The sequence below is a fragment of the Ailuropoda melanoleuca genome, chromosome 9, assembly GCF_002007445.2.
Source record: "Ailuropoda melanoleuca isolate Jingjing chromosome 9, ASM200744v2, whole genome shotgun sequence".
NCBI lineage: Eukaryota > Metazoa > Chordata > Mammalia > Carnivora > Ursidae > Ailuropoda > Ailuropoda melanoleuca.
This window is the reverse complement of record NC_048226.1, coordinates 86,067,832-86,139,920: the sequence shown is the minus strand read 5'-3', so window position 1 is coordinate 86,139,920 and position 72,089 is coordinate 86,067,832. Positions and strand designations below refer to the sequence as shown.

The 72,089-nt window shown below is 40.2% G+C and overlaps 1 protein-coding gene and 1 pseudogene across 1 annotated transcript; one reads left to right on the top strand and one right to left on the bottom strand.

Moving 5' to 3' along the window:
- Positions 1–22,793: 22,793 nt before the first annotated feature.
- HAS2 (hyaluronan synthase 2) lies at positions 22,794–50,556 on the top strand. The gene is made up of 4 exons (XM_019808628.2): positions 22,794–23,396; positions 35,490–36,116; positions 48,027–48,128; positions 49,627–50,556. Exons 2-4 carry the CDS (start codon positions 35,490–35,492, stop codon positions 50,554–50,556), a joined length of 1,659 nt encoding a protein of 552 aa, XP_019664187.1. The 5' UTR covers positions 22,794–23,396.
- A 7,030-nt stretch (positions 50,557–57,586) lies between these two features.
- Positions 57,587–57,834, bottom strand: LOC105241436 (annotated as a pseudogene).
- Positions 57,835–72,089: the final 14,255 nt, after the last annotated feature.

The following is a 72,089-nucleotide window of genomic DNA, read 5'->3' as shown; positions in this document are numbered from 1 at the left end:
TGAAAACAAGCGGGAGGACAAGAAAGCTGTATTATTCACATGTGTTTGAGTTTATGTGAGTTTAAAAGGTTTTTTAAAAAAGTATTTTATAAAGGAGATTTTAAGAAGAGAATCATTTTCCGTAAAAACAAAACTTAAAAAATGCTTAATGATTAAGAAAAGTTTAGGATGGGGCACCTGGCTGGCGCGGTCAGTGGATTGTGCGACTCTGGATCTTGGAGTTGTGAGTTCAACCTCCATGTTGGGTGTACAGATTATTTTAAAATTTAAAAAAAAAAAAAAAGGCAGGGGAGTGCCTGGGTGGCTCAGTCGGTTAAGCATCTGCCTTCAGCTCAGGTCATGATCCCAGGGTCCTGGGATGGAGCCCCACATTGGGCTCCCTGCTCAGCGGGGAGTCTGTTTCTCCCTCTCCCTCTGTCTCTCCCCCTGTTTGTGCTCTCTCTCAAATAAATAAATAAAATCTTAAAAAAAAAATTAAGGGATGCCTAGGTGGCTCAGTCGGTTAGGCATCTGCCTTCGGTTCAGGTCATGATCTTGGGGTCCTGGGATCGAGCCCTGCATCTGGTCCTCTGCTCCATGGGGGGTCTGCTTCTCCCTCTCCCTCTGTGCTCTCTCTCACTCTCTCAAGTAAATAAATAAAATCTTTTAAAAAAAAATTAAAAAAGAAAAAAACCCAAAAAAGTTTAGGAAAAAGACTCTCTTATTTCTAAAAAATATCTGTACATTAAAATATCTCTGTTGTACATTGGTATCATATTTTTAATTTTTTCCTTGAAAAACATTTTGAACTCTTCCTGATTTCTTAACCGTCTTTAAAATAAACACCTTTATTCCCCTTACAAAGTGGTATTTTAAAATTATATACAAATTCTCATAAAATATCTTTTACTTTGAGAAAATTATGAGCCATATTAAAATTATGCCAGTAATTGTAAATGAATTCATCACACCTTGAAGATGCCATAGGTTTTGTTTGGTTTGGTTTGGTTTGGTTGTTTGAGGTTTTATTTATTTATTTTTTATAATAATTTTTTAAAAATTATATTATGTTAGTCACCATACAGTACATCGCCATAGGTTTTGAAAGCAGGGGACCCACATGACTCTGTGCCCCTTCCACCACTGTGGGTTCCTGATACTATAAACACAAGGCAAGGGTCCTGTCCTTACCGCCACTCTATTTAGAAGAAACCAAGGAAAGTGAAAGAATTATAACTATCTTCTAACTTCTGACAGCCAGGAAACAGGGAGCACTGGAAGTAAATAAAAATCTTTGTTTCAGAAACTCCAGCTGAGCAAAACATTCTACTGATTTTGCTATTTGAAAGGCTAGAGATGCTAGGACGCCTAGGAGATTCAGTGGGTTAAGTGTCTACCTTCGGCTCGGGTTGCGATCCCAGGGTCCTGGCATCGAGTCCTGCATCAGGCTCCTTGCTCAGCGGGGTGTCTGCTTCTCCCTCTGCCTTTGCCTGCCCGGCCCTCCCCCGCCCCCCGCCACTTGTGCTCCCTGTTTCTGTCTTTCTCTCTCTCTGCCAAAAAAAATAAATACAATTAAATAAACAAACAAACAAACAAACAAAAAGCCAGAGATTCTAATTGCCAAAAGGAGTTTACAGTCTTCCACTAATCACGTAACTTGCAGTTGGAGTTCAGGTGGCCTGACGCTCATCAGCAAGAAGAGGCCACGGCTTCTTTCTTTGAATGTGCTATCCTGGAGCAGTGACTTAACACGCAGTTGTCTCAGCCTCCATTGGCTTGCTTCTTCGTTTTCAGAGTAATTCCTATTTATCCTTCAAGAACCAGTTCAAAAGTTACCTCCTCTCTGTTTTTTCTATTTGTGCCCACACTCCCAACAGTATTAAACACATTATCCTCAGGGATGCTACTACACTCTAGGTTGTATCTTTATTTATTTTTTTTAAGATTTTATTTAATTTATTTTTTAGAGAGAGAGAGACAGAGACAGAAAGAGACAAAGAACGAGTGGGGGAAGAAGCAGAGGGCGAGGGACAAGCAGACTCTGCACTTAGCATGGAGCCTGATGTGGGACTTGATCTCACTACCCTGAGATCATGACCTGAGCCAAAATCAAGAGTCAGGCACTCAACAGACTGAGCCACCCAGGCAGTCCTCGGGCATGTATTATAATACATAGTATCAGATAACTAAAGGTTAGGGGTACCTGGGTGGCTCAGTCAGTTAAGTGTCTGCCTTTGGCTTGGGTTATGATCCCAGGGTCGTGGGATTGAGCCCCACATTGGGCTCCTTGCTCAGCAGGGAGCCTGTTTCTTCCTCCACCTGCCATTCCCCCTACTTGTGCTTGCTCTCTCTCGCCCCTCTCTGTGTCAAATAAATAAATAAAATATCGGGAAAAAAAAAAGATCCTTTTGGACTCCCAAAGGAGTTTGTAACATCATGTAAGTTAAAATGTGCAGTTTTGTTCACCCTTTATTTCATTTCATATATATATATATATATATATATATATTTTTTTTTTTTTAAGTAAGCTCTAGGCCTAACATGGGGTTTGAACTCATGACCCTGAGATCAAAAGCCAGGTGCTCTACTGCCTCAACCAGCCAGCCACCCCTGACCTCTCTTTATTTCAAAAATTAGAAAGCAGAGCTCAGAGAGTATTAGCAATATCCATGGTATTTAGAAAATGGAGCTTGGTGTTTCAAAGAATGGGCTCTAGAGATGGAATGCCTGGCTTTGAATACTGCTTCCCCTGCTTGCTTGCTCCGTGACTTTAGGCAAGTTGTTTAAACGTTCTGTGCTGCTTCTATTATCTATAAAGTGGGAGACGATGATGCTATCTATGTGATAAGGTTGATATAAAGATTTATTAGTTAGCATATGTAAAGTGCTAAGAGCAGCACCTGATTCATCAGAAGTATTAAAGGTCAGTTCCCACCCTTACCCAACATCTCACACCAGTTAACAAAACAGACGGTCCAGGAACCAAGTCTCCTGGCCACACAAACAGTGCATTTTACACTGTACCACATGCCCTCCAATAGAGTGCTTTAATTAACTATCAACACACACACACACACACACACACACAGACTGAGTCCCCTACGTATTCCATGCTGTGCTAAGCACCTTACTATCTTTTCTCTTTATTTCTCACAGTGATCCTATAAGGTGTTTTCAGTCTTCAGTACCTTACCTGTGATTCCAAAATGAAAGAAACTCTGAACACTGAAAGTGCTTCATTATTCATTGGATGCCTTAACTTGAACTCCTTTGGAAGCAAAAATCTGACTTGAATTGACATAAAGCTGTGTATAGGCCGTATTCCATTCAGTGTGAACATGAATATGATTCACTAGGGAAATTTAATATTTTCCATAATGAAGTGCGGTCTCCAATCCCCTGAGGATGGTAATATACATTATTAGGTTGTTAGATAATATATGGTGTTTGTTTATTATACCATATTAATATATGGTCGTTTATCATTCAGAACTTCTAAATTCTATCTTTTTAGGATGATAGAAATGTTTTATAACTGGATTGTGAGGATAGCTGTACAATTCCATCAACTGACTTAAGAAAATCATTGACTTTGGTGCACCTGGCTGGCTCAGTCAGTGGAGTATACAACCCTTGATCTCAGGGCTTTAAGTTTGAGCCCCATGTTGGGTGTAAAGATTCCTTAAAAATAAAATCCAGAAAAAAAATCATTGCATTGTGCACATAAAACAGATCAATGTATATGATATATAAATCATACCTTAATATAGCTATGTTCAAAAGACCATTACAAAAAAAAAAAAACCACATATCATTATTAGGAATAAGAAAGTTAATTTAGGAATACCTGTAACAACTACCATGGTTGGGATTTAGACTGACACTGGACCTAGCTGATAAAAGCACTTGAGTGCTATTTACACAGGATTTGAACCTGTAATGACATGAGAGTGAGTGGTGTAGCAATTTTTACAAAAGAGAAAGGAAACCACACACACACACACACACAGGCACACACACAAAATGGACTAAAGAATAATAAAAATAATAAATGAAAAATTAATGAAATTGAAGAATAAGTCCAAATACAATCTCTTTTATAATTTTTCCCTGAGTCACTCCATTCCATCAGAATTCATTTTCTCCCTCTGAGCTTCCATAGACTTTTATGACTCTGTAAGGAAACTTAATAATGCATTCTAGTCATCTGCATTTGTTATACAGAATCGTAAGCCCCTAGACAGCGAGGATAGTTTTATCCATTTTTGTATTACTCATGGCACATAAAAAATGCTTAACTAGGAGTCAGTCTAATGAATATCTGAATTATATTGAATCTCTTCCTCAGTAAATCCTCAATGAAAGTTTATATGTAAGGAGCACCTGGGTGGCTCAGGTGGTTAAGCCTCTGCCTTCAGCTCAGGTTATGATCTCGGGGTCCTGGGTTCAAGCCCTCTGTAGTGGTTCCCTGCTCAGCAGGGAGCCTGCTTCTCCCTCTCCCTCTGCTGCTCCCCCTGCTTGTGCTCTCTCTGTCAAATAAACAATAAAATCTTTAAAACAAAGTTTATACATAAAAACTATATATTTTACTTCTTAATTCCAAAACACAACTGATCCTGAGTTTTGGTTAAGAGATTATAGGCCATTATCACCACATCAGTTTTATAAAAACAAAAGGTGGGAAATGTTAAGTTACTTGCTCAAGATGACACAGCTATTAAATGGTAGAGCCGGTATTCCAGTCCATGCCTGGTAAACTTAGAACCCAAACCTTCATCTGCTTCTCTTGAAGAAATTTGTAACTACGGGCACAAAACTAACAAATAAGTAATACTGATTTAAAAAAAAAAAATCCCCTGTAACGTATCAGTCAATGTTATAGAGATTTAAAATTTTTCTAAGAGTTGAAGATTTTCTTAATTTTTTTAGTTAGAATAGTAATCAACCTACTTTCTTCTCTTCAGAACCTATGGACTCTATCAGAATACTCAAAACTATTGAGTCTTTATTCTTTTGTCTACTCTCTTCAAACTGTGTTACCTGAACCAACCTCAATAGCCACAATGAGATAAGATACTACAGGGGAAAAAAAAAAAAAGGAAACATTTATCACCAATTGGGTTTTCTTTCTTTCTTTCTTTTTCTTTCTTTCTTTTCTTCTTTCTTTCTTTCTTTCTTTCTTTCTTTCTTTCTTTCTTTCTCTTTCTTCTTTCTTTCTCTTTCTTCTTTCTTTCTCTTTCTTTCTTTCTTTCTCTCTCTTTCTTTCTTTCTTTCTCTTTCTTTCTTTCTCTCTTTCTTTCTTTCTTTCTCTCTTTCTTTCTTTCTTTCTTTCTTTCTTTCTTTCTTTCTTTCTTTTTCTTTCTTTCTTTTTTTTATCAAACTCTTTAACAAATTATCTCTCCAAGCCCATCTTCTCCTCAGACAATTGGGTCCCTTACCATGATGTGAGGCCACAGGATGAACTTTCAGATTTGAAAAGCAATAAATACAGTGCAGTCCAGTTTCCTGGGAAAGATCAAATGTTTTGAGTTTGACTTCCTCTCTATCCCTAAAAAACATTTCAGAAGGAAAAGACTGATGGAGTCCTCATTGGTCTTTTTCCTTTGTATGTTTTGTTAAATTTTTTTTTTTTTAGCCAAGCTGTGAAAAGTTGTTGTTCATTAATGAAACTCAGAAAGTAGTCAAGGCCCTTTGAAGTTTAAGAAAGCATCTGTTCCACTGTCCAAAGAGAGTAGAGAAATTAACATCTCCATCACATGGGTTCCAATGTAATCCAAGTTATTACCACCCAGAAGTTGCAGGTGCAAGGACATAGCTAGCTTTGTTTTATGAAGCATATTCGAGTGTGTGCATGTGTTTGTGCATGCGTGTGTGCGTATGAGTGCGTGCACCCCTGTGCAACATAAGGACCAGCTCTCATAAAATGAATATTTTTTTAAGGTAAGTTACAAATACATTCATATTAAGTTAAAATTGCTCTTTGGGTGGATTTTTCTCAGTTACCTGTCAAAACCATTAACAGTTCAGTCAATAATGATCTAGGTCTTGTAGGAAAAATCTAAATTTTCTAAGGGACAACTTAACTTTTTCAGTTCAGCTAATTGAAAGGGACACATTTAAAAGTGGGAAATCAAATTTGAGCGGCATATAAAGAATTCTTATCTCACTTGTCCCTCCCAAACAAGACTTAAAAAGTTAGAGTATTAAAAAATTAAATAAATGTTATATTTTAGTTTAACTTTGAATGTAAATGCACTTTAATTTGTCAGTCCTTTGATGCATAGTTATGGCATTTTGGAGAAGAAGCATAAGTCAACTCATCTATGCCCTCTATCTTTTATGAGCCATATCAGTAATGCAACTTCTATAATTTCAGTTTTGGTTTTCATAGGGCAGAGTGAGAACTCTAGAAACACTTGGAACATGATCTCAGTGCAAAAAAACTTTAATATTTTTAATAGTTTCTCATCCATACCTAATTTGATAGTCATTATTTCAAACAATGTTAGTTTTTATAGATCCATTTATTCCCCTGACACACACAATGATCTGTTAACTTATCTATCATTTATTAAAGTAATCAGGATAATAACTGCCAAAAATAGGGTAAGCTTCTACTTCTAAGAAGATAGAGGAGATAAGCTTTTCTTTATTTCTCCTACAAGTACAACTAAAAACCTCGGAAATTATATATAAGACAAACAAAGGAAGACCTTGAAAAGTCTGTTTCTGGAAAACAGAAAGATTATAGACAGAAAAAATAAAACGAACAGAGCCCTTAGCAACCTGTGGGACAATCACAAAAGAATATTTGTTTTTTTTTTTTTTTAAGATTTTTATTTATTTATTCGACAGAGATAGAGACAGCCAGCGAGAGAGGAAACACAAGCAGGGGGAATGGGAGAGGAAGAAGCAGGCTCATAGCGGAAGAGCCCGATGTGGGGCGATCCCATAACGCCGGGATCACGCCCTGAGCCGAAGGCAGACGCTTAACCGCTGTGCCACCCAGGCGCCCCACAAAAGAATATTTGTGAAGAGGAAATGTCTGTGACAATTATAAAAGGTGGAAGTTAAAGGGACACAAAGGGGAGGTAAAGTTTTTACATTTCACTCAAGCTGATAAAATTTCAACACCAGTATTCTGTGATAAATTACATATAATGTAGTATCTACAGCAACCAGGGGCGCCTGGGTGGCTCAGTTGGTTAAGTGTCTGCCTTTGGCTCAGGTCATGATCCCAGGGTTCTGGGACTGAGCCCCACATTGGGCTCCTTGCTCAGCAGGGAGTCTCCTTTTCCCTTTCCATCTGCCTGCCATTCCCCCTGCTTGTGCTCTCTCTCTCTTCTGTGTCAAATAAATAAATAAAATCTTAAAAAAAAGATAAACTGAAAGAATTATAAATGAATCAAAATGGAATTTAAAAAAAAAATGTTTAAGCAATCCATAGGAAGGAAAGGAAAAAAGACAGAAGTGAAAAACAGAACAAGAAGATAAGAAAATTTCAAATGGTGGACTTTAAGCTCAACATATCAGTAATAACATTAAATGTAAATGGTTTAAATATACCAGTTATAAGATACAAAGAAGCAGAGTAGGTAAAAAAACATGGTGCAAGTATACTCACTCTATAAGACACTTAGTTCCAGGGGCGCCTGGGTGGCACAGTTGTTAAGTGTCTGCCTTCAGCTCAGGGCATGATCCTGGCGTTCTGGGATGGAGCCCTGCATCAGGCTCCTCCACTGGGAGACTGCTTCTTCCTCTCCCACTCCCCCGGCTTGTGTTCCCTCTCTCTCTGGCTGTCTCTCTCTCTGTCAAATAAATAAATAAAATCTTTAAAAAAAAAAAAAGACACTTACTTCCAATATAATAATACAGGTAAGGTTAAAAGCAAATGAATGGAAAAAGATAAATCTTATAAACAGTAAAAGAAAGCAGAGGCACGTGGCTGGCTCAATTGGTGGAGCATTAACTCTGGATCTTGGTGTTGGGTATGAGCCCACGCTGGGTAGAGATTACTTAGAAAAAAAACATAGAAAGAAAGCAGAAATAGCTGTATTAATATCAACTGCAATAGTTTTCAAAGCAATAAAAATTACCATGTAGTAAGAGGTATATTACATAATGATAGGATCATAGGGGAAGAGAGGAAAAAACAAAACAAGACGAAATCAGAGAAGGAGACGAACCATAAGAGACTCTTAAGCATAGGAAACAAACTGAGGGTTGCTGGAGGAGAGAGGGTTGGAGGGATGGGGTAACTAGGTGATGGACATTAAGGGGGGTATGTGATGTAATGAGCACTGGGTATTAAATAAGACTGATAAATCACTGACCTCTACCTGTGAAACCAATAATACATTAGATGTTAATTAATTTAAATAAAAATAAATAAATTTTTAAAAAAGAGGTATATTACATAATGATAAAAAGATCAATCTACAAAATAAATTAATCCTAAATGTGTATGCATCAAACAACAGAGCTTCAAAATCTGTGAAGGAAAAAATAATAGAATTGAAAGGAGAAACAGACAAATTCACAGTTAGAAACTTCCAATATTGCTCTCTCAACAATTGGGAGAACCAGACAGAAAATCGGAAAAACAATACAACTCAACAACACCATCAACCAAATCTATTCACATTCCATTCACCAAGAGTGGAATATATTTAAGTGTCCACAGAAAATATTGCTAGATGGATCGTATCATGGGCCATAAAACAAGTTTCAAAACATTTAAAAGAAATGAAATCATACAGAGTGTGTTTTCTGCCACAGTGGAATCAAACTAGAAATTGATAACAGAAAGGAAAGAAAATCACCAAACATGTGGAAACGAAACCACATACTTTTAAATAATCCATGGGTCAAAGAGGAACTTTCAAGGTAAATAAGAAAATATACCTAATGGAATGAAAATAAAAATACAGCACATCAAAGCATGTGGGGAGTAGTTAAAACAGTGCTGAGAGGGAAATTTATAGTTCCACATGCCTGCTTTAGAAAAGAAGAAATATCTAAATAAGTATGAGAGAATTTTTTTTTAAATTCCTACATATTAACTTAGATTCATTTATATGTTCTTAAAATCCCACCAGTTGCTAATTTATTTTGCTACTCTTACTGATTTACAAACTTATATGACTAAGATACAAAAAAGGATATTGTTACTTGCTACAGTAAATAACAAATAAAAAATATAGGAAACATAGAAGTACCTACAATTTTACTACTAAATAGAATAAACTGATATTAAACTGTTATTGTGGCTTTCATTTGGTGTGTATTATCCATCATTTCCAAATTTGTATTATTTTCTTTCTTTCTCTCTCTCTCTTTTTTTTTTTTTTGGTCTTGGCTTTTTTTGGTGTGTTGAAAACATGTCTGTTTGGGGAAAAAAGTAGTTGAGTTCTATGTGCATTTGTGTGCATGTGTGATAGCCAAAATGGAAATCTGGCTTTTTATCCAAGTAAACTTAATACATGTATGTCTATTATATTGCTATTATAATTGGATTTTAAAAAATATAATTGGACTTATTTTTACCTCTGGTTTCATATGTTCTGTTTATCATACAATCATATTTGTGAAAATAAAAGACCCATTTTTATAACATTAATTTTTAAAAAGTTTTTACTAAATTCAGTTGATTTTTTTTAAGTAAACTCTATGCCCAACATGAGGCTTGAACTCATCACTCCACAATCAAGAGCCCCAAACTCTACCAACTGAGCCAGCCAGCTGCCCCAGAAAAATGACATTTAGATCTGTGCACTTCACATACTTAACATTGGTGGCTATATATGGAATTAATTTATGATCAGAAGACTGGTTTATAAATACTGAGAACCTGAACAATGGACTGATAGGTGAGTTACAGACGGGAGATGAGACTGGAAAAATGTATAGAAGAGAAATGCATAGGATTAAAACAACTTGAGTGTTCACTGAAAGAGGGAAGCGGCCGACAAAAAGATGACTTCGTAAACTCCAGCTGGGAGGACGTGCCCCCGGGTATCACTATACGGCACCGCAGCGCAGTATGGCGCTTGCGCCAAATGTGCCCCTCCTCTCCCTAGAGGCCCTGTCCCCTGGGAGGGCCCCTCCCTGCGGGAGAATTATACTTCCCACCCATTTGCTGTCAGTTTTGACCATGTGACTTGTTTAGACCAATGAACCATGAGCAGAAGCACTTCTGAGCAGAAGCTTCCGGAATTCCGCCTCCTCGGTCACTTTTTCTATTTCCTTTGAATGCCCTGGGCAGGAGCCGTTCTCTCAGCCTGGACACTAAAATAAAAAGCCAAGAAGCAGAGCCTCAGTTAATCACAAAATACAGTGAGAAATAAACGTTTGCTTTCACAAGTCACCGTGATTTGGGTCGTGTTTTGAATGCAAATGAGTTTCCTTATTATCCTGTCGGAGCCCGTTATTTCCATCAGCTGTCGGTACTGACGCCGCTTTTCTCCTAGACTCAGGACTTGCCTGAACAGTATGATGCATATTAAGTGAATAAGGATCTTGAGTATTAGAAATCGGGACAGTCTAGTAAATTCTCCCTCTGTGGTCAATTTCCTTAAAGAATGTGGATACGTGTGTGGGTGGGGAGAAAGAATTTATATATATCCGTATATATTTCTTTATTTGTATGTTATATTTATATTGTTATATAAATTTGTATTATATATTATATATTTATTTCAACTTGTTATTATTTTTATAGCAATAGGAAACAATTTTATGTTAGTTGCTACAAAGGATAGGAATATTTGTGAAAGTTAGAAGAAGCACGATTTATGCCAATTTGTTTAAACAATTATTTTTAAACCACAATCATTTTCCCCCACTGATCCTAATGTCACCATTTTCCCCAAAATAAAAATTCTTAGCCTTTTAGGTTAGAGCCCATATTTCAAAATATAAATAGGAGTATTTGGAGAGAGATAAAAGAACAAAGAACCTTTGAAGACTGATCTAATCTTACTTGGGTCAGTTATTGTGGATGTTTGGGGATGATTAAAATTTCATCCATCAAAATAAAAATAAGCCAATGACAATTATTGTTAAAGAATAATATTTTATAGAAGATATCAGCATTAGACTCCCTCTCTTCTTTGCTCCTTCCCTCCTTTTCTATAAATATGTATATTTTTAGGATCTAACACATAACCAGGCAGTATGCTAGATGCTAGGGATTAATCAACGAATAGGGCAGAATCTTGTCCCTGCCTAAAATGAATTATACACTTTTACTTAAAAACTACTGCCTACTTAGGCCGCACACATTGCTTCCTCATCTAAACAAGTGACAAGATTTTCAACAAACGTGCAATTTTCACCAACTGAAAAAAGGAGTCGCCCTCAGGTGTAGCTGGTTTGTTAGAAGCCATTGAAGAAACAGAAGATTGTTCTTCTCCAATTTGTCTTTTCCCACTGGCAAAAGGAGAGACCGCTTACACCAAGAGTGATTCTAGGAAGCCAACACCTGTGGCAGAGTTCTTCGTTAAGATGAAATGGTGGAAAACCATTATTTAGTTAAAAGGCAGAGCGGTGTATTTGAGAAAACACTAGACTGGAGGGAAAACAGTGTCAGGCTCCTTCTCAAGTCAGGTGACTTTGGGCAAATCATTTCTTCTATTGGAATTCAAGTTCTTCATCTGCAAAATAGAGGCAATGAGATCAGCTTTATCTCTTCATGGCATTGGAAGGAATATCAAATAAACACAGGTAGTGGGAGCCCCTGGGTGGCTCAGTCAGTTGAGCGTCTGACTTTTGGTTTCAGCTCAGGTCATGATCTCAGGTTCCTGAGACATCGCCCCCCATAGACTCCCCGCTCAGCGGGGAGTCTGCCTCTCCCGCACTCCCTCTGCCCCTCCACGTGCGTGCTCTCTCTTCCTCTCTCTCTCTTAAATAAATAAATAAATCTTTAAAAAAAAAAACAAACCCAAACACACAGGTAATGAAGTGTGTCACTGCAAAGTTCACTGCACCTCACTCTTTTGATTTTAAGCCTTATTATTTCCTTTTTTTTTCTTTCATGCAATTTTTATCTATGTAAATAGGCAGCATAAATCCAGATGGGCTCCTCCCAGGACATCCAAATACAGTACTGCATTAGGTCAGTTATATAAATAGATTTTAAGTAATCGATCACTAATTTATTAATGAATTTATTCATGTAGCCAATATTGACTTAATATCTATTATTTTTAAGGCTTCACATTGGGTGCTCCAAGAGATACAGAAGTGAATGGTACAATTGCTCTGACAGGATAGAAACTCTAGTTTTAAGAATTTATCCCAAGGAGATAATTGTACATGACTGGACCTGTTTAAAATGAAGGACATGTCTTACAATATTTTTATAATAGATAACAGAGAATAAAATAAACAGTGAAGCAAGAGAGATTGGTTAAATCAATTCTAAAGTAATGTAGCATAGAATAATTGTCATTTAAAAAGACTGTAGATCTCCATATCAACAGAAAAGAAAAGGTACAAAAGATCAATGTTCCCCTTTGTGTAACTTCTGTACATCAATCCTTGAGTCTACATGAAAAAATTGGCAACGTTTCTGAGTTTGTATTCTCTTTATGCCCTCTGCTGTGGTGTGATTCATTTACAACAAATAGGCATAATTTCTACAAAAACAAAAAAGCTCTTTTCAAAGAACTGGAAAAAGAATGGTACGGGACTAGTCTTCAAGACTTTACAATCAAAACTAGTTTAAACACACAACTAGAGACTTCGTAAGGGACAAGTCTGATGGAAAGAATAGCGTGGAGTCTCATCAGGGATAAGGAGGGATGAATAAGAATGTCAAGTCAGGGAGAGACAGAAAAAGTATTTTAGGCAGAAAGGACAAACAGTAAGTTACTGAGATGGAAACACGCGCTAACTTGTTTACCCTGAGTACTCTGGTGTTAAAGAACAAAAAGTCAACGAGTGAATTTAAAGTTCTAATTGGTTTTATTAAGTGATTCATGAATCGGGCAGCATCCCATCTAGCAAGCAGAGGGGGGTTCTGAGAAGGGGTACAAAATAGGTTATTATAGGAAAGAGGTTGGGGTAAGAAGTTATTAGGGAAAGAAAGGATTGTTCCAGGCAAGATCACGTTCCCTTAGGGAAAATTAGGTGGGTAACCTCATTACTGGGGGGACGGAGAGGGCCCATATGATAGATTACCTCATTGGTGCTGATCAGAAAATTCCTGACTTGTCAAGATTTACATTTCTGGAGGAAGTCGAAACTGCAATGAGGTTAGCTAGGTATTAAGCCCAGGTCTGGTGACTTGGCCTAAGTGACACCAGTTTGGATCTGTGGTTTTCTTCTTAACAGTATAAATGGAAAAGTTTGCTATCAGGTTGGAAAGTGTAAGGCCAGATCAGATTAAGAATTTGGGCATTTGTTGAGTTGACAATGAAAAGTGGTTATATTTCAGAAGAATGCTATACTCAGATTGCACAGTGGAAAATTTTAGTCTTGCATGGATGCCCTGGTATGGGTCCTGGCCGTACCACCCTTAGACCCAAGCATGAAAGACCTTATTTCTGAGCCTACTTCCAGGGCTAGCAGAAGCTTCTACCCTCAATTTGGAGGGCAGGGGTCCGAAGAATAGTGCAGTGGTGCCTGATGTCGGGAACTGTGGATGCACTTGGATGTGTAAGCTGGTATTCAATGCATGTGTTCAATGGCCACTGTCACCAGCTAGACCCCAAGACCTGACATTTGCTGCCCACCTGCTTATATTCACTAATGTTTGTCCCACATTTTTCCTTAAGCTCTTCTTGCCAGCTTACCTCTTAACTCAAGCAAATGAAACCCGAAACCACCCCTCAGGTCATGATGACTACCCTGACAAGACCTCCAGCCCCCCCAGACCTTCTGAGCACCTGTGCAGATGGACCATGGAGTGACATCTGGAATGACTCACCATTACCTTTACTTCATTCTAATACTAAAATCTCCACCCAAGGAGAAGCCTTGGTATACAGGGGGGTCTTATTAGGTGGGTTACTTCAATTTTGGGAGGATGGAAAGGGCCCATGAGATAGATGACCTCATCGGTAACCTATCAAGGTATGTGTAGGAACGTTTTCTTAAGATGCAATGTATGATCTTATGCCTGCCTCTACCTACGATGACAAGGCTTCCCTATCTACATACTCATCCTAACCCTAAACAAAAGGAACTCATTCATCCTCTCTTGGGGACCCATGGCTTTGGAAGCTATTCTGTGATCTCCTTATTTACTGCAAATAAAAGTTTTCTTTGTACAACTCAACTGGGTGCGGTTCCTGACTTACCAAGGAGCGAATTCACATCGGTTAGGTACACATCACATTACAGAATGCAGCAGGGATTGGGAAAAAGAAGTCAGTTTGATTTATAAATGTTAGGCACTTAGACATATGGCATGTAAGCCTTCCTTAGCACCCTTGCACTGAGTCCTGCCAATGTTAGTGGCAAGACTGTAGACTAGCCCATAGTAGATAATCAATAAACTTTTGGGGAATGAATACTTGGAAACAATGAACACGATAACTCAAACTGAGGAGTGACGACAGAGAGTAGACCAAACTGGCCAGAATTTCCAAGAGATAATCTCTTCTGCTATACTTCCAACTCAGTAGAGTCAAACAGCATAAATTTAGTTATTTGGAAGACAGTTGGGAAGCCATGTTTGAGTTATTATATTTAGAAATATGTTTTTTAATTTTATTTAGAAATTTAAATTTAATAAAGACGTAAACAAATAGCAAATGTATCTCTTTTCGTTGCTCTAAAAACAGAAGCATAAATATTTATCTCAGTTAACCATTTATTTGTGGACACTCCTACTGAAGAAACTTGCCAGAAGCCCGGGCATAAAAATCCTTGATTGAATCAGGCCTGAATCATTGACTCATTGTGTGTGACCTGGGACATGTCACTTGACCTCTCAGCACCGCAGAACATTAAGGTGGAAACATAGCTGTAAGCAAGGCTGTGCTGAAAACCAGAGGCTCCATCTAAATTGGCTTTTTTTGGTAAATATATCATGGGAGAAAAAAAGAACATTCAAATCTTTCAAAGCAGTATTTTCAATTTGGCTTTTAATTCTTAAACGTGGGGCTTCTTATAATGTAGGTGGACTTCGTGAATACTTAACCTAGCAAATTCCTTATGAACTGCATGCTTCCTGCTGGATACTCAATTAGTCCCTTAACAGGATTTTCTTCAGGAATTAAAAACCAAATCTGCAGCTTTTAAATCTTCAAGATTTGACCAGTTTTTAAAAACATTTTGAATTCTGAGCAAATCTAGGAATATACAGGAGCAGGAAGCCTACCAGAAGAGGGGAGACTGCACATCTCCGTAGCAATGAAGGGACGAGTTCTTGGCTACTTGTCTTTCAATGCAACACTGTTTTCAATGACACCAATAATTATTGTTAAAATTGCCTGCACACGTTTCAGAGCTTAAGATGGATCATTTTATTTACTTCCCACATGAACTTCTAAGGTCAAGTTTTACTACTCTGCCCATTTTACGTAGAGAGAAACTGAGGCGTAGAGAGATTAAGCAGTTTGCCCGAGACTATACAGTTTTGCCCCAAACAGGTGGTGCGTGATTAGAGCTCTCACTTTCATACTTGATATTGCCTCACTTGTGGTAGAAATCACTGGATTCAGACGCAAGCAGACAACGTATTGATGATATATAAACCTCATCAAAACAAAGATGCTGCCATTAGGAGAGAAATTCTTTGGAATTCACAGTTCAGTCCTATTCTGCAAAAGAGGCATTCTTACTCTTTTGTTATCCAGGTAGAGTGACGGACAAAAATCGAATCTTAAGGAGCTGTGTGTGAAAAGCCCAGGAAACCATCTCTCCAACTACAACATCCCCCAAGCAGGAGTTCCCAAGCGTCAGAGCACATTAGCAATTACCTGCACCATTTTTCAGAATAAGCACATTCCCAGGACTCGCTGCTATAGATTAGGATGAAGTAGGTCTGGGGTATGGACATGGAATCTGTATTGTTAAATGCAGCCCGGTAACTGCCATGGAGGCCACCCTCCGTCCACACTTGCAGACAGCTTTTAAATTTCTTGTCACCTCAGACTCTTGGAGACACCCGGCCTTTCAAAACAAACACTAAGTCTCCTTTCCACATTGCTTAATTAGAAGCTTGACAAAGTCGGTGTGACAAACACCAGGTGCAATCTGCAAGAGGTGAGTCAGGACCCACATCAAAATGTGTCCTGGTTCTTGGTTTCAGCATAATACATAGATGGAACCATGGCCTACTAAGTTCTCAAAACCAGAGATCTGGGTTGAACGTCATAACTTTAAAACACTAGAAAGAAAATGCCGTGGGTGAAAACATTTGCATAATTCAGAAAAATGTAATTCCTGGAGTAGCAGCACAGTTGCTTGGTTTTATCCCGAAATGATCCTGATATCTACGGTAGGCAGGAAGTGACTAATGTCATGCGTGGAGTCACACCTCTTTAATGGTATTTTTAGGCCTGATAGCGGCAGGAGGAGCCCTCAGGTCCCATTGGAATGGTAATTCGGCTAATTGGGTCTTGGAGCTAACACCTCTCTTGGATAAAGGTAGGAAGTCTCACTTTATTGAATGGGTTCAGGGTTTTTGCTCCCCAAGATTTTAGCCACCTGTATTTGAAGGCGGGCTTCTTACCCCAAACTTTGTAATCACTTTGGATGTTGTTGTTTTCCTAAAAATACAAAATCAGGTCTCAATGCCCGAGGAAGGCTAGATGTAAAGGATTTTTGAAAAACTTTGTATTTCCAGGTTCCTATTCCCTTTGAAGGGCTTTCTCCCAAAGGCCTAAGATTCCTTTCATTTGAGGTTTCCCTTCTCCCAAATTTATGATTTGAAAAGAAAATTAGTGTGAATCATTAGAGAAAAGAAAAGGTTCACTTAATCTTTTTCCCCTTTGTCTTCTTTTTCAGCCTTTAAGTATACGGTGTGGTTTACAATGAGTTAGGAAGATGTGGTATTTTAATACTTCCTTGAAACAAGGGGATTTTCAGCAATCTATGAACCCCCTGAAATAGTATGAAAAATTTTGAGTGAATATTCGCTTTTCTGGGAGCAGAATCACTTTTTTTTTCATTACAAAAAAGGGTCCCTCTACCTAAAAAACTTTAACAACTAATAAGAAATAAATTAATTTATAATAAATAAGAATAAGGAATAAGAAATAAATTAGTTTCTAGAAATTAAGCATATCCTTTTTAAGATTTTTTTTAAAAGCTGGAAAATTTGTTAATCTTTTCAGGAATAAATTGAAATCTCCAAGGCAGATAATTTAAATATTGTGACTACTCACTCTAATTCCGCTATTAAGACTATTAGCAACTGCTTGTGGACACTGTCAGTATAACATCTTCTCCTTAGTCATTATGATTAAGACTACTAAAATATCAAAGGCCAATTAGACTACAAGCTTCCCCTGGAGTAGCACTTTCTGCTTTTATTGATTTGTCATGTAAATTATAAACTCTCGCTGACAAAAATTATTGGCATTTAAATCAAGGAGGTTAAATAGTTTTGTCCTTTTCTGTAATCTGAGTTAGAAAAATGCAAGTGAGAAATGTGTCCTTTCAGCAGTGTAAAAGACCTTGTTCCACCCCCCCATCTGAAATACATAGGAGTCTGGATGTAATTTTAAAAATTTAAATAGTCCAATAATACGAAAGTAAAGCTCCCCCATATTCAGTGATTTAAGGTAAAGTTCCAAAATATTAAGCTTTCTTTTTAAATAAGAAAAATATATAAACATACATTAAATAAACCTGACGCCCCGTGTGGGTCTGGAAGTCATGACCCTGAGATCAAGAGTCTACTGACTGAGCCAGCCAGGCACCCCTCTTTTTTTTTTTTAAATAAATCACCCAGATGGTTGTATTTGGGGATTTTATTGTCAATCGAATCACAATCATTAATCTCAGGTTCTTTTGAGTATCCACCTTTCAAATTGTAGACTAAGTCATAAAATATTTATTTTATTTTATTTTTAAAGATTTTATTTATTTGTCAGAGAGAGAGAGCACAAACAGCGGGAACAGCAGGCAGAGGGAGAAGCAAGCTCCCCGCTGAGCAGGGAGCCGGATGCGTGGCTCCATCCCAGGACCCTGGAATCATGACCTGAGCTGAAGGCAGACCCTTCACCGACTGAGACATTCAGGCATCCCAAGTCATACAGTATTCCAAAGCTAATTTCCTCACCCATGGAAAGAAATGCTAGAAGACAGTTATAAATAGTGTCTGATGAGAAAGGGATTTTTGTCCCTTTTCTTTCATTTGAGAAATCCTTAAAGCATACCTCTAATAATATTCAGTATCTTATGTGAAATCATCAATAATTAATAAATGACTATTCTGATATGGTGAGATGTTCAAAAACTATAATTATAATAAAAAAGTATCCTCTTCTACCTATATCAATGAATCAATAAGCATTTTGATCTCTTCCAATGTGTTCATTCTAATTCCTTGGATGTCTGATAGATGCTTCCATATCCCCCTCTATCCACATGTTCAAATTTAGTCATAAACACAGTTAGCCATACCGTCTTCAAAATCTGATCTGAATTAATAATACTAGAGCCTCAAGAGTTTAGCCTTGGAATTAACACTAAAACTAAGAAGTCCAATTTCTATGTAATTACTGGAAACTCCAGCACGTCATTCAAACTGGGATATAGAAAACTAAATTCCAGGTCATCTCTTTCCATCTTTGCACAACTCAGACTCACAAAGTTCTATCTCTTGTAAAGCTGAAAAATACTGTGTTTTAATCTCCATTGGAGCACAGTCTTAGGGTTTAGAGAACGTTACATCTCACATGTACATGGAATAATGAAATATATTAACATTTGGAAAATCTGCATAACTCAGTGAAATGGTATTTTCCAAAGAATCAATTCATGATATAAATTCATGAATGGTTGTAAAGAGGCATTTAAAGTGTAGGATAAACCAACAGATTTTAATGTAACAGAGTACACACAGTTCATTCCTGTTGTTTTACATACAACATTGCAACTTGCCTTTATAAAATTACCATGTGCTGTGGAGCCTGGCTGGCTCAGTCCCTAGAGCACAGGCATGCAACTCTTGATCTCAGAATCATGAGTTCGAGTCCCACGTTGAGGTAGAGTTTACTTAAAAAAAAATTACTGTTTGTCAAGTTTTGACATAGTATCAAAGTCTATCTAAAAAGACTAATAAGATACTTCTCCATTTTCCAATGATATATCTGTGTGAAGCCAGATTTTTTTATATACTTCAGTCGAAACAACTGGATGATAAAGCAAATATGAGAATCCAGCAGTCTTCTATTAAGCGAGCTAGTAGAGATTTGCAAAAATGGAAAACGATGTTACATTCCACACAAGTGTTATTAAGTTGACAGGCCATTGTGTTTGTTATTGTTGTAAATGAACTGATAAATATCTTTTAACTTTTCAGTCAGCTTTTATTTCTAATATGGTAAATACTGATGGATATAGCCCATATAAACAAAGTTTTGTGAAGTCCTCAATAATTTGTAAGAGTGTACTGAGGCCCTTGACACCAACAAGTTTGAGAACCACTTAGACGTAGAACTGTGAAGGTAGGAAATCCTTTTTCTGGAAACTGCCTCTCAGGCATAATGAACACTTCTTTTGTGATGTGGGATGGAGGAGATCAGCAAGGATATGCCGTTAGCTCACAGTAGCTGAAGTAAAACTCTTACCTCCGAAATTCTCTGCCACATTGTCTTTTTTTTTTTTTTTTAGATTTTATTTATTTATTTGTCAGAGAGACAGCCAGTGAGAGAAGGAACACAAGCAGGGGGAGGGAGAGGAAGAAGCAGGCTCCCAGCAGAGAAGCCTGATGTGGGGCTCGATCCCAGAACACCGGGATCACGCCCTGAGCCGAAGGCAGACGCTTAAGGACTGCGCCACCCAGGCACCCCTCTGCCACATTGTCTTATAGAGTTGAAAACGTTGGATAAGGTATGAGTTAGGATGTTAAAACCTGAAACATCTGTCAGCTTCTGATCCAAACAGCTCATGTTTAAAATAGAAGCTAAAATTTAAATTAATTATCAAATGTTGTTCAGTTGGTTGGTGTCATAGCTCGTTTATGAAACTGGATCTCACGTCCCCTCATCTGTTGCTTGTGAATCAGGACTGGATGGCTGGTGGCCATAATGCAGGCCTGACTCAGAAAGGAATTTTGGTTAAATGTGAAGGTTGGGTGTATCCACGGGCACACAGAATAATTCAGTCCTTGAGAGTCAGTGAGGGGACAGCAGAAAGCCAAAGTAGGTCAAATAAATGAACATGGGATAAAACCTCAGTTAATGCTTATTAAGAAAAATATAAAGAATAGAAAGGCAGGAGAAGGGTACTAATGTTTTTTTTAATACACACAATGGTTATATCAGAAACCACTGGGTTACATGAGGAACCGCTGGCTTCCATCACCTCAGAGTAGACATTAGGCCCTCTACTAATCTCTTACTATAATTTAACAAACTACATCATCATAACAACTGTGTAAAGCAGGTATTTTCTTCATTTATCAACTAGGAAATAAAGATCTAGTGAGATGAATACGCTTCCAGGATCACACAAACGGATTCCACACCACACAATGCCACGTCAAAGATAGGGTTTGAACTTCGGGTCTCTCTTATCCTGGATCCTTCCTAAGAAAATCTGATGTGTGTGTGTGTGTGTGTGTGTGTGTGTGTGTACACAAAATATTCTACCCTCCAGAACTTTCATGTCTGGCTTTAAATTGTACTAGCTTCTTCCCTAGTCTCATGAGGTCGGGGGGAGCTGATAGAAATGCATGGATGTGTAATGAGCTTTTATATTCATCCATAGTCAGGCAACATTTTACTTTTTCTTTATGGGCCATGAATTATAAGTACAAGGGGACACACAACAATGTGTTTTTGTTTAATAAAGAAATCCCGTTTTACCAAATGTTCTCATTGCTGGAACGATCAGCACAGGGACATCTATGTGCTACTAAGCGAGAGTCTGCAATCCTGAATGACATATAATATTCATGGAAATTTAGAGCTAAGTTTAAGTGTTCCTGTGGGGTCCCACAGCTAGACACTTGACACCCATGGTTTTCACCCTACCCCCAAATAGATTTAATCCATACTATATGTAAGAGTACATAAGTTAGATGATATATTTTAAATTACAACTTAGCATTTAAAAGCTACCATACAACTAAGATTCAAGAAACAGGAGTCTAAGTGGGATGAAATTGTGCCCTGAAATTTAAGCCAGTTCCTCAAGAGCTGAATCACCTAAGGCAGTGTTCAAACAAAGGCTGAAGCCTTGAAGGTTTGTAGGGGAAAATTAGTAAGTGGGTTTCCCCAGAGTAGTGTGAAGTCATCAAGCCAGGGTAATGCTTCCCAGAGGTGAGACCGCAGGGCGGGGGTGGGGGGTGGGGAGGTGGCGGAAATTCGTGGTACTTTGCAGGTCGGCCCCTGGGGACTGGCTTGGCTGGCTACCTGGTATTGCCATAAAATTCTTGACCTCTAAGCACATCTCCTAACACCACACCCTGCGCGACTTGTTGAAAGCCATCGTTTCTCCTATACTCGACTCTTCTATTTTGACTTGTTCATTATTGTCCAAAATATCTGATAAGGAGCAAGAGCCCACTTTTCAAGGCCTAGCCGAGTTCCAAGGAAGTCCACACTTCAGAGAAAGCTTGGAAGGGAAGGAAAAAAAGAAAGAAATCTTTGACCCTATAATAATTACAGCGGAACCGTCAATGGCCAAATCAGTGAATTTGTAAACTCACTCTCATTTTTTCCTAAACAGTGCCACCTACTGTCCATTTTAAGTCATCGGGAGACGTGTTGGCGAGGACCAACGAAAAATAAAGGGGCAAAGAGTAACCGGGAAAAGTAACTCTTTCCGGCTTCAGGGCATCGGGGAAAAAAAGAATGAGAAAAGAGCGTCTCTGAGCAAACAGAATCTGACTCGTTAGCTTCTTAGAAGGCTCGCAAGAAGCAAAAGCTATTTAAGCCATCCTCTTGGGAATGGCTTTTTCTCATCGCGCTACCTCCGAGTTCTCTAGAGCACGATTTTTATCTTATGGTTTATTTATAATACGTGCTGTTCGCGTATTTTTACGTTAGGGGGTCAAGTTAAGAAAAAAATGATCATGTTCCCACTTTTTCCGTCACCCAAGACGGAAACGTCTGTGTAAGGGGGGCTCTGATACTTGACATTTGCTCAGAAACTTTTGAGCTCCTGGGAGGAAAAGGGTTAACATGCGGTAGACCTGTAGCTGATTTTATTTAGAGTCGCAGTCGGCTTTCGAATTTCCAGGTGTACACACACACACACACACACCTCCCAGCTATCTCTCCCCTGGGCTGTTACTTAGCCTGAGGGCACCACTTGGCCTTAAAGCAAATGAGTGAAACAGTGTGGGGAGTTTTTAGCGAAGAGGGAATCCTTGTAACTCAGTCTGGAGTTCAGGGATGTCTGCAAAGCGCGGCCTCCCCGCTCCACCGCTGCAGGGAAGGAGGGAATCAGGTGGTGGCCAGCATATGTGCGTGCATTTCTCTGCACACGTTAGCAATCAAGTTAATTGAATTCATTGGAGTTTAGAACCGGCCTCTAGCTCAGAGAGGGCTTTGAATGGCCAATTTCTCTTTCTTCCTCTCCCCCTCCCCGCCTCCCGCCCGCCTGCCCGCCCGCCCGCGCTCCCAGTTCCCTCCCCTCCGGGGTTCCCCAGTCCGCACCTCCCTTCTCCACTCCCCTCACCCCCCACTCCCTCCTCCGCCCTATTAAAACACCCACCAGCTCACTTGTTAAGACCCCCTTAAGTTGGAGGAGGCAGAAAGGCAACAACAGCGAGGAAGGAGAAGTCAAGACGTCTGGAAAGAATTACCCAGTCCTGGCTTCCAGCAGCCCATTGAACCAGGGACTTGAACCAGCCCCAGCCAAAGACTTTCTCCCGATTCTGCGCTTCCTGGGTTCTGCTGAGTCTTCACCGGGCTTTTCTTGATGCGAAAAAGAAAAGAGAATTTCTGATATCAGGGGAGGGGGAACTGGAGCAAAAAATAAAATAAAATAAAATAAAGTTAATTTATTTTTAAAGCACAAATTTTTCTTTTAAGAATTAGACCGAAGTGCAACGGAGATATTAAAAAGAATAGTAGTGAAATTTCCTTTTAAAGTGGGGGAGAACCAAACATTTAAGACTCCCCCATCCTTTTTAAATGTTGTTTTTAAATTTTTTATTTTTTTTGGCCGGTCGTCTCAAATTCATCTGATCTCTTATTACCTCAATTTTGGAAACTGCCCGCCACCGACCCTCCGGGACCACACAGACAGGCTGAGGACAACTTTATGACCAAGAGCTGAACAAGGTACGTTACCCTGGCGCGATAGGGTGAACCGGGGGGGCCCCCCCCCCCCGAATAGGCCAGGGAGAGGGAAGAAATTATCCACTACGTGTTAAAAAATTGTAAAGCTGGTTTTCAACAGAAAAGTTTGAGGTCTGCCAATTTCCAACAGACTGAAAATCAGGGGGTATTTCAGATCACTGTCAGACTTGGCAATATATCCCTGTCTTTTCCCCATCCCTGCGGCGCTCGCCAGAAATCCGCTGCCTTTCTGGGAACACAGGTAACCTCTCTGCCTGGGAAAGATTGCACGTCCTAGGATGTACTTTTCCACTCCTCATCTTCCGGAGCCGCAGAGGGGCTCCCAAGCTGGGAAACAAGAATTTCCCCTGTGCAAGGAAAATGCATTCCCCCCAGCCGCCCCCCCCCCCCCCGCGCTTGCCCCTTGCTTCCCATCCTTTCCCTTCTTTTCCCCCTCTACGTGGGGAGGAAAACCCTGGAACAGCCCGGCGCCTTTTACTTTTAAGTGGGAAACTCGCTTCTTACTTGGAAAGGAAAGGGTTAAAGCGATCCGGGCTCCCAGCTCCGGAGAGCCAGGACCCCCGAGAAGGAGGGTCCTTCGCCACCTCCTCGCTGCTACCGGCCTCGCTCGGCCACTCCCACTTTCCTGGGCTTCCCTTCCTTTGCACTCCCCGGACCCCATGAAAGTGTCAGGCTGGGTCAGCCCGGGCTGAGCCCAGCTCCAGAAGCCTTACTCGGGCCAGGGGTCCCTGGCGCAGGCGGTGGCACTCGTGGACCCAAGGGGGAGGAGGGCGCGCGTCCCTCTGTTGGCCGCCGCCCAGGGGCAGGGCGTGCGTGGGGACCGCGCGCTGCAGCGCAGGCAGCTGCAAGACCCGGGAGCCAACTCCGACGTGGCACCGAGCACGCTGGCGCTTCTTTCCGCAGCTGCAGTGCGGGGCCTGGCGGGTGGGGGGCTTGGGGGTGCCGTCCCCAGCGCCCGGCCCGGAGGTGGGAGCCGGGGGCCCGCGGGAGCTGGGGCGAAGTGGGAGGCGAGCCAGAGGCAGGGTTGGGATGGATAATCAACACCTTGGGCGGAATTCGTCACGCTGGTTCCCGCCCAGCGTGAGCCTGGGCTCCGAAATGGGTCCCTGTGAACCGGAGGGCGGGTCTGAAAGGAGGGTCTGTGTGCGGGCAGGATGGGATGGCGAGAGAGCCTTTTCCCTCCGGCCAGGGAAACTCAGCTGAGGGGAAACAGCGCTGAAAGGATAATTAAGGCTGAAAAGAGGGGCTGGGAGCCGAGAGGCGGTGCCTGGGGAGGAGGGTTTACGAGACCTGGGTCCTATTACACCGGCTTAGGTGCCAGCGCCTCTCCGTCCTTCCCCCCAAACGCCCGCGCGCGGTAGTTGGACTCAGCGACCCTGCGCACCTCCGGGGCAAGCGAGCGGCTACAGTCGTGCGCCCCGAAGGTGCGTGTAGGAGCCCTGGCGGCCCCTCCCTGGCCACTTCCCCACGCTTGGGGACCGTTGCAGCCGGGCGTCTCCCGAGCAGCTGCCCAGAAACGCTACACTCCAACCCACGTGGCTGGCCTGGGATTGCCTTTGACGTCACACCCTGGGGGGAGGTGTGACGCAATAGATCGGGAAGCCCTGATTGGCCACGAAGGGCTTCCCCCGAACTGGAGGCCTGAGTATATATAGACTTGCAGCTCCGCGTTAAGAGTAAAGTGAGGGGTATTGGTAGTTGGGCTTTGCTGAGGAAGTGAGGGTAACGGAAAAGGGGGAAAGACTTCACTGCCCATTGTAGATTTCAAGCTTTTCTCCTTGTAGATTTTTCATTGCAGTGAAGGAGTGGGATAATGCACCTTTGGAAGCGTTAAACAGGGTTATGATTTTTTAGAAAGGCAATTTTAACTTTTTAAAAGGTCAGCGCGTATTCACTCAATGATGCGAGTTTAAAATGTGTATTTATATAGATTTGGCTAGGACAGATATTTATGCCCATCAAACTGTTTGTACATACGGTTTTAAATTTTACAGAATAGGATTGAAAAGAATACTTAAATTCTGAACATTTTCTTTTCATTCCAATGTGTGGAAATTGACTCATTCATTATATTTTCGCTGCGTTTTTCTGGATGCTCAATAAGATTACTCAAACTACTGAGGTGCTGCATTTTTATCTTTACATTTATTTATTCGTTCATTCATTCATACTACATTTTTAATGCCCCTCATGCTCACTGAAGGTCTTTTCACCACTTGGCTATTTTACATTTTCAATAAAAGGTTAACTCTTTAAAGTGCTTATTTTAGTATTTATATTATGTCATGTGTGAGTTTGCAGTTTTGGAACAAGTATTCGGAATTCTAGGTTAACATCTCTCAATGATGGCACTGGAATTAGAATATCAACACTCCTATTCACTGTTTCTTACTTATGTATTTCCTGAGCTGGGGGAATAGAAAAATGTCTTGTAGATACAAACAATATGCAGACATATTACCTGAGTTGCCGGTGTTGTACCTAGAACTAAATCTTTACTTTACCAGAGAAAATTATGCAGCTTCGATAAATTAAAGTCTTAAATTGGCGATTAGCCTCAAATTTGAATGTCACTCTCCACAAAGCAAAGATGAAGTTTCTTCCATCCTGGAACACAGGAATTGAGCAACGAATGAATAAGAAACTTCCTAGAAAGTAAGTCAGATTGAAACTAGTTGTTTTAGTTAGGTTTATAGAAGAGCCTTCTAGTTTTGAATTTTGTAAACACTTTTTTATACATGGTTTCCATACCAGCTTTCTTTTAAAACAGTTTTTTTTTAAAAAATATCTTATTTATTTATTTGAGAGAGAGAGAGAGAGAGCATGAGCTGGGGTGGGGAGGGGTAAGCTGACTCCCCACTGAGCCGTGACCCTCTTGCAAGAGTCAGTCCCAGGACCCTGACATCATGACCTGAGCTGAAGGCAGATGCTTAACTGACTGAGCCACCCAGGTGCCCCTAAAACAGTTTTTTTTTCTTGAAATTTTAAGCACAGACCATTCACAGATGCATTTTTTATCTATTATTGGAACTGTGGGAAAGCCCTTATGGATAATGTGTCGGTCCCCTTTGGCAAAGTTGTATTACGGTGTTACATTTTTTTAATTGAAGTATGGTTCACACACAGTGTTCCATTAGTTTCAGGTGTATAACATAGTGATTGAACAAGTCTGTATACTTCATGCTATGCTCACCACCAGTGTAGCTACCCGCCCCCCATCATCCAACAGTATTACAATACCATTGACTGTATTCCCTATGCTGTACCTTTTACCCCGTGACTTATATACACAGTTACATTTTTTTCAATTTAAGAACAAGTGGTTCGTTACATTATTACCTTCCTGACTTTTATGTAATGTGCAAGTGATGAGTTAAGGTATTTGGAGAACAGAGTATAAACTCCATTGTCCCTTTCTGGGTTCTGTTTTTTTTGTTTTTTTTTTTTCCCAATCAAAATTCACAGAGGTTGCAAGGACCAAGCCAGTGGCAGCTGGTATGACAGCTGAATGGGGCAGACAGCTCCCTGTAGAAAAATCATTTCCACCCCAACTTGGTTTTAATCCTTTCCTCTTAGCGGCAATCTGCGTAGAGTAAGTATCACCCCACTCCGTATACCTTAAACTATTCAAGTGTATTTTGAATGTCATCATATATACAGATACATTGTTCGTATATATATTGCCTTGTTCACAATCTAGCTTTCCAAGTTACGCCCAAGGTGAGGCTTGAACTCATGACCCCAAGATCAAGAGTAGCATGCTTTACTGACTGGGCCTGCCAGGTGACCCTCACAATGTAGGAAAATGTTGATACAGGAGTCAAAATAAATATAATGAGGTTACACTCATTAAATATTTTTTTAAAGATTTTATTTTTAAATATTTTTTAAAATATTTTTTTAAAGATTTTATTTATTTATGAGAGAGAGAGTGAGCACGAGCACGAGCTGGGGAGAGGAACAGAAGGAGAAGGAGAAGCAGGCTCCCTATAGAGCAGGGAGCCAAATGCAGGCCGGGTCCCAGGACCCTAGGATCATGACCTGAGCCGAAGACAAACACTTAGCTGACTGAGCCACCCAGGCGCCCATCTGAAATATTTTTTTAAACTTAAATAATAAAATAGTTATAAAAGAATGCCTCTTAAATGCATAATTTTTACTACAAATTTTTAAAAAGCAAGTAAGAGGCAGTTCACATTTTAATGGAATTTGTCATACAAAAAATAGACTCAAAGAAGTCTTTATAAATAAACATAGTGTAAGGCAAAATGTAATAGGGCCCATAAAAAAGTAAAATAATAGTTACTGTTTATCACATGTCTAATATGTATCAGGCACCGAGTTAGATACTTTATATACATTATATCTAACCCCAGCCCCCCATAAAGGAAAATTAAAGGAACCTTGTCTCAGAACGATTAAGCAACTCAATCAAAGTCACAGTGTTTAGAGAGGAGTGTGGATGCATTTTGATCCAATAATTCTTGAATATAGTGCCCCCGAATGGCTATGCTGCAGCTGGACTAGTCAAGTTCCATGGGGGCTTAAATTGAGGAGAAACCACATCTGAGAGAGATCAGAAAACATTTCACGAGGAGACTTGGCATTTCCTGTGGCTACATGGGGTTCTGACCTATGAAGATAGTGCCCTAGAACCAATGGAGGAGGAACACAGAGAACTAAGATTCCAGGCCAAGTCTTTTTGCAAACTTTCCCCTTTGCCACGCTGAACTTGGGATGAAGCTTATGATGGTGAAACTCAGGCACCAACAGGGCAGTTGGGAGAAGTGGCATCCTTGGAGTAATCGATCAATACCGATGGTTCACATGAAGAGAAATCTGAAACCCACAGCGCTGGATCCAGACACAGCTGGGGTGACAAGGCCTTTGAAAGGCCCATTGCCTAACCTTGCAAGCTGGGCTCCAGGGTCTCTGTGAGGATCAATGCAGTGGGGCTGGTGAGACAAAGGCCAACTTCAAAGCCAGAGAGGGAGAGGAGGTCAGAAGGGGACAAGATGAGGGTCATGTGCTCTAATATGTCCCAGAGGGTACTGTGCTGTAATGTGAAGACTATTGAGAGGCTTCATTTGGGTACTTTTACCTCCGATTCTGGTTGAGGACAGTAGCAGACGCAGTTGCTGCAATTAGAATCACTTAAGGAGATTTGAAAATTACTGATGCCCTGTTAGTGCCCCATACCAATGAACTTAGAATGTTGGAGGAGCCACACATGGGTAGTTTTTACAGACCCCCCCAGGAATGTGGCTGTATGTCAAAATTTGGGAACCCCTACTTCTTACCTTTGCTCACCAGGCCTTCCTAATCCACCCTTAGCAGGCAAATGGCTACAAGCCTAGTGTGTGTCTTATATTACAAAGAAGCAGGTTTCCATGCTCCTTGGCTAGTGTCACCTGCCTAAGTTAATATTCTTAATTCTGATCACTCTACATATGACTGGAGGCCTAGCCACCCCCACCCCACGCCCCGCAATACAACAAGTTTGGGGTAGAGAAAACCTGTGTTCTAGAACCAGTGCTGTTCATGAGATGTAATTTTGAGCAATGCATTCGCTAAACAAATATTCTTTACATATCTCCTTTTGGCCTTTGTATGTGTAAATATTGGCTACAAATTAAAAAGATAGCAGTCTACAGTGATTTTAGAATATGAGGAAGAGGGCAAGTGCACTTTATCATTGAAGTTACTCTGTCTTTACATTAGGACATTAAAGCCATTAGTATCCCATTGAAGCTGGGATAAATATATATATATTCCTTGCCTACTTACAGTAAGCCTGCAAAAAGGTTGCATTCCTATTTTGCAGATGAGGAAATAAGGCTCAGGGAGTAGATAGATACTCTTTGTACTCCTCTTTCGGGAGAAGAGCATGCCCACATTGCTATATACATCCATCCTTATAGACCCCCAGCTATGGGTGTTTACAGTATGAAAATTAATAAAGTTTCAACCCTATCCCTAAAATTTGAAGTTCAGAGATATTGATTGTCTAAGGACACATGGCTTATTCAGAAGAGCCCTCAGGTAGTCAGATAACTAGTACGAGGCAGAGCTTGGGCCTGAATCCATTAATCCCCAGTCCAGCTATGCTCACTATGTCATGATTTTCCCTTATTAACTAACCGTGGGTTAGAGGGAGGGAAGGCAGCAAGTGGTAGAGAGCTAACATCATTGAGCTCTAACTGTTGGTAATTTTTGTTTAGGTACTTAAATGAGTTCTCTTTTTTAATTTAAAAATCTGTTTTGTGAAGTCAATATGATTATTTCCATTTTATCTTAGATGAAGACACTGACGATGTCAAGTATTACGTGACTTGTTCAGTGTCACCACACCATTAAAAGGAAGAGCCGCGAATCTGTCCTGGTTCAGTCTGGTTCCAGAGATGTGTAGGCGTGCGCGCAACACACAAGTATATAGACACACACAAGTCATTATAGAACCAAACACAAAACAGTATGTGGATCAATGGACAGTAAATAGTGTAAGAGTACAGATTTCAAGTTGATAAAAGATTATCTCAGCATCCCCCAGGCCCCACACGTGACCCCTGAATTCATAAGGTTCTTCAAACGGTACCTCGCAGTTTCTGGAAATGTTTTTAGAAGCCATTTGCCTTTTTAACTTTATTATCTAAAGGTCTTCTACAACGAGTCTGGTACTCCCTAAACCATTACATTTAGATAGCTGGGCAAGAAATTACTAAAAAGTAAAGAAAAAAACCCCCTGCTGGGTGAGGGGTACCCTTAAGGGTTCAACATATATTCATTGGCCCTGCAGCAAAGATAGGAGAGGGACCTGTTCTGAGTCTGCATTGACCGCCTGTGTCCGAAAGGACTTACTCATTTATTCAGCATGCCTACAATGTGCCAGACCCTGTTTTTGGTACAAGAACACACAGTTGATAGAGATCATCAAGGCCCTGTAGCCATAGCGTGTACATTGGGCTAGTTCGAAAATCAAGCAGAATCCGGGGAGAGGGACAGGGAGTGGAGGGAGGGAGGAATCATTTTAGAAGGGATGGTAAGCTAAGACCTCTCTGAAGAGATAGCACTTGGCCCTAATCTCTGTAGCCTTTCCCAGATGCTGACAACTAATTTGAGTTCACTTCCACGTCTCCCAGATCCAACACAAAGGACCACTTTATGAAGCATGGGAACTCAGGTCTTGCCACCGCACTAGTGCTGTGGGAGCAGCTGTCATTCTAGCTCATCCCACGTTACTTTCTGGTTACAAGAGGTCAAGGGGGAAAGAGGCTCTGAAACCCAATGACCTATGGAGTCCAGCTTGGGGGGTATGTGGACTAACAGCAAGGCTTCTCTCTGCTCTGCAGGTGAGACAATGAATGCAGGAGTGCCTTTGTCATGGTAAAGCAGGATTTTGGCTACAGGCATTAACAGCATGGCTGTTGCATAGACGTAACCACCAGCTTTCTTTGGGATGAGGTTGTTCTATGTCCCTTTTGGCCGCATCCACATAGAAAAATATCCGAGCCCAGAAATCTTCTCTGAGTGTCAGCTGATTTTGCATCTGTACCCGAGTGTCAATTCCCCATTTTCCATAATAGCAGGAAAGAGTTTTTGAGGTTCGTTTCTAACATTTCCTTACACAACATGTTGCATTAGCCAGAGACAAGGATGCTGCCTGTTGTGTCATGATGATTCAAATCTAGTCAGCAAATATTTACTGAGAAGACTGTCATCTGCCATTATGCCACCATATGGCTCCTCCTCCTGGTTTTGGGACTGTGGACAGGTTACTTACGTACTTAAGAGTCTTGGTTTCCTTGTCCTTTGTATATGTTATTTGTAACATGAGATTAAGAATACATTTACCATTTAAAGTTATTAAGATTAAATAGGATCGTGATACTCAACAAAACAGACAAAACTTGCCCCGGTGCCTGGAACCTAATGGATGGTGACTGTTAGCTGATACAACAGTGATGCCTATGACAGTGTTGATGCATAAAATAACATCCCTTCATTCAGCAAATATTTACTAAATACCACCCATAAACCAGGCAGTGTTTTATGTCCTTGGGGCACATTAGTGAAAATAGATTAAAAAAAAAAATCTGTTGACTTTGTGGAACTTACATTATGGTACATCAAGATATTCTGTAACACTTGGCTTAGCTTAGCATTTACTGTGAAGACTGGTACTTAGTGAATAACTGTTATCAGGTCTAATCGCAGCTGAAAAATCAATTAAAGTTTGATCTGGGCAAAAAAATCCAAGTCTTATGTTTTAAATCCTTATGGAGGTGGATTTCTAAGTCCTCTTTCCATGTAGCAGTAAACTCTTATGATCCAGGATGGAACTAACCATATTTTCCAATTTAACAATAAAGCTATATGTCTGACAAGGAGAGTTTGCTTATGAAACAGAGTATCTGAATTGAGGATTGTCTCAGAAAGTCTCACACATATGGTGCCCATATCTATGAAATCGCCCCCGGGGGGAAATTATAAAGCAGCACACACTGTGTGTCCCTCCTGGAGATCAATGTATTCCCTCAGTAAAGCTGGCTCTGAAATGTGCCTTTTGCCCTTTGGCCTGGACTGAGATGCCGCATGTGTCATAACCGGCAACAATACGATACATTGCAGAAATATAAAAGGTTCGATTTTAGCCATGTTGCTGCAGTTTACTAGCAAGTTTTCCCAGGCTTCAAAGGGACATTCTGTAGACTCCTGATGTAAGAGGGTGTTCCCACTTCAGCTGCGGCCAGCAGATGCTCTGCGAACGCTCTCTTTGTCCACGTGTGCTGATAAAAGCAAGGAAAATGTGAATAATGGAAAAGAATGGCAGGCAGTTCTTTTGCTGGCTCTGGTGATTTGAAACACAAGCGAAATACACACTTCAGTTTCTCCCTGGCAGAGCATTTTAGTCCCCTTGAAATTTTTCACTCTTGTGAGAATGACTCACGTCTTGGAAACGACAAGTTCCAAGTCTGGTGCTCCCCGCACCTTTAGGCATTGGTTAAGGTGCCCGTTGGGAGTTTTCATCATCCTGTCAGCTGTCGTAATTAACAAGGGATGCTGTGCTCGCTTGCTTTTCAATGCAAGCTCACCATTTCACAGCACCCCAGCACCCTGAACTTTCCATTGTGTTGGGATACCTTTATCAGCCTCTGATGTCCTACGTAAGTGCTGGAAGGGGAACACATCGGTGTATGTTGTTTTAGCTTCCTTGTTAGCTGATACTTTAAACTGCCTCATGCTCTTGGTTTTTAAAAACCCTTTCATAACCACTTTGATTTGGCTCCTTACTGCAGCTCTGTGAAGGGGTCTTGACCAATACTATTATCTCCACTCAGCAAGAGAAGATAATGTCCATAAGCTAGAATCCTGGTCTCCAGGCTGTTTTGCATCACCTAGGTTGTATTTAGTTAGGATGAAGTAGACTCAAAACTCACAGTGGGGAAGCAAACAGAAACTCTGCAATTAATTCTTGCCAACTAAGCATCCAAGGCAGGTCTTCCTGGTTGGTGGCTGGCTCCCTTCCACCTTCAAAAAGCAAGATCCCTCTCTCTTCGGACTGTGCAATCCCGGGGTACCTTGTCAGTTTGTGCATCAAGCCTGTGGGAGGAAAAGAGAGATTGCAGGAGACCCGCCCTCAAATCCCTATTGATAAAGTGGCCCATCTCAGGTCTCCAAAAGCTGGAACTCCAGGGCCGGCCACGCCAAGCAGGCTTGTGCTTCGAGAGGAAACACAATGCATGAGCGTCACCATCTCCCCAAAGCATAATGCACATCCACTCAGGACCCCATCGGTGCACAGGCACTGGGATGTGAGCGGTGCCTCTTGGACCCGAGTGATGTGTTGGCCGCACAACTGGTAGCAACCAACATCATACCAGGTGCTGTGCGGACATTCGATTTTAAGTCAATGTGGAGTCGGAAAACAGAAATAGACTATCCAGCCAGAGACTTTGCAGAGATAATTGCTTACCTTAATTTTCCACTTAAGGATTTACTTAGCTTTCAAAAGCTGGTTGAATTAAAGAAAAAGGTTAAAAATTAATTATATATAGATGTGACAAAAACCCTGAAGTCAGTGTGAATGATTGAAGATGGGGACGCAGTATTTATACCAATGACGTCCTTCATTATAGTTCGTTATCAGAAGAGGAAGAAAATAAACTTTGGGGGAAAAACTGTTATTGTGGTTTATCATAAGAAATACATATTTGGTCTTCATCTTGTTCCTGACACAGAGCTTCTAAAACCCTTGGTGTTTTGAAGTGAGGAGTATCTTTTGTTATGTCAATGGGGTGACTTTTAGACAGTCTAAGTAAGGGTGGGGGCTGCTTACCAGCAAAGCCAACCATTTGATAGAGGATTGGAGCATCCAGTCCTACCCCCAGACCTCTGGGGAGTCTAGAGGGGCTGGAGATTGAGCTCAGTTGCCAATGGCCAATGATTTAATTCAATATGCCTGTGTAATGAAGCCTCCATAAAAACTCAGAAGGAGAGAATTGAGAGGGCTTCTGGGTTGGTGAACACACTGAGATTTGGGGAGAGTGGTGCTCTTGGAGAAGTGTGGAAACTCCGTGCCCCTTCCCCAGACCTTTCATCTGGCTGCTCCCGAGTTATGTCTTTTTATAATAAACCAGGAATCTAGTGAGTAAACAGGTTTCCTGAGTTCTGTGAGCCACTCTAGCAAACTAATCAAACACAGGGTGGGTGGGTCTTGGGAACCTCTGATTTATAACCAATGGATCAGAACCTGGGCTTGGGACTGGTGTCTGAAGTTGGGGAGATGGGGGGCGATCTTGTAGGACTAACCCCTTAACCCGTGGAGTCTGATGCTGTTGGGTAGATGGTGTCAGAATTGAGTTAAATTGTGGGACGCTCACTGTTGTCTGGAGAATAGTTTGTTCGATGTGGGAACCCTCCTTCTCACCACACACTGGAATTGGGTCCAGGAACCCAAAAGAAAAACAAAATAACAAAAGTCTACCAGGTAACTCTTTAACATTCAGCTTTGGAGATACTTTAGGAAATGCAAAAAAAAAAAAAAAAAATTGTCCTCCTGTGCTCTGGTTGTTCAAAACCTTATTCAGGAGACACACACACCCTAGGGAGGAGTACACAACTGGCTGCTATTAAAAGCTGAAACGTGTTTCAGGTCCAGTGTGTTACAGCTTTGAGAGCATGGGAAATTTACCTGTTGAAAGTCAGCGGGATGCTATTTCTTCCTTAATTTATGAATTATTTCTCTAAACATTTATTGTGTGCTTACTGTATTACAGTAAGGTTTCTGATCCCCAGGATCTAACCATCTGGTGTTCGTGCTGGTGGTTGGAGGAAACAGATTTCTGAACAAAGGAATGCAAATCAGAATTAAAGGGGCTTGAGAGATGTGTATACAGGATCCCCAGGCATAAAGAACTTGTAATGTAAACAGAGATTTGGAGTCTAAACTCCCTCATTTAACAGATTAAAAAACCTGAGGCTCAGAGAGGGAAAGTGACTCTCTCAAGGTCACACATCTAGTTGTTGGAAGAGTTAGTGCTAGAATCCAGGTATCCTGATCTCCAACCTCAGTGGGCTGCGTGGAAAGGATGTGAGCTGAGGGATTTGCATTAGAAAGGAGATGAAATGGAGCAAAATCTCCTATGCGTTTTTCACTGGTCAGTATTGGGGATAAGGGGCAACGCGGCGTAGGAATAAAGAATGCCTTGCTCACTAAGATGATTAGGTTTAATACCCAGCTATGACCGTCTACAGAGTGCATCCCTAGGTAAATGAGCTAACATACCAAAAATAATACTTCCATGTATTTGTTTAACACATCATGGTTTCAGTAGCACCTTGCCACCATCATCTCATTTGATTCTTGAAACAGTCCTCCGGGGTGTACCAGATGGGCATCCTTATCCCTATTTTGCGGATGAGCAAACTGAGGTGTAGAAAGTCACACAGCTGGTCAAGTGAGAAAGTGAGGTTGGAGCTCCCGAGTGCTTCTAGTCCAATACTCCCCATGATACCATGTTTATAATGAGTATGAAACAAGAGTGTAACCAAGAATATCATTTGATTGTATTACAGATGCATTGTGAGAGGTTTCTATGTATCCTGAGAATAATTGGAACCACACTTTTTGGAGTGTCTCTCCTCCTTGGAATCACAGCTGCTTATATTGTTGGCTACCAATTTATCCAAACAGATAATTACTATTTCTCCTTTGGCCTGTATGGTGCCTTTTTAGCATCACACCTCATCATCCAAAGCCTGTTTGCCTTTTTGGAGCACCGGAAAATGAAGAAATCCCTAGAAACACCCATTAAGTTGAACAAAACTGTTGCTCTTTGCATCGCTGCGTATCAAGAAGACCCAGACTACTTACGAAAATGTTTGCAATCTGTGAAGAGGCTAACCTACCCTGGGATTAAGGTTGTCATGGTCATAGATGGGAACTCGGAAGATGACCTTTACATGATGGACATCTTTAGTGAGGTCATGGGCAGGGACAAATCAGCCACTTATATCTGGAAGAACAACTTCCACGAGAAAGGTCCTGGTGAGACGGATGAGTCACATAAAGAAAGCTCGCAACATGTCACCCAGTTGGTCTTGTCCAACAAAAGTATTTGCATCATGCAAAAATGGGGTGGAAAAAGAGAAGTCATGTACACGGCCTTCAGAGCGCTGGGACGAAGCGTGGATTATGTGCAGGTAGGCTTCTGAATTCCTGCCAGGGCAAGCACACGTTTAAATAAAGCAGCTTTTGTATCTCTCCAGGCATATGCTATAGCCCATCCTTGTCCGTCTGAACACAGTACTCCTTTCAGTTCATTTGGAAACAGCATGACTGTTGAAAGCACATTTTGAAAGAGAGGAAAAAAACCTCGTGTAACTGTTAAGACTATCTACGAAAATGCTTAACTTATGCAGTGTTATTGGTTGGAAATCCAGATTATTTTGAACAGGAGACCCTTCCTTCCTTCTCACTCCCTCCCTTACCTTCTCTGCCCCCTTGGTTCTGCCAAGTCAAATCCAACGTCATTTTCCACAGTCTTAAAATCTCCAGCCTTGTAAGAAAGTAGTGTCTGCCGAGCAGAAGGGTCTTGAGAAAATCTGTAGGTTTAAGAGATGGCTATAAAACGTTTTTCACAGACACTGGGCAAAATGAGGGTGGTGAGAACAATTTTGATTTAAAAGGGTAAGGAATTCAAAACTGAGATACAGAAAGAAAAGGAAAACAAAAAAGGGAGAAAAACAAACACACAAAAACCCTTCCCAGAGCAAAACCGAAGTAATGTTTATTTCACTCCCCAAACAGCATTACCTCACTCACTGCACTTGACCTTTGAAAGCATTTGTGATGGTGTTTGCTCTCATGAAAATGAGACAGGCTGTGTCTGTCATTAATTCCCTGACTGCTCGCCCTTGGGTTTCTCCCCTCTTAGTTCTCATTGAAGCTTTCTTTAGAATGTTAGTAGGGTCCCTGTGAGTTTGCTAGTTGCAATTTTCTTGCAGATACTTTGTTTAGATTTTGGCCATGATGATACAGAAAAGGGAGACATGTCTCTGATTTAAGAAAATCCATTGGGACACCTTTCCAGTCCTCTAATAGGAGAATTCTACTTTGCAGAAGACCTATCATCTACTTTAGGGGCCTTGATTGCTACAAAATCGTGGCCAGTGGGATGACAGGTGCTGTCACGGGATGGGAATCGGCACTGGCTTCAGAATCAGTTGGTGGAGGCGGTAATCCAGGCATTGCTAGCTGCATGACCTCGAGCAGGACCACCTCACGAGCCTCAGTTTCTGCACAGAATAAACCAATCTCACAAGGAATTTGAGGTTACCATGGGGTCAATTTTGGTTAATAACTGAAGAGTTTCAAGGCATTTTTTTTTTCAGTTGATACCAATCTGCATATTAGTATCTTCTAGGGAGTTAATAGAGTTTCACTCCCAAGTTTCTCCTAGTCTCCTAATTTCTAGAAAGGTCACAGTTGAGGTACTTTTTAGTTAACTCAGGATATTTCTATATATTTTCATAATGCAACTTCAGGCCCAGATAGAGGATGAAATGATCCTTTTATTGATTTATTTTAATTAATATATATATTTTAAGATTTTATGTATTTATTTGACAGAGAGAGAGCACAAGCAGGGGGAGCAATAGGCAGAGGGAGAGGGAGAAGCAGGCTTTCCACCGAGCAGGGAGCCCGACGTAGGGCTCAATCCCGGGACCCCAGGATCCAGACCTGAGCTGAAAGCAGACACTTAACTGACTGAGCCACCCAGGCACCCCTAAAATGATCATTTTTAAAGGAAGTGATGGGATGGCTGGGGAACTTAGAGAGGTTTGAAAGAATGAAGCTCTGGGCCTAAAATGAGGAAGCATGTTTTGATATTTTGCCTTTAATTATAGTTAAAACAATTGCTATGTTTGTCATTTCTAATCAAGATGTCATTGTGAGGGTTTTCTTTTTTCTTTTCCTTTTTTTAAAGCCTCTTCTTCCCAAATCCCCTTTCCCCCTCATTCTTGTTTTGAATTTTGTTTGTATCCTTAACAACTTGACATTGTGCCTGACCAGGACAAAATAATACAAGCTATGAAATGTTAGAATAGGCTCCTTGCTAGAGCCCTAATCAGGCTCAAGAACTTTCCTTCCATCAGGCTGAGGCCTCCAGAGAGACTGACCTGAGCAGCAGCTGTTCCCTGGGTCCTGAATCCTGCTGGAATTCTCAACCCATTCTAAGCACTCAAACGAGGGTAGAGAACCTTTTGGCATTCTGAAACCAGGTGGCTCCATGCTGCCATCCCTCATCACATCCCCCAATATTTAACCATATGAGCCCTATAAAAATGGAAATGTCACAAGGTTCAAACCAGTACATTCCCACCATCCATTCTGAGCGACCCGGGGTCCAAGTGTTGCAAAGCAGAAGCCACAGAAAGACAAAGGAGAGGGGGTTAAAGGATGTTGGCTGCTAAGCATGACACGTCACTGAATGTGGAGAGCAGGTTGGCTACAGAAAGGAGGCAGTAAAGTTTAGGTGCTCATACACAGGAGAAAACAGGGCTGGGGCAGACATCGGACTATCTGCTCGCATGCTTGCTAACCTGGCTGAAGACACTGCTGAGCTGTGCAGACGTGGCCAAGATGATTGGTTTCCTCCAGTTGCTGCTGTGTCTTGGGCACTGGTTAGCTCTCTTTCCACTTGATCTTGAGTAGATGTCTTACCTATTGCTCTCATGACCTTTTATTTCCTGACTTCAGCACTCTCCCAGCGCCTACCCAGCTCCTCCCTAAGTGCTAACACATGGCCCTGCTTCCTACAAGAGAAAATCAAAAGTACTGCTTCTGAACGCTGTCAGGATCTTCCCTTCTCTTCCTTGTTTATGGTTGCAAAGGTACCCCGTTCACTTCCTATCTCAAGGTTAACCTTTCTGCATAGACGCCTGGGCTCTCTGTGGGTCGGCTCCCTCTGGTCTGCACCAGAGCAAGGCCCTACTGCCTGTCCCTCCACCTCGCTCAGCTCTCCTGTCTAGTTTTCCCCACCTAAAGCCATTCCAGTAACTAAAGCTGACCTAGAATATGGAGAGAAACTTTAGTCTAGGAGAAAGCCAGTGTGGTAGCAAATTCGCCTAGGATGCTGGTGGCTGCTTTCAGAGAGAAAGAATACAGGAAAACGTAAGTAATGAAGTGAGAAAAGAAGGAAATGAGAAATAAAGAGGAGAATGGGGAAGATTTTCCGAATTTTGAATCAAAGTGTTTTCTGGAGAGAACTTTTTTTTCAAAAAGGGACAGATTCTGATCTGTCTCGAATGGCTTACGTAAAGTAGGGCAAAGTCTTTCTTACCTTCACGAAATAGTACTTCTATTAGCTTTTTTATTTACTAGAGTAATACATGTGGTGTGTTTAAAAACATGGAAAACACAATGAGCAAAATTAAAATCCTCCGCAGCAAACACATGACCCATGGATTCTCAAATTTCGATACTTGACAGCATATACCTTTCTAATTTTCCCTTATTTTGCAAATAGTTTTCAGATTATATTGTATTTACTTTTTGTTTATTTGTATGTTACTTCTCACCAATGTCAGAAGACTTTTTAGGTGTACTTTGATACCTAGATTATATAATTTCTTTATTCTTATGACCTATTACTGAGCATGAATATTACAACATAAGTGGCCACTGGTAACTGTGTGACCTGAGTAACTATCATTATCCCCTGATGTATGGTATTAGCGATTTTCCAGGTAGAAAATACATAATAAGCCTAAACATGTTCTACCAGAGAAGATTATAGGAGACAATTTTATTATTAATTTACTCTGACCATATCCTAGGTATCCACATTTCCTTTAGCAGGAGAAAAGTAAGACCAAATTATTCATAATTGTAGAATTGACCTTCATTATTCATGGAGTCTGTATTTGTAAATTACCCTACTCACTAAAATATATTTGTAACTCCCAAATCAGGACTTGCAGTGCTTTTGTGATCATTTGCAGACGTGCAGAACAGCATAAAATTTGAGTCACCTGACGTGTGTGTTCCCAACCGAGGTCAGAGAAGACTGTGCTCTAAATGTGCTGTACGCGGTACAGGGCAGTATAAACAAGGACCTTCATAATCTACTTCGTATCATGTTTTTCACATTGTTGTGCTTTCTGTGGGTGATGTAGCTGTTTAAAATGCCCCCCAACTGTGGTGCTGAGTGCTGGCTAGTGTTCCTCAGCGCAAGGCTGTGACTGCCTTATGGAGAAAATAGATTTGTTGGGGGGGCTTCGCTCAGCTGTCGGTAACAGTGCTGTTGGCCCTGAATTCAATGTTAATGACTCCAGTTCATATGATAAGATGTATTTCAACAGAAACACAAATAAAACAGGTATTGATCAGTAGACAAAAATTTGTGACCAGAGGCTCAGAGGAACCTAACCCCATATTTGTGCTAGAAGCAATTGTTTTGGTGTTCTCTAAGTCAGTGTTCACAGAAACTTCATGAAACAGAGCTATCATGAATCATGAGAATCAAGTATATGTCATATTTGCTTGTTTCCTGTTCTGTATGGGAAGCCTAAGCAATTGAACTATTCCGAGGGCCAATCTTGAGAATGTTCTATGTGTTCTTGTACCGTTCATACTGGAGGGTGAGATTAGAGTGCATTGAAATAAGAATAGGGAAATCTGAGTTCTAGACTTGACTCTTGTTTTCTTGCTGTGGTAGAACAGATGATTTTCGAGATCATTCCCAGCTCAGAACTCAGTACAGTAGTTCTTTTTTTTTAAATTTTTTTCAGTACAGTTTTAATTTCTCTGACGTTTTAATTTCTTTCTAGCAACACACCTAGGCTTTGCATGAGTATAATCAAAAAACAAAGCAAAAAAAAAAAAGGAGGGGGAGGGCATCAGAATTTGTTTTTCATTTAGCAGTTACTATCATGTTTTTCACTTTCATTTTTATTTTATTCTATTTTTTGAAGATTTTATTTTTGTGTAATCTATACACCCAACATGGGGCTCGAACTTGCAACCCTGAGATCAAGATTTGCATACTCTATGACCGAGCCAGCTGGGCTCCCCTCACTTTCATTTTTAATCTTCCCTTTCCCCCAAATTTGGGTTCTTGAATGTAAGCTCTGAGTTAACTGCCACCATAATGGGATTTCCTGACTCCCTTCTTTAGAATGAGAATTCCAACCATTTGGAATAAGGGTGTTTCATGGCTTAAGCCTTAGAGGTGACAACATTTGGCTTCCCACGTTCCCAGCTGGCTTGTCACCTTTGTTTTGCACCTTCTATGACTTTCACTCATGTAAAAGCCTTCCTAAAAAGAAAAGAGAATGACCAAATGACTCCTTTTTTAACCTTAATGTTTTGAGGAGATTCTAGATTGATGAAAGCCAGTAATTATTTTACAACAATTTGGATAATTCATTCTACCAAGGAAGGCATATATCCTCCTCATTCTTTTTAAAACAAGCAACAGAGAAGGGCCAAATTGCTTAGATGTCTATGATTGTCTTAGATGTTTTTTTGACTAGATTTGAGATCCCTTGCCAAAAGCTCAATTGGTATAAGAAAAGATGGTCTTCCTCATCCTGCCTCCCTCTCACAAAAGATTATTTTTCTCTTTCTTTGAGGGTATTTTTTTTTCTGGAATGGTTTTACTAATTAATTTCAAAGTGTCTTTTTAGTTCCGAAATTCTTAGATTTTATGGTTGTATTTGCCACTTTAATCTGAGGCTGGTAAGTTTAGCTGTAAGCTTACTTATAAATTCCATTTATCCAGAATCCAAATTAATAGAAAATCAAGATTTTTAAAAATTGAAAGTGTCATGCAATATTGATAAAGTCCTAGAAGTTTGTTATAATCAAATTAATTACCATATACCATCGACTTTTGAGTGACCTCGTTGGTGATATGAGAAATTTTAAATCATGTGCAGTATTCTATTTTTGTGAAGGTTATTTTCCATTCGAAGTTTTTAGTTTTCCCCATCTCCGGCATGTATATGGTCCCATCCAAATTATGTACTCTTTTTCAGCACATAATTGAGTTCTCAAGTTCAGATTTAAAAACATAAAATTCTGTCTTAAAAAAAACAAAGGTACTTAAAAAAACAAAGAGTATGTTCCTATTTTAAATGGTATCACATTCAGCAGGTCCCATGTCAATGAGATATGAAGTTAAGATGCAACAAACACTTTTATAAGTCTTAAGGGGTCCAGGGTCTACCCTTTGCTCGAGGATGAACGTTCACACATTACACCCCAAGAGTATATTCAGGACTATAAATGAATACTAATCAGCTGCGAACTGCTGTCTATTTTTTTTTTTTTTAATTTCTTTTCTCTAGTAGACAACCCAATCTAAGGTCGTTTACATTGCCTGCTCAGAATTCAGTTTGCTTTACTTCAGCTTATTGGTTATTGGAGTAAGCATCGGTTTCCTGCTCGCCCCGTGAGCCATCACTTACTTATAGTGAGAGTAAGAAGGATTCCTTCTCATTGGATTAGTGTCCTTACTAGGGGCCTCTGTTTTTGGTTTGTCACTTCTGGTTTAGGTTTATGACCTTATGTCTTCCTTTCACTGAGCATTTACTATGAGCTAGCCATTATTAAGTGCTTTACCTGCATTATCGAATTAACTTCCCAACACAACAAACTTTAGGTGGGTATGATTATCCATATTTTTCATCTGAGCGGTGGAGCCTTAGGAAGGTAAGGTAAGGGCACCAAGGTCAAGAAGCTAGTTCAAGTTTATGTACACTTGGTAAATGGTGGATTGAGACAGATCTGTTTGGTTCCAGTATTTGCACAGTGCTTTCTCTTCCCCAATAGTGTGTTTCCTCGTTATACTGTTAAGAGCTCAAGGAGACTGGCAGCATCTCGTGTTTGCTAGTAAATAACCATTTGTGATTTTTTTGTTGTAGTTCTGGCCTATCCCTTTTCCCCCAGGAAAAGGAGGGGGAAAGGAGGGAGACTCCATTTACTTTGTAGTAAAGCTGTGTCAGGAAACCTGGTAGCAGGGTCATGACCAAGAGTAAATTCCACACACTATAGAAAAAAATAGTTTCACTGGGTCAAGGTTAAGATGAAGGGTCAAGCCTTGCAAGCAGGCAAAGGATAAAGGCAGTAGCTAACAGAAGGGGTCCTGATTTATTTTCAACCTGTTAACTCATTGAAGGCAGCTAGAGTAATTAAGATTTTCTCTTAATCTGTGTAGCTCTCGATGCCCTTTGAAGTGGTATGGGGCTGGAGTGGGGGTGGGGAGATCCACCAGGCAGTCTGAAAGGAAACACGTTAAAAAAAGTGAAACCTTAAAAAAAGTGAAACACAGAGGCTTCACATTTTAGGCTTGGGTCTTAGAATTTGAACAGCATTTGGTAGAATAGGTAACAATATTTCTAAGAGAGTTTGTTTTAAATTATGGCAAGGTAGGTTAACTTTAAGATCGGTGAGCTAAATTGGAATGAACTTGTAGTCTAATAACGTATGTAACAGACTATAAACAGTTTGTAACTGAATCATAGACAGTTGCAGACACATTTGAATTTGTTCATTGAGATAAGAGATCCTCGATACGTAGTCAATTCCAATGGTCATTTTAGAGACTCTCTGCTGAGACATCCATTTGTGGTGAGGACTGTCGTGATCCCTTAGGTTATGGGTTTACTTAGGGAGTACAAAAATGTAAAGATTATTACCTTATACTAATGGTGTACTTCTCTATGGCTCTTTTCAATTTACAAGGGACTTTGATATGCAGTGTCTCACTCCAGTGCCATTCAGATTGCAAATGGCTTGTTAAAGTTCTCAGAAGTAGAGACTTAATCAGGTCTTCTTAATTCTGAAGGCATTTGTCCTTATAATAGGCAAATCTTGGCCAAAGAAAAAAATCTACTTCACCTGATGTTTTACACCTTTTATGCCATTACTATTCCTTATAAGACATAAAGATAGAGGCAATGTTTAAAAAAAAATCCACTAGAATTAAAATTGGGTTTAGAACATATTTAATCTCAACTTTTTTTTTTTTTTTTAATTTTATGAAAGAGAACCCTCCCCCTGCAACCAATTATTTAAGTCCCAGGGTTGGCAAACTTTGCTTATAAAAGTCCTGATAGTAACTATTAGGCTTTGCAGGCCATATGGTCTCTATTACAACTATTCAACTTTGCTGTTTTAGTGTGAAAGCAGCCATAGATGATATGACAATGAATGAGCATGCTTGATTCCAATACAACTGTACTTATGGATACTGACATTTGAATTTCATGTAATTTCCATGTGCCACAAGATAGTATTTTTTTAAAATTTTTTTTCAATTATTTTAAAAGGTAGAAACCAATTTTAGCCCATGGACCATATCAAAACAGGTGTGAGGCTGGATTTGGCCTGAAGACTTTAGTTTGTCAAACCCTGTTTTATTTATTTATTTATTTATTTATTTATTTTATTTTTTAAAAGATTTTATTTATTTATTTGACAGAGAGAGAGACAGCCAGCAAGAGAGGGAACACAAGCAGGGGGAGTGGGAGAGGGAGAAGCAGGCTCCAGCTGAGCGGGGAGCCTGATGGCGGGGCTCGATCCCAGGACCCTGGGACCATGCCCCAAGCCAAAGGCAGACACACAAAGACTGACCACCCCGGCGCCCCTGTCAAGCCCTGTTGTGGACAGGGAGGGAAGGGGAGTCTGCTACCTTTTGACCGCAGCAGGGCAGGGGGAAGGGGAGGAGCAGTGGTCTTAGGCACTTCAGTTGATGACTCTGTGGTTAAGACTGAGGTGGCTGGTTCCTCCCCAAAGTGTCTTTTTGTCCTGACATTTTCCACTCATTTTAGTGAAAACACCATGACTTTGCTTCATTTCCATATCTCCTAGTGAGAAATCTTATGACTAGTGATCATGTGGTTTAAGCAAATTACAGGGAGACATTCAGTGTGGACAGGGAGATGTTTTGATTTATTCTCTAATTGTTTCCTGTGTGCAAATCACAGCCTGTAGTTTGTCCCCAGGTGAGGTCAAGCCCTGTGTCAACTGGTGTATGTCCTTCACAGTTCCTAGCCTAGAGCTAAATGGCCAACATTTGTGAAATTACAGACTTGTTATTAACTGGTAGGGAGACAATTAGAAATCCTGTTCCCACTGTACTGGTTTTCAGAGGGGCTAAAGTCACACTCTTTAGATAGTAATAAATACATGCTAGTAGGTCCATGAACATGCATGCTGACTGTCCCAGATGTTGGCTTTCTAGCCACCAAAGAGCATCCAGAAATCCAGAATTTGAACTTCTTATTTCTCTTTCTCTTCTTCTTTTTTTTCCTTAAGTATGGAATACTTCACAGCTTTGCATGTTTCCCGTACTCAGGGGCCAGGTGAGTCTTCGCTGGATTGTTCCTAGTTTGAAGCCAGTCACAGAAATTGGACTTCTTTAAAGCTCTTTAATCCTACTGTAGCAAATCCCTGCCCAGGAGACTTCTGGGAACTTTCCCTTCTGACATAGTTAAACCCACCACGAGAACAGTCTCTCTCAGAGAACTGCTGGCGCTTTGCTGTTGGAAACTGGGAAGGACAGGACCAATTTAAATATTCAGAGCCTCACAGAAGTTTGGTTCATGGTTAGCCATTTCAAAGGGGCCGTTCCCTTGGCTTGCCTGGGCTTACAAGGCGGAGTTACTTGAACATTAATTCTAGATTGCCCCCTTCCTGTTGTTTTTAGTCTTATTTTAGCTTTCCGGTATTACCTTTCCCAACCTGAGTCAGTAGAGGTGGGTGTGGCCATGAACTCAGGATACTGGATTCTAAAGGTGGATTGAACTCTTTCCTTTACCCTTCAACCCTCCTGATGGGCCAGACAAGCTTGTAGCCATCCAGTGATAAGCAAGACACAGGAGAGGCAAAACGTCACTTTTGGAGAAATTTGTTTAGGCTTCTGTGTCTTCTGTACAAACCCAACCATTAGTAAAATCCTATTTTCTACAGTGAAAAACTAATGCCTAAATGAGTGAGATCATGCCGGACCAAAATAGAATGCTAAAAAATGAAACAAAACAAAATAAATGCTTTTTATTTAGAGAATAAATGGTTCTAAGTCAGTAAAATAAAATAAAAAATTCAGATGTTAACCCTAAAATTACTATGGTTAGTTAAATCCAGAGAGGTTATAACTGAATACCCTATATACTTTAATTTACAAGTTTCAATAATGCATTTAAATTGCTGTTTTCACCAACACTATTCATTAATATATCAGGGTTTTTTTTTTTTTCAGAAAAATATAGTTATTAGTAAAACAGAGGCAGACACATTTTTTAAAATGTTGAAATTCCTTAGCTATTTATGTCAGGGACTTATGCTATATATATATAGAGAGAGAGAGAGAGAGAGAGGGAGAGAGAGAGAGAGTCCCCTTCAACTCAGTTTATGCTTCTTAGTTTTGTTTTGTTTTTTTCATTCAAAACTGGTATATCAAATCCCTACCTTTTTAATAAAGTAGTATGGAGAACTGTAAAAATAATCACTTTTGATATAAATAAATAGGCTAAATCTTGATTAAACCCATCCAGCGTAGTCAGAGTTGATGGCAAAATAATGGGTATTGCTGATAACTTTCCAGTCTCTATTAATTATGTCATGTATTCTTTGGATGGGGACGTGAAACTGGTTCATTACAGGTCAACTCCAATCCATTTTTATCTACTAGGTTTTGCTGCAGTCCCCAGAAAAGAATACTGTGTCTTATTGGCCTTGATCAGGGATAGAGAGGTGGGAGCACTTTTCCTATGTTGGATTTTCTTTGATCGTGTGGAAGAAGCTCTGTCCACAGGTATAACCCACCTGGGGGTGGTAACCTTTCGCAGCTGCCTCATTCCTTCCTCCCTAAGACAAGTGATTGAATCTGGTTGGTGAGTATAGGAGAAGGGGTAGCCGGCTCCTCCTTCCCCCTTCCTTCTGGGAGTGGGCTACCACCAAGAAGCTGGCATCCGCTGCACCTTTAGAAGGGAATGTTCTTGAGCTGCAGGAGGAAGCTGACCCCACGTAGATGCTGTTTGGACTTGACAGGTCTGTCTAATACTGGAGAACGTAATTATGAAGGCCGCTACCCCACAGGTATAAGCTCTGTTCTCTGTATTAGCTTTAGGATTATACAGGTGATATTTTGGTTTTTCATCTCCCTTTTTCTTCTGTCTCATTTTCCTATTGGCTCAGAAATCAGGCTGGAAAGAGAAGTATTTCTAACCCTGCCCCCTTGGGCTTCAGAGGTCATCCCAATAATTTTCTTGAAGTTGTACTTTGGTTTCATTTCAGAATTGCTTTTTTGGACCCATATAAAGATGGGTTTGAAGAACAACCATTAGCTTTGCTAGAGTGGCTTATGATAATTTACATTTGTTTTTATGCACAAAGGGCTAGATGAATACTTAATGCTTTAGAATAAGAAGGTGGTCGCAGATCACGCTAGCTCCCTTCCTGACGCTCTGTCAGCGGCCAAGTCCAGCTCATGGACATCTTCCTTCAAAAGTCTACAACCAGACATAGGAGAATTGCTTTCCTGTCTTTTAGTCACCATATTAAAATAGGGGAGGGAAATTATTGTAAAACATGCCTCCTTTTCGATGCTCTCATAGGATTTTCTGACCATAATTCAGACCTGAGGATTAAGTTGCCTAAAGGGCTTATTTAAGGCAACAACAACAACAATAAAAAAAAAAAAAGACCTCTGTGGTGACCAACCTGAGATGATTACTAAATCCTGGAAAACTGGAATGTTAGATATAAACTGGGACATAACTTTCATTGCCAAGATGAGGAAGAGCCATGGAAAAGCCAGACAAGCTGGTTAGCCTGCAAGATATCCCCAGCACTTGGGCTGTGCTATCCGGCTATACCGTTTACTGCAGTATTGAGCTTGCTCTTTGAGCTGGTCAGGATATAACAAGCTGTTGTCCCTGGTATTGGTCAGGATATAAGAAGCTGTCACCCCTGCGGTACTTGCTACTGAGGCCCTGTGACAATAAAGCTGCGGGCATAATATGTATGCCCGATTCTGACGGTAGTGCCCACACTCATACTTCTTCCTTTTCTTTAACTCATTTCTACTTTCTTCTTTGCAGGTCTGTGATTCAGACACCATGCTTGACCCTGCCTCATCTGTGGAGATGGTGAAAGTTTTAGAAGAAGACCCCATGGTTGGAGGTGTCGGGGGAGATGTCCAGGTGCATACGGCTTCACTTTCTGCACGAGTCACTTTTAGTTATACTCCTACTCATTGATTCATTGAACATATATTTACTACACTCCAGACTCTCTGCCGGATGTTGCTTTTGGTGCTGGAGACACATTATTATGTGCCTTGGACCCACTTTATTGCTTCTCTTCTTTTCTACATTGAAAAAAAATAGGATTTTTTTGCTTAACCCTGGGATGCAACCCTTGTCTGTTGTGGCTGATAAGTTATATATTATTAATTTAAATGTGTAATGATTTCTACCATATCTTCTTGAACCATAACTTAATGTTCTGGTAAAATCTGATGTTAGAGTTCATTTAGTTGCGAAGGTAAAAAAAAAATAAAAGAAAGAAAAATGGAAGAAGGGCAGACAATGGATTTTATATTTTTTACCTACATGTTTAAAAGCTCATTAATATATGGTTGATTATAAAAATCCTAATTGGAATACAAAGGAAGAAAAGAGAAATAGCAACTCAAATTTGTACTGATAAGAAAGGCAAAGGAACAATTAATTAGTAAGTAGGTTTTCTGATTATGATTTATTTTCCACTAATAATTATTTCCCATTATTTGCCATAAATGGAGAAACAATGCAACAAATATTAATGAAGGCAACTTGGAATCTGTGGGATGGGAAATGAATATATATGTGAATATGTGAAAATATGTGAAGGTTAAAATGAGTGCTTTGCAAAGGTGTGGTCAGATTTTAGCAAATGTTGAGAAGCCCATGGAAACTTGACTTTAAAAATTAGGTACTGTGTTGCTGTATAACCCATTTTATACATGCATGGTGATAGGGAAGGCAAAGACAATGCCTGGAATAGACAAAAGAAACAGCCTGGTGATAAAAGAGGAAGCATGCAAAATCCAGATGGGAACCGTGCAAAATTGAGGTGGAGGAAAGAATCTAGAAATATTGCCAAGAAAAAGCTGATAACTTTCAGTAGCCTTTACATAGAGCATTATTTCAGGACTTAAGTCCTGGGGAGAGGCCAGAACAAACAGCTTAATCACCGGCATTGCATAAAAGAGGGAAAGAAGGAGAAAGAAAATTAATGGAATTGAATGAGTTGGAAATTAACCAGAAGAGGAGAGAATAGGACTTAAAAACCTCCAAATCTTAGATGGTAGGAAAGAGTGGGAGAACTTAGGATCTGAGAACTAAAGCCTAAAAACACGTTCAATATTATAGCATAACAACCAGAAGAGCAAAAGAGCCCCAGGCAAAAAAGAGGACCTAGTCATGAAGTAGAAAAACTTGCTCATCAAGGAGTCCCAATGCAGGCACGCGATTTATCAGATTAATCTAGTAGCACAGTATCAGAGAAAATAAAATATAACCATGTCACAAAAAAGAAGGACTGCAGCATAGGGTCAAACAACTTACTCTAGGGTAGTAAGCTCACAATAGTACAAATTTTGTTGGTATTTTAAGTGGGCTTATGTTTTAATTATCCATTTTTTTTTCCTTCTTGCAGATTTTAAACAAGTATGATTCCTGGATCTCCTTCCTCAGCAGTGTGAGATACTGGATGGCTTTTAACATAGAAAGGGCCTGCCAGTCTTATTTTGGGTGTGTCCAGTGCATTAGTGGACCCCTGGGGATGTACAGAAACTCCTTGCTGCATGAATTTGTGGAAGACTGGTACAATCAGGAATTTATGGGCAGCCAATGTAGTTTTGGTGATGACCGGCATCTAACGAACCGAGTGCTGAGTCTGGGCTATGCAACAAAATACACAGCTCGATCCAAGTGCCTTACAGAGACACCGATAGAGTATCTCAGATGGTTAAACCAGCAGACCCGTTGGAGCAAGTCCTACTTCCGAGAGTGGCTGTACAATGCGATGTGGTTTCATAAACATCACTTGTGGATGACCTACGAGGCCGTTATCACTGGCTTCTTCCCTTTCTTTCTCATTGCCACCGTAATCCAGCTCTTCTACCGGGGTAAAATTTGGAACATCCTCCTCTTCTTGTTAACTGTCCAGTTAGTAGGTCTCATAAAATCGTCCTTTGCCAGCTGCCTTAGAGGAAATATTGTCATGGTCTTCATGTCCCTCTACTCAGTGTTATACATGTCAAGTTTACTTCCCGCCAAGATGTTCGCAATCGCCACGATAAACAAAGCTGGGTGGGGCACGTCTGGAAGGAAGACCATTGTTGTCAATTTCATAGGACTCATTCCAGTATCGGTTTGGTTTACAATCCTCCTGGGTGGTGTGATTTTCACCATTTATAAGGAATCTAAAAAGCCATTCTCAGAATCCAAGCAGACGGTTCTCATTGTTGGAACGTTGCTCTATGCATGCTATTGGGTCATGCTTTTGACGCTGTATGTGGTTCTCATCAATAAATGTGGCAGGAGGAAGAAGGGACAACAGTATGACATGGTGCTCGATGTATGATCTTACGTCCTTTGACGTTTGCAGTCACACACGCAGACACACACAAAACCTTAGTTCCTCTCGGGACTGTACAGTATTGTGGCATCTGATAATGCCACCAAAGGAGACATATCACTGCTGCTGGGACTTGAACAAAGACATTTCTATGGGTTTATTTTGATTCTGCCAAAGGAAAACAAGACATCAAGGAGAAGAAACTCAGATTTAACCTGTTATTTCTATGAAAATGGGAAGCATTCTTTGTTTATGCACTTTTTCCTTACTGTACATCTGCCTAACAGTGTTCGCCCTATATACCTCACTAGCCATGCTTTATGTGGGTTATCATGGAAGAAAAGGATTTTGGAAACTCAAGGAAAAGTTCTTTCAACGTATATACAACCTAACTTATGGACTGTGTTGATAGCTAATTTTTTTTGGTTTTTGTTTTTTAGAAAGGATTTTCTGTTTAACTCTACCAAATGAAATGCCAAAGGAAATTTCAAAGGCCGTTGGCTGTGCTGTATTTTTATATAATTGTACTGTGTTTTAAAATTTTGTATGCCAATTTTTAAAACAAATTTTGCATATTCTATATTTTACTTCTCTGCCAAAATACACCTGTTCTTTTTTATTATTATTAAAATAGGTTCTGAAAAAATTCATACTTAAAAAAAAATCTACCCAAAATGTGAAGCTTGGTTGACTGATGTTGTTCATGATAGAAAGAATAAAATGTTTTCTCTCTCTCTCTACCTTTTAACATGGAATAGTTTATTTCTGTGAAAAATATTTAAACTTTCAATATTTTAACTTTTTTTTTGGTTTCTTTTAGAAAAGGCCAATATACCTGTCACACGTTGGGAGTAGAAATCCATACCTATGTGCACACATAAAAAAGGAAATCATTGAAAATCAAGGCCAAAGGGGTAGAAAAGTGCAATTTTTGATAAGATTTAAAGAAAAGGGGGGAGGGGAATGCTGGTCCTTGCAAGAAAACACTGGACAAATGTGGAGATTCTGCTAGTGTTTTTTCAGGCTGAGTAAAACGGAAAGTGGAAAAAATTATCTGTGTTATTTGGACAAATACAATGCAGTTCATCGTTTTGTTCTGTGGCCTGAATTCACCAGATCCTGTTGACACATTGAACATCACTGACCTTTTTTTTTTTCAGCTTGCCAGTTCACTTTACATGTTACTATGAGGTTTACACGGGTGAGTTGGATACAATTTAATAAGTGTAAAAGCCTATAGATACAAAATTGGTACATTCAAGCTCATCTACTTCCCAGAGGCTATTTTTTCTGAATTCCTACAGATAATCGCTCCATCTGTCCTATTATTGGCCTACATAGATATGTTTAAGTAGTCGAAATAATACCAAGGTTTAATGAGTGTATCAAGAATTGGCACATGAAAAAATTGATGAACCAGGTACCCTTAACTGGGCTAATGTCACTACTCCAAGGGCCTCAGTTATCCAGTTTGACTTTCAACATGACCCATCTTGCCTTGTAGCTGGTGCTGTGTAGACCTGTGTTAAAAACAATCGAACACATGAGTCGTTGCATAAAGCATGTTGTGATGAAGCGGGGTGTGAATGTGGAGAAGTGTTCAGCCACGTGCTTCTGCCATTCTGCTTCCTCTCCACGCAGCCTCCTATGTTCCATCCATTCCGCCTAAGAAAAAGCTGCACATTCTACGTTCGGAGAATGAAAAGGTACACACCATTCTGCAACTCAGACTCACTGATGGGAGAGTTTGTGGAAAACGGAGCACAGCATGCCGATAAATGAAACTAAAACTTGAGTTTGCCTTTTTAACTATTTATGTTCTAAGTTAAGCTTTGATAACTTTCAAATGTCAAATTCCCTCATTCTTATAAAAGATTGAATTAATTGCCTGTATTTATTTTAGCAATTATTCAATGTATTTCCAGGATAGGATGTATAGTATAATTGATTTTTTTTGTAAATAAAATATTTTTGATAAAAGTATTGCCTTTTTTTCTAGGGGAAGGGGGAATTTCAAACAAAAACTTTGTTTTCCTGATTGTAGTGGAATAGATTTAAGAATGAGGTATGCAGAGAACAAACAAACATGCTTGGTCACAGATAATAGAATTCACTTAATGTTACTAATTATGAAGCAGAAATCCCCCAAACTGATGTGGTTTGGAAATCTGGAAAACAGGAGACAGAGAGAGAGAGAGAGACACCCAATTAATATAAACCTTGTCTTTAATCTTACCCTCTTCTTCTCTTGGAAGCAGCCCAAATTTACACAGAAATTGTTTTATTATAGTAATTTATCATAGCGAGGAAGAAACATTTCCAGAAAAGTCATAAGCAAGTTTGTTTAATTATGATATTTACAAATAATAGCAACATCTTAAAGTAACTTCAAATCCAACAGAGGGCAATAGTTAAATGAATTACAGCATTTCCAAACAATGGAACATTCTTACCCCTTAAAATATTCTCAGAAGATATGTGAAATTGGACAAATGTTACATTAAAAATATATAACCATTTTGTACAGTAACATCCCAATTTTGTAAAAATACAAATGTTTAAATGTGGTTATCTTTACTATTGGGAATATCACGATTTCTATGCTGTGTACATTTTTGTATTTTCCAAATACCATGATCCTGTATTGTTTTCATAATCAGAAAAGGACAATAAATATTGCTTTTTAAAAAAAAAGTGGGTTGGGGCATCTAATAGCATTTCCTGTTTTGAGGAGTTTTGATGGTAATCTAATTTGCCACTCATCCCCCAAATTCATCTTATTTCCCAATTTTCTTTTTATTATTTGGTTCCTAAGAATCCCTTGTTACTTTGGTACAATTACATTTTATATACATATATATATATGTGTGTGTGTGTGTGTGTGTGTGTGTGTATACACACACACACACACACACACATTATCGCCACTCTAATGATGGTCCTAATCCCAATAATTGACTGATAAAGTCACTTGGTGCTATTTAAGAGATTGGCCTACTTCATGTAAAGGGCCAGTGTATGCTGTAGGCTTTCCTGGCCTCATGTGGTCAGTCATGGGACTACTCGCTCTGCTCTTGTGGCACAAAAGCACCCATAGGCATTACACCAATGAATGTGTGTGGCCAGGTTCCAATAACCCTTTATGGACATCAACTTTGAATTTACAATTTCCATGCATTATGAAATCTGCATATTTTTTCATCATTTAAATACCTTGAAATGATTCAGCATCACTCCAACAGGCAATGAGCCAGGTCTGGCCTGCAGGCCCTGGTTTAATAGCCCCTCTTCTTTAGCAATCTATTGACTTATTTGTACCATTAAATACTTAACCCAACACCTAATTTTTGCGCACATACCAGGTGTCAGGGACCACGAGGAGCACACTGTATAAACTGGCTATTTTAGTTTCCCTATCAGTCCAAAGAAGGGGTTCCACTATCATTGCCATTTTACAGGAGAGGAATCAGAGGCTTTAAGAGAGTTGGTATCTTGAGATCATAAAGCTAGTAAATTGCGATGGTGGAACTTAGGGGCAGACATTCTGATGTCAGACTTACCCTTTAAACAAGTAACTACTCAGTGTGCCATCCGTGGTCCAGCAGCACCAGCATCACCTGCGAATGTTAGAAATGCAAATGCGTGGCCCTGCTCCACACCCACAGAATCAAAATCTCAGGCTGGGCCCTGGAACCTGTTTAATAAGATCCCCCAGATGACTTCCTCACATTGAATTTGAGAAGCATTGCTCTCATCTAGTACTTTTGTTTTCCTCAGACTAAAGAGGACTCATCTGTCTCTGTGATAACCGTCCATTCAAATATTTGCCTTTTTCTTTTGAGCTATCTACTTTTAGTATCTGATATGGATGTTGACAGACACCTGGTTTTAATGAACCTTACTGAGCACCTGTCATGAGCAAGAAATCAAAAGGTATACTCAAAGAGCTTATAATTGAGTAAGAGGGATATGATAATTATACAAACATTTGGTGCAAAATGGAATGATAAAGGTGTAAAGAATGGCATGGAAATATAAAAAGAAGGAATGAAGTGAATGATTAGCTAGTGTGGGATTGGGGTGATTCTTTAAGGAGGTGCAGATTTAGGGGGACTAAGGCTTTTTCAGATGAAAAGAATATGGGTAAATTAATAAAGGTGTGACTTTGATATATGTTCTTTTCCACAGAATTAACAAGTTTAATTAAGGTGGGGGCTGTATTTAACCAAGAGGGCAGACTAAGCTATGGAAAGTACCTTGGAGGGGTGCCTGGCTGGCTCAGTTGGTAGAGCATGTGACTCTTGATCTTGGGGTTGTAAGTGTGAGCCCCACATTGGGCATAGAGATTGCTTAAAAATAAAATCTTAAAAAAAAGAAAAAAAGAAAATACACTTGAAGGTAGATCACAGAAGACCGTAATCCAACCGGGAGAAATACTAGAATGAGATGTTTCAATCTGATAGGGCACAGGACATGCAGACGATTTTGAATGGGGTGCTAACGACATTGCAAACCAAACTACATGACAGAGGTTTGGGTTTGAGTGTCCCACATAAACTGTGTGATTTGGTTTGAGTGTGCTTATAATAAGCTGGTATTGTTCTTCCGGGCACTTGACTACTTTCATCCCATTCCCTCCAGATGTCCCTCCAGTTGGCCAAACACCATCTTCAGCTCCTTTTATATGTCCTGTAACCAGCTGGTCACAACAACTATTTGATTCCCTGCTTGCCATGTCACTCAAATTCCTCTCTCACCCCAGTTAAGACATTCTGTATCTCTTACCCACCCTGTTAAAAACACCCACTGACTACCTCTTTTCCTCATTTCTGTTTCATCAATGGATTCTCTACATTTCTATCGAAATTCTCCTTCTAAGACTTTCTTTCCTGCAGAAATTCTCAGAAACCTCAACATGCTGATGACGTTTTATGAATCTGCAAAGAAGGCCCATCACATACAGAAATTTCTACACTTAGGTGACTAGAATGGCGGTCCCACAGGGATGTTGGGTCACATCTGGATTAACGTTGTTATCCTGCAGTGTATAGTTTAGGTAACACTAGTATATAATTCCTGACACCACAAGTCGGATTTGTTTTCACTCAAATCTAGAAAAAACAGGCAATGCTTAAGCTCCTTATTTCTTGAGTAATCAGCTCCAGGTGCGGAGAACACAGGAGTAAAGGGAGGAGCCTCCAGGTTCATTTGACTCAGCCTTGGAGCCAGAGAGACAGGCTCTTCTCCAGGAGTTCAGTTTGCCTATTTGCTCTCAGAAAGCTCTCCCCACTCTGGCTGCAGCAAACCTACGTGACTTGTTTTAGCTCTGCTATTCCGAGCAACCAGGAGTTTAATCCTGACAACCAGGAGTTTAATCCTGACATGTCGCGGAAACGTGCAAGGAGTAGGTGGGCCTAATCTTTGAAACAACTTGGCGTTGTATAGGGCACTAACTGAGCACAACAGCTTTCTAACCTGCAGGGAAAGTTGCCTTTTATCTTGGATTGAGTTGGGTTGTCGATTCGAAAAATCAAATGCAATCGTTTTTTAACCAGGTCAGGAGAGGATCACAACCGTACATGTTCACTCAGAAAGAACGGAGGCAGGAGTGTGCCATGTAAGGACCATGTTAGGACACACCTCACTTTTCCAGACAACACGTGATGCGTCTCTTCAAGTAAAACACAAAAAAAGCAAAGACGAAAGTTTTAAGGAAATAAAAATCTTGGTAAGAGGATCTCTGGGATCAAAGTTGAATGGCTGTTTAAATGAATCTGTCAGTATCATCACTGTACAAAGGAACTTTGAAGTTTGTTGAGTCCAACTCAGCTGCCTCAAATCTTTGTTGGAATGAGTCAAGACCTAGAGAAAGAGAGGGAGAGCGAAGTCTCCTTATCTCAAAGGAATCTACTGCAATCCAGCTGATTTTAGCACCAAGCTCAAGGGTGCACAGCTGGCTACAAACCCTGAGGATAGCATCTCGGGTCTCTTTTATCCAGATGTTTTGGCCGGCTTTATAATGCAGAAAACCTCAAATTAGCGATTTCTGGGCAGCTACTCTCCTCTTAAATCCGACAGATTGAGGCTATGCTTAAATCCATTCCCCTCAAAAGGAGTTGTAAATTAAAAGCTTTTCAGGTCTATGGGTCCTCGATATTTAGACTTTAAATAAAAAGCCACCCTGGGCTGTCTACAACAATACCTGAAATTTTCAGCATCATGAAGAACTATCATAACCTATCAAGAATGGATCTTCTAAAGTTCCTGCCCTCAAACAAATCATTGCCGTATTACCCACTTTGGAAGTGCACAGGCCAGAACAAGTTCAGGGGTCTGACTTATTTCCTATCTGGGCTTTGGTTGCAGACTGACTTAAACTGGAGAAAATGACCCCACTTCTTTGAGCCTTATTTTCCTTATCTGAATAATACTGGAGATGACACATCTCAAAGTTGCTGTGCAATCAAGACAGCCTATGAAACGTGCTTAGGAAAGATATTTGCCACATGATAGAAGTTTAATAAAATTTTCTTTTCTTTTCACCTCCTTCTTTTTTTTTTTTTTAAAGATTTTATTTATTTATTTGACAGAGATAGAGACAGCCAGCGAGAGAGGGAACACAAGCAGGGGGAGTGGGAGAGGAAGAAGCAGGCTCATAGCAGAAGAGCCTGATGTGGCTCGATCCCACAACGCTGGGATCACGCCCTGAGCCGAAGGCAGACGCTTAACCGCTGTGCCACCCAGGCGCCCCTCACCTCCTTCTTAAGCAACTAACTTCATTTATGTTCCTTCCTTCATTTTTTTTTTCTTTTCCCATTTGTTCCTTCCTTCTTAAAATTTCTTTCCATTGCAAACCACTGGACCAAGGGCTGGGACATTTAACTCAAACAACGAGGAATTTTACTTCTCAGAAATGCATTTTAACTGTTTTTTCCAGGTTCATAATGTATTGTACAGATTGAATGTCACATGATGAGCTGACATGAGCTTCTCTAGGCATGGGAACTTCACAGCTATGGTACAGTTTAAAACCCATTTATGTTGCTTTCACAGCTGGTGTGTTTTTAGACCTTAACTTGCAGTATAAGCCTATCAAAGAAATGCCTCCATATGTGGCCAGTACACAATTCATTCTACCTGTGAGAGTATAAGAGTTAAATATTTTTGGATACCAGTGAAATGGAATGGGACAGCAGTTTCTGGACCGGATGTGATTTCAACCTTGCAAATGGCAGCAGTTCCATTGGTTGTGTCCTTCTCAAAAATGCATTTTAAAGCATCCATTTGTTGGCTTCTATACAGCCTGAAGATTTTTCTTCTAGGAACAGGTGACCTTCTTTTCCTTTAGACACAAAGCAGGTAAACTGTTACAATTGCCTAGCATGTTCCGACTTCGAGAAGAGCACTTAGCGCAATACGATTCTGTGTTTGACAAGGTAACTGTTCTGTAATGCCTAAAACACAGTAGGGGGGCCGTTGAAGGAGCATGGCGTTGGCATCCGATGGATTTGAGTCCTGGCTTTACCGTGTTCTGGTTGACTCTTAGTGAAAACCCCAATTTGTAAAAGTCGAAGAACTCCCCTGCTACGAACCTCATAGGGCTGCTTTTGGGCTCAATAAAAATAATAGAAAGGAAAGGCCATCGGAAATTCAGAAAAATCCTTCAGATTTGAGTTCCTGTTGTTAGTTCCGATCATTAGGGGACATTTAGATTTGTACCATGGCAGAAGTCAGATGGGGGCCCCGAGTCCTAATGGACACTTTTTTCATCCTCATTGCTACCACCCCAGGCACATCGCCTTACCCTCTTGCGCCTGTTGTCACAGTCAGCCATCTTTCCCTCCACTCTTGCTCCTCTTTATTTTTCTGTGGAACTGCCAGTGTGAGATCATGTCATTCACCTGCTAGAAGCCTTCCAGTGTCTTCTTCTTTTGGGTACCACGCTCCACAAGGTTCTACATGATTTGGATTCTGTTTCCATGACCTCTGTTGAACTCTTATCTTTCTTCCTTATTACGCTGCATACTAGCCCTCTTTCTGCTCCTCAGCCAAGACAAGCTTGTTTTCACTTCAGGATCACTGCCTGTTGCTATTTATTTGTCATTTAGGTCACTCCTTAAAGAGGCCTTATCTGACCCTCCTCCCTAAAGTGACATCCCCACTCCCAGTCACTTTCCAACACAGTATCTTGTGATTTTTTCTCAACACATTTATCATTAATGGAGATGATAATATTTATTTGTTTACTTGATTGTGGTCTCTCTCAGCACCTAGAATATCAATGAAACCCAGAGAGCAGGGGGGTTAGTCTAGATTTCAGAGCCTAGAACAGTGCTTGGTAGATAGAAAGTGCCCAGTGAATATGTTTGAATGCATGCTGGTCTAAAATAATGGTGCTAAATGCTCAACTTCTGTAAATCTTGTAACTGCCTACCCAAAATCAATTTTTTAGACTGTGGTTCCAAAATTGTTTTTATCCATGTTTTAATCAATATTGCATGAATGTGTAGTTAAGCACACAAACCAGGGGTTTACATTTTTTTTTTTAACTGTCTTTGAGAGCTGGCAACAATTTTTTTTTTTTATGTCTGAGTATCTGGAGAAGATAATTTTAAAAAGGGAAATACACTAATTCTGTGTGCCTTGATGAGCACAGCTATTGCTTGCCTAATTTTCAGCTCCACCCAGGAAAAGTCCCACCCAGTATTGCCAAGAATCTAGACACTGGATGGCAATTTGGAGCCAGTCATAGTTTTCCACAAGTATATTTTTGGCAGAAGAAACAGAGATTAGAGAGTGTAAAGAGGGCTGAAAGCTTCCATTGACCTTTTGGGACCTTGACTGAGGCTGCTTATGTTGCTGTGACCCCCATTAGATGGCCACTTTCCAAACTGTGCAGAACATTACTTCTGGGCATATAGAGCTGATATTCACTGCATGGACAGAAGCCCAGGCTGGACAAGGTCCAGTTAAGAAAGCATTTCCATCGGAATGATACTATCTGGCAAGGGATGAATCCAATGATGCCGTAGGTATTATCTGTCTTTCCTTTCTATGCCTGAGTCATTTCCCTCATAGACCAGATAATGGGCAGTCTACAGAAATGTAACTGGGTGAGAATCTGTATATAAACACTGAAATATTTCTTCAGCGTTGATCTAGCCCAGCTGAACTTCTGGAGTCAGATGGCTATGGGCCCCAACTATAACCTCATTCTCTTTCTACCATCATGAACGAGAACATATGGACCAGTTTTGTTTTGTTTTTTTAACTCTAAACCCACTGATAAAATCATTTTTTCCCCTTGTTTAATCTAAGTTGACAGGTGTGAATGGTACAGTGGATGAAGGCTTAGATTTGGAGTAAAAATAGTGGATAATCACTTTAATTCAACTGATTCTCTTCATGACTAGTTCACCAGTCCTGATTAGTTCACTCAACCTGTCACATCATCCTTTAAGGCCTACGATACATGATAACCTCCTCTGTGAAGCCTTTGGACAGTCACTAAACAAGAGTAAGGGACTCCATCCTTTATTTCCAAATGGCACTTGTGTTTTCCAGTAACAATGCTCTTAATACATGATATTTAATTATTTAAAAGTTTCTCTCTTCTTCTCTCTAACTGGCTGTGATACGCACAAGGAGGAGGGCTATGTCCTACCCATCTTGGCAAACATATCTTACCAACATGAAATGCATATCGACTGAGGATTTTGTATTTGCTGATCAAGTGAGTAAATAATTGAACAAGCAAGTGAATAAAAGTTATTTATCTTAGGGACTCCTGGGTGACTCAGTGGGTTGAGCATCTGCCTTCGGCTTGGGTCATGGTCCCAGGGTTCTGGGATCAAGTCCTGCATTGGGTTCCCTGATCAGCCAGGAGCCTGCTTCTCCCTCTGCCTGCTGCTCCCCTGCTTGTGTTCTCTCACTCTCTCTCTCTGACAAATAGATAAATAAAATCTAAAAAAAAAAGTTATTTATCTTAGTTTAGCAAAAAACACAGAATCCTTAAGTCAAATACAAATAAATTTTTGTTGAGTGCTTGCCAAATGACAAGCTGTTTTGAATATATGATTTTATTAACACTAAACAAGCCTTTAAATTAAATATTAATAGCCCCCCTTTTTTTAGTAAGGAAGGTGTCATGAAACACAGGGTTGAGGGGTAAGTGCTGAGTTCAAGATCACAAAAGCAGAAAAGTATCTCCCTTAAAATGAATTTGTTCACTGTGTGACCAAACTTGTGTCTTACTGAACTTAATTAATAGAAATCAAGCTAAGTAGCATCAACAGAGATATCCCTCAGAATAATGACATTTGCTGTTCAACTTATTCATCTTCCATTATAACCCCATTGTATAGATGAAGAAAGTGGGACTCAGTGGTATAAAAAACTTTTTTAAAGCCTATAATGAGGCAGAATTAATTCAAAGCAGATTTGATTCCTTCAAGTCTGATGCTCTCTCTAATTTCTCATAACCTCCTTACAATTGTTCTTCTTTCCTATAGATTCTAATAGCATTACATGAAATCATATCTCAATAAACACATTTTTGCAGGGTATTAAAATAATGGAGTCCATTTATGTTGCTCCAATTGCCAAAAACCAAAGACATCTGTTTATCTAACAATATGCAGCTTAGAGAATCTAAAAGAATCTAAGATTAGAGTGGTTAAAAGCATGGGTTTGGGCTAAAGGTGTGGATTAGAATCCCACTTTGCCATTCATAAAATGGGTGACCTTGGGCAGGTTACACAGACTCAATGAGGCTGCGTGTTCTCATTTTTAAATAATCCTTTTCTTGAATGCGATGGAACATGACTGGCTAATCAGAGCAGAGGAGGAATGTACTGGAGTTTCTAATGAGGAAAGACCAGAGAGCCAGGTAAAGAACAAGGTAGAGACATAGTAGTTCTAGATAATTAAAGGAGAATTCTCATCCTGATTCCTACTCTTTGCCATGCCTGCCTCCCACAAGGAGGGAGCTTCAGCCCAGTTTCTGTCTTTAAATTCTCACAAGGGAGATTCTGATTGGTCCACAGGTCCATTCTGATAGGTCCCACGACTACACTTTGGCTAAGATTGGGTAGAACTCTTCAATAGCTGTTGCCATCAATTCTGTACACAGTGAAAAGGAGGTAACTCTCCAGAAGGTAGCAGAAATCCTCTTACCAAAAACAAAACAAAACAAAACTCAGGAGTCCCCCAAACAGCAGACATCCATGGAACTCCTTCACAGGGTTATTGTGAAGATGGAAATGGAAGGGCAGGAACTCAAAGGAGGGGAGGAGAGAGGCAGAGATCTTTGATCTTTAAGCCACAGATTGTTTGATTAATACCAGTATTAATGAGTAGGGTTTCATGATTTTAGAATCAATTTTAGATACTTAAAATTTTAAAAAGTCCTGTGAAATTGATAATTAGTTAGGAAATCAGGAATTATAAGAGATTGGCCTTGCCTGCTATGTTTCTATATTTATAATACTTCCTCTGTGAGGTTAAGGAAGGGCCTTTGTAGAAGGGAGACACTAAAATATCAATCAAAAACATAATTTCAGGTCAAAAGGAACATCAGACATAATTGGGTTCATCTTCAGAGAAAAAGCTGAAGCTCAGAAGAAAAAAGGGGCTTGTGAAGCGTATTTTGTGATCACAGGTCTTTATCAGTCCTATGAAGAACTGGGAACAAAAGATCAAGTGAATGAATGAGGTAACCTATAAAATCCTTTTTTTTTCTACATGAGATTCTGGAAGTCAGTGTGTGCCTGGCTGTTGTGTGGCCCTGAGTCATGATTTGTACACCCTGAAGACGAGCCATATGGGGGGTCAGAACTCCAGAAGCAGTGGACAAACATTAACACTAAGCCAGTTCTTTGAATAAAAAGCCAAATGGTCTGGTCTATAAGCTGGGGAAAGGAAGTCAGTGAGAGAGATGAGATCTGGTCTGAGGGAGGGACTAATGCTCTCTGACTTAGCTTCTGCAGACAGGGGTGACATTTGCTCAGAGCTCACTGCTTAGACAAAGGTTTCTTAAAGATGTCCAACCTTCTGTCTTCATTTTTTATAGAAAGAGAGAGGGAAAAAAAGCCCAAATTAAAAAAATAAATAAATAAAGGATCCAAATACCACGCATACAGCTTTTTGGAAGTTTAGCAGAGGACACGGCATTCTGGAACACATAAGCACCCCGAGCTCCTTGTAACAAGGAAGAAGGTCCCTGGCAAGCAGCCCCTGTGACAAAGCTTGTGCTCAAACTTTAGGCTCCCCTAGGGTTGGTGATGATGGTTTTCATTTAGGCCTGGTTGGGCCCCCCAAGTAGAAGACTTCAAGACTGGTTCTGAATCAACTCTGTCATCTAGTACTTGGGGTGCCAGATTTGAGAAGAAAAAAAAAAATAAAGCAAAAGAAAAAACACTGTCCAAGTCCAGAAAAGTTTGGCTCAAGCCTATGCATATAATAAAAAAAGAGCAAAGAGGAAAAGAGTGTGTGTTTGTTCTTATAAAATATGGAGTCGGTGCTTTTATGTATCATCAGACTTCAGTGTCAGACCTCAGTCACAGCCGTTGCTAAATGTGTCTGAGAAAGAACTGGACAGTGAGTGCCTCGGGTGGGATTATGCGTATCCTTGCCTGAGAAATCTGGGAATTTCAACAGCCCAGCTAATTCCAGGGCAGGGCAGCCCAAGCACTGGCTCTGACAGAGAGACTGGGTTCCACATTCGGTGTAGCAGCTTAAGCCACCCTGGGTGTCCAACCTGTCCTCTCAATCCGCCCTCAGAACAGGCTGTCCTCAGGCTTCGTCTACTGAACCCAAGAGGAAAGGGAAGGCAAAGAGGAATTTTTGTGTGCGTCTTAAAACTCCAGCCGAGTTCAGGCTTCAAAAGACAAATGAGAGCTTCCCATATCCCGGCTCCTGACCTTTCCAGCAATTCAGTCTCCAGGATTTGAAGGGTTTTAAATCAGTGTGTTTCCACCCTGTTTGGAGGGTGTCATGGGAATCTCCAAACAACGTTGTATTTCACTTTTACTCCAGCCTGTGGGAATGTGGTGTGAACCTTGACCAGCTGTGCCAGTCCCCAGCCCTTAGGTTTGGATGGCATCATGCCAGCTCTCTGAAGGTGGACGGCTTTAGTGATTAAACTCAATTTAGATGCGGAGTGTGGAGGGTTTGAATGCGAGCTGCAGGATTGCAATGCCTATGGTCAGATTTCAGAGCCACTATTTAAAAATGGCATCAGCTCTGTCTAGTCGGTGAACCCCCAAGTCTGTTTCTCTCTCTAAAAGAGAGAGATGAGAATAGCAAGCATTGGCTGAATTCTTACTCTACGAAATATGTTCGAAGTACAATGTGCTTCCAAGTCATGTAATCTTCGTAATATTCCCACAACACAGGTACCTATCATCATCGTCACCCCTGTTTGGTTGAGAGTAACAGGGCACTGGGTGATTAAATACGGCGCCCTGGGTGGCAGGCAGCAGACAGGAATTCAGACCTAGCAAGTTCAGCTCCAGGGACACCACACCTCCTCACTGCTGCATTGCTTCTCCAACTTTGATGGGAAGCAACAGTACCTAACTCAAAGCGTTCTGGGGATACGAAATGAGCTCCGTATAAACAGATTGTAATGCAGTGCCTGGACCATAGTAAACGCTTCATAAATGCTAATGATTATTGATAATGGTGATGGCAGCGTGACGGTTATGGGCATGTGATGGCGCTAACAATGGTGAAGTTTGGGAAAATGTATATCCATCCTTCTCAGCCACATGTCACCTTCTTGAGGACAGGAACCCAGGACAGTGGAGTTTCTTATCCCCTTAAACTGGTGGAAGGGAATGAAGCTCCCACCTCTTTAGAATTAAGTCCTACCATCTTAAAATAAGATCCCACCCCCCAAAGGGCTCCACTGTCCCTGGGTTACTGCAAAAGGGTGGGAAAGATGAAAAAAAAAGGACAAGAGAGTCAAAGCAAGAATTTCTCTGCCCTCCTTCCCCAAATCTGACTGATCCCTCAGGCCCCACCCTCGGTGATTGCCACCACAAATTTGTTGGGTGGGCCTTATTTTACAGTTTTACTGATTAAGACATTCGGTGATTGAGACTTTAAGAATTGAGACAGTAAGACATGAAAGAGGCGTGAAACCTGCTGAGACTACACAGCCGCAACCACAGCCGCAACCTCTGAGCCACGGTTTCATCCAGGACCGTGGAGCCATGCTGCTGCAGTGGTCATCAGTCACTGTGGGTAGAAAATAATTGAAATAAACCTTACAGCATCCTCAAGGAAAGCACCATCTCTGACTCTTCACTGCATTCTCTCATGTGACAAACACTTCTTGAACATCTTGTGGATACGAAGCCTGTGCTGCCTAATGGCTTCCGCCAGCCCTGCCACAGACCATTCAGAAAGTGTCTGGTCAGTGGAAAGCGCAGCTCCAGAGCCATTATAGCAGGGGCCAGCTGTCCAGGAAGGTATTAAACAAGGACACACACTCATAATTCCCAACAGTTGGGAATCTGTTGTTTTAAATACCCTTCAGCTCCTCTTTAGTTCTCCGAAGGCAAAAATAGCCCAGTTGCCAAGAAACCTATGTGTGGTGGTAACTTCGCACTAAACAGATGTACAAGTGTGTTGTTAAATGAAATTCTAAAAGATTGTTCTTTAAAGCTTCCACTTGTGTTTGCACAATATAAGCTCGGTTCATCATTAACACCCTAAAAATATGTTTTCATGTTTAAATAATGTGAATTCAGACAAGAGCACACCGATCACAGAAATCTAAGGACTAAATACTACCAGTCTTATCTCAGAGACTGCAGAGTTCAACGTAGGTTGATGAAATTGTTTCTTGGGACATCTGGGTGGCTCAGTGGGATAAGTGTCTTCCTTGGACTCAGGTCATGATCCTGGGATCCTGGGATCCAGCCCCGTGTGAGGCTCCCTGCTCAGCGGGGACCTTGCTTCTCTCTCTCCCTCTGACCACCCCCCAACTCATGGTCTCTCTCTCTCTCTTTCAAATAAATAAATAAAATCTTAAAAGAAAAAGAAAAAGAAAAAGAAAATTGTTCCTGAGGCAAAGCTGTCACATTCCTAAGTTAGCTAAACCCAAGGCACACATTTTACAGAAGTAATGGATTTTTAGACTCAGTTTTCTTATGGGTTGAGCTATGTTCCCTCAAAAAGATATAGTGAAGTCTGAACCCTCAGTACTCCAGAATACGACCTTATTTGGAAATAGGACCATTGTGGATGTAATGAAATTAAGATGACGTCATTCTGGGGTAGAGTGGGGCCTTGGTTTAGTAGAACTGGTGGCCTTAGAAGAAAAGGGTCACAGAGAGAAGATGGCCATGTGACAACAGAGACAGAGATTGCAGCCTACAAACCAAAGAACACTATGAAGTGCTAGCAACCATTAGAAGCTAGAAGGAGGCAAGAAGTATTCTTTCCCCCTGCCATTAGGAGAGCATGGTCCTGGGATCACCTGAATTTCAGACTTCTAGCCTTCAGAACTGAGAGAGAATACATTTCTGTTGTTCTAAGGGGCTCAGCTTTTGCTACCTTGTTATAGCAGCCTTAGGAAACGATTACATAGGTCATTCTAAGAATAAAGACTAACTTGATTTAAGATAGAAGAAAAGTCTTCCCTGGGTTAGATATTATGCAGTATCTTATTCATCGTATTGATTTTGCCTTACTTGTTTATCTTGCATCTACAGTGCTTAACAAGAATTCAGTGAATGAATGAATGAATGAATGAATGCATTTTTTAAAAAAAATTTATTCATTTATTTTTAGAGAGAGAGTGAGGGATAGAATCTCAAGCAGACTGCCAGCTAGGTGCAGAGCCCGATGCAAGGTTCAATTTCATGATCCTGTGATCATGACCCATGAAATCATGACCTGAGCAGAAACCAAGAGTCGGATGCACAACAAACTGCCACCCAGGTGTCCCATGAATGCATTTCCTTAAGGTGATGTCTTTGTCTGAATGTCCTCACTTCCTGACTCCTGCACCTCCCTACCTGGAAGACCTTTCCTCATCCTTCCTATCACAGTTTGTAACTTCTTCAAGACATCACTTTGTTTTCTGGATAAGAGGGACTGTGTTATCAACCTTCAAATCCTCCAAAATGCTGACAGTGCTTTGTAGAATACAAATGCTCAATTGCTTAGTAAATATCCATTAGATTGAATTAAGTTAGTTGAATTTTCACTGTTACCCGCATGTTTTCTTTCTCGGTCAAGTCTGTCCCAAGTTCTGCTTCATAATTTACCGGGTTACTGTCTCTTTGTCCGACACTTCAAAGACTGAGATGTTAGAGCAGCTGTTCCAGTCCCTTTAGGGAACCAATGAACAACTGGTAACATTTTGCCATATTTACTTCATGATTTTTTTGCTGAAATTTTAAAAAGAAATATCAGACATCATGATAAGTTACCACTAAATGCCTTAGTATGTATTTCTAAAAGGTAAGAACATTTTCTTTTCTTTTTTTTTTAAAGATTTATTTTATTTATTTGACAGAGAGAGAGACAGCCAGCGAGAGAGGGAGCACAAGCAGGGGGAGTGGGAGAGGAAGAAGCAGGCTCCCAGCAGAAGAGCCTGACGTGGGGCTCGATCCCAGAACTCTGGGAATGCCTTGAGCCTAAGGCAGACGCTTAACAACCGAGCCACCCAGGCGCCCCAGAACATTTTCTTGTTTAATGACAAGATTATTATCACACTCAATACAACTTACTGTGATGGTATCAATATTATCTATACAATCCTAGTTCATATTCAGCTTTCCCTAATTATCTCAAAATGTATTTCATCATTGTTCTATTCAAACTATGATCTAATCAGTTTCCATTCATTTCATTTGACTGTTTGTTTTTTTTAAGTAACTTTCAATTTAGACAATGCCCTGTTGCCCTGCCTTCCTTTTTATAACATGATGTTAAATCTAGATGATGGATTTGGAGAGTTTATATTTCTGTTCATCTGTATGTTCAAAGTTCATGCACAGTAAAAAGTTTAAAAAATAATCAAGGTCAAATGAATCATAGATTTAAATGTAAAATATAAAACTCTTAAGCTTTTATAAAATGACATAGGAAAAAAATCTTGGGAACCTAGGGCTTGGTGAAGAGTTTTTCAGACATGACACTAAAAATCACTATTCTTAAAAAGAAAATTAGTAAACTGGATTTCCTCAAAAGTAAAAATTTTGCTTTGACAAACACCCTATTAAGAGAATGCCAAGAGAAGCTACAGATAGGGAGAAAATATTTGCAAACTTCATATCTGACAAAGGACTAGTATTTAGCATATATAAAGAATATACAATACTCAACAGTAAGAAAGCAAACAATCCAACTAGAAAATGGACGAAAGACATGAATAGAAGAGGATATATTTTGGGGCGCCTGGGTGGCTCAGTGGTTAAGCGTCTGCCTTTGGCTCAGGGCATAATCCCGGAGTTCTGGGATAGAGCCCTGCATGGGGCTCTCTGCTCCACTGGGAGCCTGCTTCTTCCTCTCCCACTCCCCCTGCTTGTGCTCCCTCTCTCATTGGCTGTCTCTCTCTCTGTCAAATAAATAAATAAAACCTTAAAAAAAAAAGAAGAGGATATATTTCACCAAAAATACTATTCAGATGACAAAAAAGCACATAGAAATGTGTTCACTATCATTTGCCATTAAGGACCCGTATAGTAAAACCATGATGTGATATCACTACACACTCTCAAGAACTACAATCAAATAGTGACAATACCAAATGTTCATCAGGATGCACAGCAACTGGATATCTCATACACAGTTGTTGAGAACATCCAATTGTAGAGTTACTTTGGGAAATCATTTGGCAGTTTCCTAAAAATCAAAAACTAAAACTAAATATATACTTGCCATACAACAAAGCAATCATACTCTTGGACATTTATTTCAAAGAAATGAAAAATTATGTCTACATGAAAATTGGTACATGAATGTTCAGAACATCTTTATTCATAATAGCCCAAAACTAGAAACAATCCAAATGTCCTTCAATGGGTAAATGATTAAACAAACTGGTACATTCATACTAAGTAATATTATTCACCATTGAAAGAATAAACTATTGATATACATAACAACTTGGATGGATCTCAAAGGAATTATGCTGAGTTTAAAAAAAAAAACACAGCCATTTTGAGAAGGTCATATGCTATGTTATTCCATTTATATAACATTCTTTAAATGGTAAAATTATAGCAACAGAGACCAAAGTAGTGGTTGACAAGTGTACGGGATGGTAAGGGGGTGTAACTTGAGGAGATCTTTGTGGTGATGGAATAGTTTCGTATCTTGATTGCAGTTACATGTATCTACACATGTGATAAATATGGCATAGAACTATATACACGTATTGTTCCAAAATCAACCTCCTAGTCATCATATTTCACTATAGTTATCTAAAATATAAACATCGGGAAAATTGGGCCAAGGGTTCATGGGACTTGCCTGCACTATCCTTGCAACCTCCTGTGAATCTATACTTATTTCAGAACAAAAAGTTCAAATTAATCCAAAAATAATGGGTTGCATTCCAGGCAATTTCTGGACTCCATGCATCATCATCCCATCTTCTTACATTTGATTTAGCACCTCTTTTCCCTGAACTCTACTTTTCAGTCTGCCTTACCTCTTGGGTTCCCTCCTCTACAGCATTTAAATATGATGATGCCCATGTCAAATCACAGTGGCACCATGCTTCTCAAATCAGAACTACATGGGAGGCTTGTTAAAACAGATTCTAGGGCTCAGCCCCAAATATTCTGATTCAGGAAGTCTGAGAGAAGCCAATGAGTGACATTTCTAACAAATTCTTAGGTTATGCTGATAGGAACTACACTTAGTACTCCTGGCACAGTATTTTGTATAAGGCTGATAGTCGAGACCCCTGGAACCTAGTTACAACCCTGTATCATGTTCATCAACACGATATCTCCGTATTTTGAAAATGTTAGGTACGCATCTTATGGTATTATTGTGAGAGAGATGAAGTATAGCAAGCTACTGAAATAAAGGATGTGAGGACTAGGGTCCCAGAGGTAGCCAGGAGCACTCAGGTTTAAAGAGTCAGATCTCTTAACTCTCAGCTTAGGTTCCTTTCCCCTATACCAGGTAATCACTTCTGCAACTCACTTAAGAATCCTGACTATCTTATACAACTGACACTTCTTGTAATATCAGTTTACTCAGTGTCCACTTCATCTCACTCAGTAAAACCTAGTTCAGACACTACTTACTGATTCGGCTCTACTTTGAAGTATAATTCTGCCAAAAAAACCCACAGTGGAAAACATAAATCGGGAAATTTCTAGATGTGTACTGCCATGCATAGTTTAAATTTATAGCACTACATGCTGCTTTAAAAAGCAATTCCCTAGTTGAAAATTTTGTAGTGGACCATAAACTGGGGGACCTGGGTCTTCTAGGTCTGGCTCTGCCACTGAAGGTTTCTAACCCTTGGCGAGACATATCTCCTCCCTTGTCTTCAACTTTCTCCCCTGTAGAATAAGACATTTGACTAGTTGGTCTCCAATGGCCCTGCAAACTCTAGGATTCTGAGTCTGATTGTATCAAAGAGATTTTTTTTTTAAAGATTATTTCTTTGGGGGCACCTGGCTGGCTCAGTGGGTGGAGGATGTGACTCTTGATCTTGGAGTCATGAGTTCAAGTCCCACGTTGGGCCTAGAGATTACTTAAAAAAATTTTTTTAATAAAGATTATTTCTCCAATTTTCTCCCTACCTTGCTAAGTAATAGCAGTAGTGAGGATCAAGGGACAAAGATGGATTTAGAATCTGCTTCAGATTCAATCTAGTTCTGCCAATGATCAACAATGCTAACTTGTCCAATTGACATAATTTTTAGACTTTTGTTCCCTTTACTACAATGAATTAATAATACATCCCTCCTAATTTAGTTACCATTATGAAATCTATAACATATATACAAAAGATACAGGCATAAAGCAAGATAGCATTCTTTGATCCTTCTATATTTCCTCTTCCTGTTTTTTTTTTTCTCTCTCTCTCTCATCCTCCCTTCTGTCCTACATCTTCACTCACAGAATTCTCTTTTCCATATATGACCTTGATATACATTTTCTGGGTAGTAAGAAAATAAGGCCCTATCCATCCATTCAACAAATATTTAACTAGCACCTAACATATGGCTGGAAAATTTTTGGATTCATGGGGAGTAGCCCTAAAAGGATAATTTCCTATTTTTCCCAGTCCAAACCCCTTGCTACGTTGATACTTGAAGGTATTCCTGTCCTCTCCGTCTTCTTTATGTACTGTAACAGCATAACAATTTCTTGGCATCTGAGAAATGAAGTCAACCCAATTCAGGAAATCTGTTGAGTTTTCAATGCAATTTATATTCATTATCTCATTTTGCCCCCTTAAAAGACAACCTTATGAGTATTCTATCAAGGGTTTTAGCTCCATTTTACAATTGAGACAACTCAAGCACGAAGAGATCAGGTGTGTACCTTGAGCTCTATGTGGGTTTTTTTGCCAAATTAGTTCATTTCTGTTGCAGAGACTGGCTAGCTATTCATCAAAACCACTTCCTCTTCTTTCTGTACACACAGAGAGACACCACTCTCCACTCCACCTCGCTGTTCAGTGTGATAACATATTCGAGTTCCAGTCAATGGAGTGGAAATGTGTTGAGTACCGCTTCTGGACCTGTCTACAAAGCTTCCAGTAAGACCTTCCATGCATTATACATTTCTCTTTGTTACAGCAACTAACATTGCCTTAATTTATAAACATTTCCTGTCACTTCAGTGTCTGTTTCTCCTTTTCCCCAAACATTCTGTACCTATGCCTCCCTGCTTCATAATGTTTTTCTTTCATGAAATGCACTAATTTTCTGTCTGTCCTTCAAGGCTCACATCATGTCAGCACTATATCATGTGAGTTGCAGGATATCTTCCCTCAAATCCTTTCAAGTACTTTAAATATTTGTAGCATGAATAATCAGTATTATACATTTTGCTACTTGATTAAATTGAAGAATATTGGTCATGTATATTGAGTTTTACTCAAATCAGATTGTCTTAGATCACCACATACCCATGATACCCCATGAGGTATTGAACATACACTAAGAACTTATAAATTTCTCCTGGTTAATTGAAAGTTACTGGTGTTTGATAAGCAAAATTGAAAATATCTGACCATTTCCTGGCTATTTATTAGTTTTCAATGATTTATTGAGTATCTATTATGAGTTTGGCATTGCTCTAGAAACCAAGACCAAAGTAAGCTCACTACCTCATTTATCTACTCTTCAGAGTGAGTGTCTTTTCACTTTTTCCACCCTAGAGCCTCTCTCTTGGAGTTGGCTGCTTGCTATGCATTGGCAAGGTCTATCTGTATAGTTTGTTGAACAGACTAAGCCTTAAATCCAGACAATTTGATAGTCATACCCTGGCTTCTTTATTTTTTTCAGTGCAAACAGGGAGAATATCCTTATTCTCCTTGTGCTTCT

Bases quoted from the DNA above. Each gene is read 5' to 3' on its own strand.
- HAS2 (XM_019808628.2), top strand. From the start codon at position 35,490: ATGCATTGTGAGAGGTTTCTATGTATCCTGAGAATAATTGGAACCACA. The intron at 36,117-48,026 runs GTAGGCTTCTGA...TCTTCTTTGCAG, and splicing joins GAAGCGTGGATTATGTGCAG to GTCTGTGATTCAGACACCAT. The intron at 48,129-49,626 runs GTGCATACGGCT...TCCTTCTTGCAG, and splicing joins GTGTCGGGGGAGATGTCCAG to ATTTTAAACAAGTATGATTC.